This window comes from Procambarus clarkii, chromosome 47 (genome assembly GCF_040958095.1).
Source record: "Procambarus clarkii isolate CNS0578487 chromosome 47, FALCON_Pclarkii_2.0, whole genome shotgun sequence".
Lineage (NCBI taxonomy): Eukaryota > Metazoa > Arthropoda > Malacostraca > Decapoda > Cambaridae > Procambarus > Procambarus clarkii.
In genome coordinates, this window is record NC_091196.1 from 16544201 (window position 1) to 16611197 (window position 66997).

General features: G+C 48.8%; 5 protein-coding genes across 5 annotated transcripts; 2 read left to right on the plus strand and 3 right to left on the minus strand.

Annotated features, from left to right (window-relative positions):
- Positions 1-6226: 6226 nt before the first annotated feature.
- LOC138350845 (uncharacterized) lies at positions 6227-7171 on the minus strand. The gene has a single exon (XM_069302284.1). It carries the CDS (start codon positions 7169-7171, stop codon positions 6227-6229), a length of 945 nt encoding a protein of 314 aa, XP_069158385.1.
- A 13065-nt stretch (positions 7172-20236) lies between these two features.
- Positions 20237-20833, minus strand: LOC138350846 (uncharacterized protein in mobD 3'region-like). Its single transcript, XM_069302286.1, has one exon. It carries the CDS (start codon positions 20831-20833, stop codon positions 20237-20239), a length of 597 nt encoding a protein of 198 aa, XP_069158387.1.
- A 314-nt stretch (positions 20834-21147) lies between these two features.
- LOC138350847 (clumping factor A-like) lies at positions 21148-21579 on the plus strand. Its single transcript, XM_069302287.1, has one exon. It carries the CDS (start codon positions 21148-21150, stop codon positions 21577-21579), a length of 432 nt encoding a protein of 143 aa, XP_069158388.1.
- Positions 21580-21855: 276 nt separating this feature from the next.
- LOC138350848 (putative surface protein SACOL0050) lies at positions 21856-22977 on the plus strand. Its single transcript, XM_069302288.1, has one exon. It carries the CDS (start codon positions 21856-21858, stop codon positions 22975-22977), a length of 1122 nt encoding a protein of 373 aa, XP_069158389.1.
- Positions 22978-29072: 6095 nt separating this feature from the next.
- LOC123763041 (uncharacterized protein PF3D7_1120000-like) lies at positions 29073-56518 on the minus strand. Its single transcript, XM_069302289.1, has 3 exons — positions 56477-56518; positions 30639-31052; positions 29073-30464 (listed from the first exon to the last, which is right to left on the minus strand). The coding sequence occupies exons 1-3, from the start codon at positions 56516-56518 to the stop codon at positions 29073-29075; spliced, it is 1848 nt and encodes a 615-aa protein (XP_069158390.1).
- Between the last annotated feature and the right edge of the window lie 10479 nt (positions 56519-66997).

A 66997-nucleotide genomic window follows, 5' to 3' on the forward strand; every position in this document is an offset into this window, starting at 1 on the left:
ACTCCTGCTGACCCCTGACTTCAGAGGGGGTCACTCCTGCTGACCCCTGACCTCAGAAGGGGTCACACCTGCTGACCCACGACCTCAGAGGGGGTCACACCTGCTGACCCCTGACCTCAGAGGGGGTCACTCCTGCTGACCCCTGACCTCAGAGGGGGTCTCACCTGCTGACCCCTGACCTCAGAGGGGGTCACGCCTGCTGACCCCTGACCTCAGAGGGGGTCACTCCTGCTGACCCCTGACCTCAGAGGGGGTCACTCCTGCTGACCCCTGACCTCAGAGGGGGTCACTCCTGCTGACCCCTGACCTCAGAGGGGGTCACACCTGCTGACCCCTGACCTCAGAGGGGGTCACTCCTGCTGACCCCTGACCTCAGAGGGGGTCACTCCTGCTGACCCCTGACCTAAGAGGGGGTCACTCCTGCTGACCCCTGACCTCAGAGGGGGTCACACCTGCTGACCCCTGACCTCAGAGGGGGTCACTCCTGCTGACCCCTGACCTCAGAGGGGGTCACACCTGCTGACCTCAGAGGGGGTCACTCCTGCTGACCTCCATTATATAATTAATATTAATCTGCTTCATTTGTGATATAATTCTCAAATGTTTCTAATTTGTATACAAATTCCTCACGTGTATCCTCATGTTATCATACTGACGTGTTATCATACTAACATGTTATCATACTGACATGTTATCATACTGACATGTTATCATACTGACATGTTATCATACTGACATGTTATCATACTGACATGTTATCATACTGACGTGTTATCATACGTGTGCCAAATTTCCCAGCAGGTAATTCATTAAATTTAATTTATGTTATTGAGTGGAGTGTATTAGAAAAACGTGAACTGTATATAAATTGTTCTCCTCGGGGTCACATATGTGAGGTGACATGTGAGGTGACATGATGTGAGGTGACATGTGAGGTGACATGTGAGGTGACATGATGTGAGGTGACATGTGAGGTGACATGATGTGAGGTGGCATGATGTGAGGTGACATGAGGTGAGGTGACATGAGGTGAGGTGACATGATGTGACGTGACATGATGGGAGGTGACATGATGTGAGGTGACGTGTGAGGTGACATGATGTGAGGTGACATGTGAGGTGACATGTGAAGTGACATGTGAGGTGACATGATGTGAGGTGACTTGATGGGAGGTGACATGATGTGAGGTGACATGACGTGAGGTGACATGACGTGAGGTGACATGATGTGAGGTGACATGTGAGGTGACATGAGGTGAGGTGACATGACGTGAGGTGACATGACGTGAGGTGACATGATGTGAGGTGACATGTGAGGTGACATGAGGTGAGGTGACATGACGTGAGGTGACATGATGTGAGGTGACATGTGAGGTGACATGATGTGAGGTGACATGATGGGAGGTGACATGATGTGAGGTGACATGACGTGAGGTGACATGACGTGAGGTGACATGATGTGAGGTGACATGATGTGAGGTGACATGATGTGAGGTGACATGAGGTGAGGTATATGAGGTATCATTAAGACGTGACCATTAGTCTCCCTCCACCCGTCATCACCTCTCTCAGGACTATTACCTATTATTCACATGGTTAATAGATGTTTAAGTCCATTAGTTATAATATCCCCTCACCATACGACCAGTCTTCTTGCAAAGAACGTCGCTTTTGCGACGTATGTGACGCATACGTCACATACGATTGTTTTGTGATTGTCGGCCGTATGTGACGCATACGGCCGACAATCGTCGTACTAGACAATGGAAGCGGCTGGCGAAAGTGACGGACTGTCCCGTTTTCTGTTGGGGGTCCTCTGGTAGGTTAGGAGAGACCACTTTAAATTGTCCGTTTTCTGGAAGTTGGGGGGAACCTTAGGAGGACGGACTGATATATGTAGTCATCATATGTATCCTGTATCCTGTATCCTGTATCCTGTATCCTGTATCGGCAGGTCTTTTTGTTTGTAATAGAAGGTTAAGACGCTAGCGGCTAGCCTCACTAAACCTTTAAGTGTGGGACGACAGAGAGACGTGAGAATGACTCCAGTGATGAGAAGCAGTGTCAGGTGAAGATGGAGTCCCCCGTCGATTGAGCTCCAACGAAATCATTCCGAAACCTTTACGGAGAGGTTCGGTTACCCTCCCTACACACACACACACACACACACACACACACACACACACACACACACACACACACACACACACACACACACACACACACACACACACACACACACACACACACACACACACACACACACACACACACACACGCCTCACCAACACGCTCCCAGAGCAGGGTGATGCTCCCAGGAAAAACTACGACTGTGTACATGATTGCATCACTTTGAAGATCACATCTCATATGTCGGGATGCTGGCGTGAGCTGCGATATTCCCGCTCCATATATTCCTGTAATATTTCCACTGAAATCAATCCTGGAATATGCCCCTCTGGCGACATTCCCAGGCGGGATGTCCTTGATGGGCCCTGGTGGTAATACTGGTTATATTGGTTATGGGTTAGTGCGTGGGACGTCTTATAGCCATATTGAGTATGTGTTAGTCTACAGCCATATTGGTTATGTGTCAGTCTACAGCCATATTGGTTATGTGTCAGTCTACAGCCATATTGGTTATGTGTCAGTCTACAGCCATATTGGTTATGTGTCAGTCTACAGCCATATTGGTTATGTGTCAGGCTGCAGCCATATTGGTTAATGTGTCAGTCTACAGCCATATTGGTTATGTGTCAGGCTACAGCCATATTCGTTATGTGTTAGTCTACAGCCATATTGGTTATGTGTCAGTCTACAGCCATATTGGTTATGTGTCAGTCTACAGCCATATTGGTTATGTTTCAGTCTACAGCCATATTGGTTATGTGTTAGTCTACAGCCATATTGGTTATGTGTTAGTCTACAGCCATATTGGTTATGTGTCAGTCTACAGCCATATTGGTTATGTGTCAGGCTGCAGCCATATTGGTTAATGTGTCAGTCTACAGCCATATTGGTTATGTGTCAGGCTACAGCCATATTGGTTATGTGTCAGTCTACAGCCATATTGGTTATGTGTTAGTCTACAGCCATATTGGTTATGCATCAGCCTACAGCCATATTGGTTATGCATCAGCCTACAGCCATATTGGTTATGTGTCAGTCTACAGCCATATTGGTTATGTGTTAGTCTACAGCCATATTGGTTATGTGTTAGTCTACAGCCATATTGGTTATGCATCAGCCTACAGCCATATTGATTATGTGTCAGCCTACAGCCATATTGGTTATGCATCAGCCTACAGCCATATTGGTTATGCATCAGCCTACAGCCATATTGGTTATGTGTCAGTCTACAGCCATATTGGTTATGTGTTAGTCTACAGCCATATTGGTTATGTGTTAGTCTACAGCCATATTGGTTATGTGTCAGTCTACAGCCATATTGGTTAATGTGTCAGTCTACAGCCATATTGGTTATGTGTCAGTCTACAGCCATATTGGTTATTTGTCAGGCTACAACCATATTGGTTATGCATCAGCCTACAGCCATATTGGTTATGTGTCAGTCTACAGCCATATTGGTTATGTGTCAGGCTACAGCCATATTGGTTATGCATCAGCCTACAGCCATATTGGTTATGTGTCAGTCTACAGCCATATTGGTTATGTGTCAGGCTACAGCCATATTGGTTATGCATCAGCCTACAGCCATATTGGTTATGCATCAGCCTACAGCCATATTGGTTATGCATCAGCCTACAGCCATATTGGTTATGCATCAGCCTACAGCCATATTGGTTATGTGTCAGTCTACAGCCATATTGGTTATGTGTTAGTCTACAGCCATATTGGTTATGTGTTAGACTACAGCCATATTGGTTATGTGTCAGGCTACAGCCATATTGGTTATATGTCAGGCTACAGCCATATTGGTTATGCATCAGCCTACAGCCATATTGGTTATGCATCAGCCTACAGCCATATTGGTTATGTGTCAGTCTACAGCCATATTGGTTATGTGTCAGTCTACAGCCATATTGGTTATGTGTTAGTCTACAGCCATATTGGTTATGTGTCAGGCTGCAGCCATATTGGTTATGTGTCAGTCTACAGCCATATTGGTTATGTGTCAGACTACAGCCATATTGGTTATGTGTCAGTCTACAGCCATATTGGTTATGTGTCAGGCTACAGCCATATTGGTTATGCATCAGCCTACAGCCATATTGGTTATGCATCAGCCTACAGCCATATTGGTTATGCATCAGCCTACAGCCATATTGGTTATGTGTCAGCCTACAGCCATATTGGTTATGTGTTAGTCTACAGCCCTATTGGTTATGCATCAGCCTACAGCCATATTGGTTATGCATCAGCCTACAGCCATATTGGTTATGTGTCAGTCTACAGCCATATTGGTTATGTGTTAGTCTACAGCCATATTGGTTATGTGTTAGTCTACAACCATATTGGTTATGTGTCAGGCTGCAGCCATATTGGTTATGTGTCAGGCTACAGCCATATTGGTTATGCACCAGCCTACAGCCATATTAGTTATGCATCAGCCTACAGCCATATTGGTTATGTGTCAGTCTACAGCCATATTGGTTATGCACCAGCCTACAGTCATATTAGTTATGCATCAGCCTACAGCCATATTGGTTATGTGTTAGTCTACAGCCATATTGGTTATGCATCAGCCTACAGCCATATTGGTTAATGTGTCAGTCTACAGCCATATTGGTTATGTGTCAGTCTACAGCCATATTGGTTATGTGTCAGGCTGCAGCCATATTGGTTATGTGTCAGTCTACAGCCATATTGGTTATGTGTCAGGCTGCAGCCATATTGGTTATGTGTCAGTCTACAGCCATATTGGTTATGTGTCAGGCTACAGCCATATTGGTTATGCATCAGCCTACAGCTAAATTTCTACAATAATCCACCTAAACATTGTTCAAACTCTTGGCGAATATTTCTAAATAATGACAGATCTCGACAAGAGTGTGACTAATATATTAAGAAGAATACGAACATGTAGAACAGGTTGGGCACTCACTCCACGAAAGTATATATAATGTCGCCTTTAACTTCACCCTCTGGGGAATATTGGATGCTGGAAAGCTCTTCAACTCGCTATGAAAAGGTTGTTTTATTCTGGCTCTTAACGCTGGTAGTGTGGTCGACAGCTGGTCGTGGTCTGGTCGGTTGGTTGTTGCGCTCTGGTAGAAATATGGTGGTCTTGGTTGACTGGTAGAGTGGGGGGGGGGACTGGTGTGACACGCTGATGGAATAACACCAAGCTGGTCGACGACATCAACCTGGTCGACGACATCAACTTGGTCGACGACACTCAACCTGGTCGACGTCACCAAGCTGGTCGACGACACACAACCTGGTCGACGACACCAACCTGGTCGACGCCATCAACCTGGTCGACGACACCAACCTGGTCGACGCCACCAACCTGGTAGACGACACTCAACCTGGTCGATGACACTCAACCTGGTCGACGACACCAACCTGGTCGACGACACCCAACCTTGGTCGACGACACCCAACCTGGTCGACGCCACCAAGCTGGTCGACGACACCCAACTTGGTCGACGCCACCAAGCTGGTCGACGCCACCAAGCTGATCGACGCCACCAAGCTGATCGACGCCACCAAGCTGGTCGACGCCACCAAGCTGGTCGACGCCACCAAGCTGGTCGACGCCGCCAAGCTGGTAGATGCCACCAACCTGGTCGACGTCGACCACACTTGAGCCAACCATACACAAGACACTAACTCTGTCATTCTGGTAAATTCAGATCATAAAATGTTACAACTTGTCACTGTTTTATTTTTCATAGAGACACTGCACAGTTGGTACACCGCACAGTTAGTACACTGCACAGTTGGTACACCGCACAGTTAGTACACTGCACAGTTGGTACACTTCACAGTTGGTACACTACACAGTTGGTACACTGCACAGTTGGTACACTTCACAGTTGGTACACGGCACAGTTGGTACACTGCACAGTTAGTACAATGCACAGTTGGCACACTGCACAGTTTGCCAGACTGCACAGTTGGCAGACTGCACAGCTGGCAGACTGCACAGTTGGTAGACTGCACAGTTGGCACACTGCACAGCTGGTACACTGCACAGTTGGTACACCGCACAGTTGGTACAATGCACTGTTGGCAGACTACACAGTTGGTACACCGCACAGTTAGTACACTGCACAGCTGGTACACTGCACAGTTGGTACACTGCACAGTTGGCACACTACACAGTTGGTACACCGCACAGTTGGCACACTGCACAGCTGGTACACTGCACAGTTGGTACACTGCACAGTCGGCACACTACACAGTTGGTACACCGCACAGTTGGTACACCGCACAGTTGGTACAATGCACAGTTGGCACACTACACAGTTGGTACACCGCACAGTTAGTACACTGCACAGCTGGTACACTGCACAGTTGGTACACCGCACAGTTGGTACAATGCACAGTTGGCACACTACACAGTTGGTACACCGCACAGTTGGTACACTGCACAGCTGGTACACTGCACAGTTGGTACACCGCACAGTTGGTACAATGCACAGTTGGCAGACTACACAGTTGGTACACCGCACAGTTGGTACACTGCACAGCTGGTACACTGCACAGTTGGCAGACTGCACAGTTGGCAGACTGCACAGTTGGCAGACTGCACAGTTGGCAGACTGCAAAGTTGGCAGACTGCACAGTTGGCGCACAGCACAGTTGGCACACTGCACAGTTGGCACACTGCACAGTTGGTACACTGCACAGTTGGCAGACTGCACAGTTGGCAGACTGCACAGTTGGCACACTGCACAGTTGGCACACTGTACAGTTGGCACACTGCACAGTTGGTACACTGCACAGTTGGCAGACTGCACAGTTGGCAGACTGCACAGTTGGCAGACTGCACAGTTGGCAGACTGCACAGTTGGCGCACAGCACAGTTGGCACACTGCACAGTTGGCACACTGCACAGTTGGCACACTGCACAGTTGGCACACTGTACAGTTGGCACACTGCACAGTTGGTACACTGCACAGTTGGCAGACTGCACAGTTGGCAGACTGCACAATTGGTACACTACACAGTTGGAACAGGTTGTGGAAGCAAATTCTATACATAATTTTAAAACCAGGTATGATAGGGAAATGGGACAGGAGTCATTGCTGTAAACAACCGATGGCTGGAAAGGCGGGATCCAAGAGCCAATGCTCGATCCTGCAGACACAAATAGGTGAGTATACACACACACACACACACACACACACACACACACACACACACACACACACACACACACACACACACACACACACACACACACACACACACACACACACACACACAAACACACACACACAAACACACACACACACACACATACACACACACACACACACACACATACACACGCACTGCAAAGACCTAGACAAACTAAAGGAATGGTCGAACAAATGGTTGTTAGAGTTTAACCCAAGCATATGTAATGTAATGAAGATAGGTGTAGGGAGCAGGAGGCCAGATACAAGGTATCATTTGGGCGATGAAATACTTCAGGAGTCAGAGAGTGAGAAAGACCTGGGGGTTGACATCACGCCAGACCTGTCCCCTGAAGCTCATATCAAGAGGATAACATCAGCAGCATTTGCCAGGTTGGCTAACATAAGAATGGCATTTAGACACTTGTGCAAGGAATCATTCAGAACTTTGTATACCACCTATGTCAGACCAATCCTGGAGTATGCAGCCCCAGCATGGAGTCCATATCTAGTCAAGCATAAGACCAAACTGGAAAAAGTTAAAAGGTTTGCCACCAGACTAATACACGGACTGAGAGGTATGAGCTACGAGGAGAGACTACAGGAATTATACCTCACGTCGCTAGAAGACAGAAGAGTTAGGGGAGATATGATCACCACGTACAAGATTCTCAGAGGAATTGACAGGGGTAGATAAAGACAGGCTATTTAACACAAGGGACACACGCACAAGGAGACACAGGTGGAAACTGAGTGCCCAAATGAGCCACAGAGATATTAGAAAGAACTTTTTAGTGTCAGAGTGGTTGACAGATGGAATGCATTAGGCAGTGATGTGGTGGAGGCTGACTCCATACACAGTTTCAAATGTAGATATGATAGAGCCCAATAGGCTCAGGAATCTGTACACCTGTTGATTGACGGTTGAGAGGCGGGACCAAAGAGCCAGAGCTCAACCCCCGCAAACACAACTAGCTGAATACCCACACACCCAAGATGGGGAGGCAGACTGGGATAACTGGGATAAGACAGGACTGGATAAGGCAGGACTGGATAAGATAGGACTGGATAACACAGGACTGGATAAGACAGGACTGGATAAGGCAGCATCTGGCGTACAACAAGCGAGAGCCACAGTCAGGGATGAAGCTGGAGGACTGTAACAAGTGGGGTCCCACAAGGCTCTCTCCTGGGACCACTGCTGATCCTAGTTCATGTCAACGACCCGCCCGAGGGAGTGACCTCACACATGTCAAGGTTTGCCGATGAGGCACAGTTGACGAGAAACATGAAAACAGAGGAGGTCTGCAGGAAGTTACAGGAAGAAAGACCTTGACAAACTCCAGGAGTGGTCAGACAGCTGGTTGCTGGAGTTCAACCCCGACAAGTGTAAGGTAATAACGACGAGAAAGGGAGAGAGGAGACCACAAGGCAGCTGCACCATAAGGGGAAGGCAGCTGCACCATAAGGGAAGGCAGCTACACCATAAGGGGAAGGCAGCTACACCATAAGGGGAAGGCAGCTGCACCATAAGGGGAAGGCAGCTACACCATAAGGGGAAGGCAGCTACACCATAAGGGGAAGGCAGCTGCACCATAAGGGGAAGGAAGCTACACCATAAGGGGAAGGCAGCTACACCATAAGGGGGAGGCAGCTACACCATTAGGGGAAGGCAGCTACACCATAAGGGGAAGGCAGCTACACCATAAGGGGAAGGCAGCTGCACCATAAGGGGAAGGCAGCTACACCATAAGGGGAAGGCAGCTACACCATAAGGGGAAGGCAGCTACACCATAAGGGGAAGGCAGCTACACTATAAGGGGAAGGCAGCTACACCATAAGGGGAAGGCAGCTACACCATAAGGGGAAGGCAGCTACACCATAAGGGGAAGGCAGCTACACCATAAGGGGAAGGCAGCTACACTATAAGGGGAAGGCAGCTACACCATAAGGGGAAGACAGCTGCACCATAAGGGGAAGCAAGCTATACCATAAGGGGAAGGCAGCTGCACCATAAGGGGAAGGCAGCTACACCATAAGGGGAAGGCAGCTACACCATAAGGGGAAGACAGCTGCACCATAAGGGGAAGCAAGCTATACCATAAGGGGAAGGCAGCTGCACCATAAGGGGAAGGCAGCTACACCATAAGGGGAAGGCAGCTACACCATAAGGGGAAGGCAGCTACACCATAAGGGGAAGGCAGCTACACCATAAGGGGAAGACAGCTGCACCATAAGGGGAAGGCAGCTGCACCATAAGGGGAAGGCAGCTACACCATAAGGGGAAGCAAGCTATACCATAAGGGGAAGGCAGCTGCACCATAAGGGGAAGGCAGCTACACCATAAGGGGAAGGCAGCTGCACCATAAGGGGAAGGCAGCTACACCATAAGGGGAAGGCAGCTACACCATAAGGGGAAGGCAGCTACACCATAAGGGGAAGGCAGCTGCACCATAAGGGGAAGGCAGCTGCACCATAAGGGGAAGGCAGCTACACCATAAGGGGAAGGCAGCTACACCATAAGGGGAAGGCAGCTGCACCATAAGGGGAAGGCAGCTGCACCATAAGGGGAAGGCAGCTGCACCATAAGGGGAAGGCAGCTGCACCATAAGGGGAAGGCAGCTGCACCATAAGGGGAAGGCAGCTGCACCATAAGGGGAAGGCAGCTACACCATAAGGGGAAGGCAGCTATACCATAAGGGGAAGGCAGCTGCACCATAAGGGGAAGGCAGCTGCACCATAAGGGGAAGGCAGATGCACCATAAAGGGAAGGCAGCTACACCATAAGGGGAAGGCAGCTGCACCATAAGGGGAAGGCAGCTGCACCATAAGGGGAAGGCTGCTACACCATAAGGGGAAGGCAGCTACACCATAAGGGGAAGGCAGCTGCACCATAAGAGGAAGGCTGCTACACCATAAGGGGAAGGCAGCTACACCATAAGGGGAAGGCAGCTGCACCATAAGGGGAAGGCAGCTACACCATAAGGGGAAGGCAGCTACACCATAAGGGGAAGGCAGCTACACCATAAGGGGAAGGCAGCTACACCATAAGGGGAAGGCAGCTACACCATAAGGGGAAGGCAGCTACACCATAAGGGGAAGGCAGCTACGGGAGTCAGAAAAAGAGAAGGGTCTGGGAGAGGAAGTGACCCCAAGCAACACACCGGAGACACACATAAACAGGATCACATCAGCAGCATATGCGACGCTGCGTAATATAAGAACATAATTTAATATTCGTTAGACCAATACTGGAATATGCAGCGCTAGCATCGAATCAGAAATTCCATGAAGCATAAAACTTCTAAAGTATAAAACACAATTGAAAAAGTACAAAGGTTGATCAAGAAGACTGGTGCCAGAACTAAGAGGGTTGAGATACAAGGAAATGCTAATGGCACTAAATATATAACTAAAGGACAGAAGAAACAGAGGTAACATGATCACAACATCCAAGATACTAAAGGGATTAACAGCCCGGGTTCACAAGGACAGCCTCTTCAAAACGAGGGAAAGAAGAATTTGTTGAAGCCACCTCCAGCCGGGGAGACCTGGGAGCCGGTCGGCCGAGCGGACAGCACGCTGGACTTGTGATCCTGTGGTCCTGGGTTCGATCCCAGGCGCCGGCGAGAAACAATGAGCAGTTTCTTTCACCCTATGCCCCTGTTACCTAGCAGTAAAATAGGTACCTGGGTGTTAGTCAGCTGTCACGGGCTGCTTCCTGGGGGTGGAGGCCTGGTCGAGGACCGGGCCGCGGGGACACTAAAGCCCCGAAATCATCTCAAGATAACCTCCATCCCCAACATTAAGACCAGATGCGACAAAAAACGTCAAAACGGTTAGGCTATAACGCAACAAGTGTACAAGAGAGGTAGTGGGCGGGGGACAGGGAGCTAGGGCTCACCTAGACAGTGTTAGGTAAGAGGAGTTAGGTAAGTGGAGGGGGAAACAATGACAGAACCGGGATTAATGTGTCATAAAGGCGGCAGCTGGCAGCTGGGGGCAGGTATCGTGCCACTCAAATCTTCCCTTTATTGCCCAAGCGTGTCTGCTGGGACAACCGTCTGGTCAACGTCGTTCACGCTATCTGTACCAGCTATCCCGCCACCACACGCCGGGCGCGCTATCCCGCCACCACACGCCGGGCGCGCTATCCCGCCACCACACGCCGGGCGCGCTATCCCGCCTCCACACGCCGGGCGCGCTATCCCGCCACCACACGCCGGGCGCGCTATCCCGCCACCACACGCCGGGCGCGCTATCCCGCCACCACACGCCGGGCGCGCTATCCCGCCACCACACGCCGGGCGCGCTATCCCGCTCGCTATCCCGCCACCACCAGCATATAACACAGGGTACGGCGATGTTATCACACCCCAATCTGTTATCTGGAGATGAGCGTTGGGTCGGCCGCTGATGTCACTCATCATGTCACGATATCAGGAAGATGTCGCTCCCTCCTGTGACAGTGTCAGGAAGATGTCACTCCTCCTGTCACAGTGTCAGGATGATGTCACTCATCTCCTGTGAGTGTGATGAGTTGCCACTCAACTCCTGTGAGTGTGATGAGTTGCCACTCAACTCCTGTGAGTGTGATAGAATTGCCACTCAACTCCTGTGAGTGTGATGAGTTGCCACTCAACTCCTGTGAGTGTGATGAGTTGCCACTCAACTCCTGTGAGTGTGATAGAATTGCCACTCAACTCCTGTGATTGTGATGAGTTGTCACTCAACTCCTGTGATTGTGATAGAGTTGCCACTCAACTCCTGTGAGTGTGAGGAGTTACCACTCAACTCCTGTGAGTGTGATGGAGTTGCCACTCATCTCCTGTGAGTGTGATGGAGTTGTCACTCAGCTCCTGTGAGTGTGATGGAGTTGTCACTCAGCTCCTGTGAGTGTGATGGAGTTGTCACTCAGCTCCTGTGAGTGTGATGGAGTTGTCACTCAACTCCTGTGAGTGTGATGAGTTGCCACTCAGCTCCTGTGAGTGTGATGGAGTTGCCACTCAGCTCCTGTGAGTGTGATGAGTTGCCACTCAACTCCTGTGAGTGTGATGAGTTGCTACTCAGCTCCTGTGAGTGTGATGGAGTTGCCACTCAGCTCCTGTGAGTGTGATGAGTTGCCACTCAACTCCTGTGAGTGTGAGGAGTTACCACTCAACTCCTGTGAGTGTGATGAGTTCCCACTCAACTCCTGTGAGTGTGAGGAGTTACCACTCAACTCCTGTGAGTGTGAGGAGTTACCACTCAACTCCTGTGAGTGTGATGAGTTCCCACTCAACTCCTGTGAGTGTGATGAGTTGCCGCTCAACTTCTGTTAGTATGATGGAGTTGCCGCTCAACTTCTGTTAGTGTGATGGAGTTGCCACTCATCTCCTGTGAGTGTGATGGAGTTGTCACTCATCTTCTGTGAGTGTGATGGAGTTGTCACTCATCTTCTGTGAGTGTGATGAGTTGCTACTCAGCTCCTTCACATCTTAACTAGTTCTGGGTTCAGTCTTTTGCGTGGTCTTGACTAGCTGTGTGTACTCAACTATTTGTACTCACCTATTTGTGCCTGCAGGATCGAGCATTGTCTCTTGGATCCCGCCTTTCTAGCCATCGGTTCGTCAAAGCAATGACTCCTGTCTTACCTAGTTTTAAAGCTAGGAATAGTGTTTGCTTCCACAACCTGTTCCTTAAGTGCATTCCATTTTCCCACTACTCTCACGCTAAAAGAAAACTTCCTAACATCTCTGTGACTCATCTGAGTTTCCAGCTTCCACCCATGTCCCCTCGTTCTGTTACTATTCCGTGTGAACATTTCGTCTATTTCCACTCTGTCAATCCCCCTAAGTATTTTGTATGCTGAAATTATATCTCCCCGCTCCCTCCTTTTTTCAAAGGTCGTCAGGTTCAGTTCCTTCAGTCGCTCTTCATATCCATTCCCATTCAACTCCGGGACTAGCCTCGTCGCAAATTGTTGAACCTTTTCTTGTTTCCTAATCTGTTTCTTCAGATGGGGACTCCATGATGAGGCGGCATACTCTAAGACTGGCCCTCACGTAGGCAGTGTAAAGCGCCCTAAATGACTCCTTACTTAGGTTTCTAAATGATGTTCAAACATTTTGCCAGTGTAGAGTACGCTGCTGTCGTTATCCTATTTATATGTGCCTCAGGAGATAGATTAGGTGTTACGTCCACCCCCAGGTCTCTTTCACGCGTCGTTACAGGTAGGCTGTTCCCCTTCATTGTGTACTGTCCCTTTGGTCTCCTATCTCCTAGTCCCATTTCCATAACTTTTCATTTGCTCGTGTTGAACTCCAGTAGCCATTTCTCTGACCTGCAACCTGTTCAGGTCCTCTTGGAGGATCCTGCAATCCTCATCTGTCACAACTCTTCTCATTAATTTTGCGTCATCCGCAAACATTGACATGCATGATTCCACTCCTGTAAACATCATTTACGCAAATAAGAAAGAGGATTGGTCCCAGCACCGATCCTTGAGGTACTCCACTCGTTACTGTTCACCAGTCCGACTTCTCGCCCCTTACCATTACTCTCTGGTTCTTGCCTGTTAGGTAATACTTTATCCACGCTATGGCTTTTCTGCATACTCCCGCCTGCCTCTCAAGTTTGAATACCAGTCTCCTGTGCAGTACTGTGTCAAAAGCTTTTTGGCATTCAAGCAATATGCAGTCTGCCCAGCCTTCTCTGTCCTGCCTTATTCTTGTTTCTTTATCATAAAATTCCAGAAGGTTTGTTAGGCATGATTTCCCTTCTCTGAACCCATCTTGGTGTCTGTTTACATACCTAATGTTCTCTAGGTGTGTTAACCAACCTTAACTTGATTATTCTTTCAGTTAATTTACAGGGAATGATTGTCTGCGATTTTTATTGCATCTCTCTTTTCAGAACTTTCTAAAAATTAATTTTAAAAAATTATTGTAACTTTCTATTGAACACTTCCATTAAATTTATTCTGCATTTTATTATTAAAATATATATAAAACTTTCCATTTAGCACTTTCTACTTGTTTATTTTGTAAAATATGTTTTGATTACAACTCTTTATGTACTTTCACTTAAACTTTATGTTCTTCACTTTCTTTACACATTCGCACTCACCATTTACTACTCAAAACTTTCTCTTCTGAACATATGAACAAAATCATTCTTGATTTTTTATGTTCTTTCTTGGGTTTGTTGAACTTTCCATCTATAAACTTTCTACTCTGGACTTTATATGCCGGACTTTGTATTCTATGACTTGCTATGCTGGACTTTCTGTAAGGGACATCCTATGTTAGACTTTTTGAAATGGTACTTTCTATGCTGGACTTTCTGTAATGGGACTTCCTATGCTGGACTTTCTGTAATGGGACTTCCTATGCTGGACTTTCTGTAATGGGACTTCCTATGCTACACTTTCTATAATGGGACTTCCTATGCTGGACTTTCTGTAATGGGACTTCCTATGCTACACTTTCTGTAATGGGACTTCCTATGCTAAACTTTTTGTAATGGGAATTTCTATGCTGGACTTTCTGTAATGGGACTTTCTTTGCTGACTTTCTGTAATGGGACTTTCTATGCTGGACTTTCTATGCTGGACTTTCTGTAATGGGACTCCCTATGCAACACTTTCTGTAATGGGACTTCCTATGCTGGACTTTCTATGTTGGACTTTCTATTCTGGACTTCCTATTACAACTTTCTATTTGACTTTCATCTCCCGTTTTCCTGTTAACAATTTTCCTGTCTGTTTCCTGTCCAAGTTGAGGACAAAGGGAGGGAAAAACAGGGCAACTGCCTCGTGTGTTTGCTTGTCTCTTTCTCTGAATGTTTTTGTTTGAGTGTTTTTGTTAGGAACGCTGCAGCTGGAAATACACACACAAGATATCCAAACATTTTGGGCAATGTTCCCAAGGGACTTGGCTAGTAGCGTTGGACGCAAGAACAAATATAGAACATAAGAACATATGAACATATGAACCACATAACTACTGAAGGACTATTGGTCCATACGAGGCAGCTCCTATTCATCCAAACTCATTCATATGTCTAACCTGCGCTTGAAACAATCAAAGGGCAGCTAAGTCTATTACGTTACGATGTAATTGGTTCCACAAATCGACAACATTGCTATACCGAACCAGTATTTACCCAGGTCTCTCTTATATCTAAACTTATACAATTTTTACCCATTGTTTCGTGTTATGTGTTGATACTTTTAATACCCTTATCATGTCTCCTTGGTTATGGTCATTCATCCAGTTTAACTTGTAAATTTAGTCAGAACTTGTCTCCAGAGAACGTCACATAAGTTGATTATATTTTGTTTTCTCGCTGTGTTACTGGAACAACAACACACGGGGCCATCACTGGAACAACAACAACACACGGGGCCGTCACTGGAACAACAACAACACACGGGGCCGTCGCTGGAACAACAACAACACACGGGGGCCGTCGCTGGAACAACAACAACACACGGGGCCGTCACTGGAACAACAACAACACACGGGGGCCGTCACTGGAACAACAACAACACACGGGGCCGTCACTGGAACAACAACAACACACGGGGGCCGTCACTGGAACAACAACACACGGGGCCGTCACTGGAACAACAACAACACACGGGGGCCGTCACTGGAACAACAACACACGGGGCCGTCACTGGAACAACAACAACACACGGGGCCGTCGCTGGAACAACAACACACGGGGCCGTCGCTGGAACAACAACAACACACGGGGCCGTCGCTGGAACAACAACAACACACGGGGCCGTCACTGGAACAACAACAACACACGGGGGCCGTCGCTGGAACAACAACACACGGGGCCGTCACTGGAACAACAACAACACACGGGGCCGTCGCTGGAACAACAACAACACACGGGGGCCGTCGCTGGAACAACAACAACACACGGGGGCCGTCACTGGAACAACAACAACACACGGGGGCCGTCGCTGGAACAACAACACACGGGGCCGTCGCTGGAACAACAACAACACACGGGGCCGTCACTGGAACAACAACAACACACGGGGCCGTCACTGGAACAACAACAACACACGGGGGCCGTCACTGGAACAACAACACACGGGGCCGTCACTGGAACAACAACAACACACGGGGCCGTCACTGGAACAACAACAACACACGGGGGCCGTCACTGGAACAACAACACACGGGGCCGTCACTGGAACAACAACACACGGGGCCGTCACTGGAACAACAACAACACACGGGGGCCGTCGCTGGAACAACAACAACACACGGGGCCGTCACTGGAACAACAACAACACACGGGGGCCGTCGCTGGAACAACAACAACACACGGGGCCGTCACTGGAACAACAACAACACACGGGGGGCGTCGCTGGAACAACAACAACACACGGGGCCGTCACTGGAACAACAACAACAACACACGGGGCCGTCACTGGAACAACAACACACGGGGCCGTCACTGGAACAACAACACACGGGGCCGTCACTGGAACAACAACACACGGGGCCGTCACTGGAACAACAACACACGGGGGCCGTCACTGGAACAACAACACACGGGGGCCGTCACTGGAACAACAACAACACACGGGGCCGTCACTGGAACAACAACAACACACGGGGGCCGTCACTGGAACAACAACAACACACGGGGCCGTCACTGGAACAACACCAACAACACACGGGGCCGTCACTGGAACAACAACAACACACGGGGCCGTCACTGGAACAACAACAACACACGGGGGCCGTCACTGGAACAACAACACACGGGAGCCGTCACTGGAACAACAACAACACACGGGGGCCGTCACTGGAACAACAACACACGGGGCCGTCACTGGAACAACAACACACGGGGGCCGTCACTGGAACAACAACACACGGGGGCCGTCACTGGAACAACAACAACACACGGGGCCGTCACTGGAACAACAACAACACACGGGGGCCGTCACTGGAACAACAACAACACACGGGGCCGTCACTGGAACAACAACAACAACACACGGGGCCGTCACTGGAACAACAACAACACACGGGGCCGTCACTGGAACAACAACAACAACACACGGGGCCGTCACTGGAACAACAACAACACACGGGGGCCGTCACTGGAACAACAACACACGGGGGCCGTCACTGGAACAACAACACACGGGGCCGTCACTGGAACAACAACACACGGGGCCGTCACTGGAACAACAACACACGGGGCCGTCACTGGAACAACAACACACGGGGCCGTCACTGGAACAACAACACACGGGGCCGTCACTGGAACAACAACACACGGGGCCGTCACTGGAACAACAACAACACACGGGGCCGTCACTGGAACAACAACACACGGGGCCGTTACTGGAACAACAACAACAACACGGGGCCGTCACTGGAACAACAACAACAACACACGGGAGCCGTCACTGGAACAACAACACACGGGGCCGTCACTGGAACAACAACACACGGGGCCGTCACTGGAACAACAACAACACACGGGGCCGTCACTGGAACAACAACACACGGGGCCGTCACTGGAACAACAACACACGGGGCCGTCACTGGAACAACAACAACACACGGGGGCCGTCACTGGAACAACAACAACACACGGGGGCCGTCACTGGAACAACAACAACACACGGGGCCGTCACTGGAAGAACAACAACACACGGGGGCCGTCACTGGAACAACAACAACACACGGGGCCGTCACTGGAAGAACAACAACACACGGGGGCCGTCACTGGAACAACAACAACACACGGGGCCGTCACTGGAACAACAACAACACACGGGGGCCGTCACTGGAACAACAACAACACACGGGGGCCGTCACTGGAACAACAACACACGGGGGCCGTCACTGGAACAACAACAACAACACACGGGGCCGTCACTGGAACAACAACAACACACGGGGCCGTCACTGGAACAACAACAACACACGGGGCCGTCATTGGAACAACAACACACGGGGGCCGTCACTGGAACAACAACAACACACGGGGCCGTCACTGGAACAACAACAACACACGGGGGCCGTCGCTGGAACAACAACACACGGGGCCGTCACTGGAACAACAACACACGGGGCCGTCACTGGAACAACAACACACGGGGGCCGTCACTGGAACAACAACAACACACGGGGCCGTCACTGGAACAACAACACACGGGGCCGTCACTGGAACAACAACACACGGGGCCGTCACTGGAACAACAACACACGGGGGCCGTCACTGGAACAACAACACACGGGGCCGTCACTGGAACAACAACACACGGGGCCGTCACTGGAACAACAACACACGGGGGCCGTCACTGGGACAACAACACACGGGGGCCGTCACTGGAACAACAACACACGGGGCCGTCACTGGAACAACAACACACGGGGCCGTCACTGGAACAACAACACACGGGGGAAGTCACTGGGACAACAACACACGGGGCCGTCACTGGAACAACAAAACACGGGGCCGTCACTGGAACAACAACAACACACGGGGCCGTCACTGGAACAACAACACACGGGGCCGTCACTGGAACAACACACGGGGCCGTCACTGGAACAACAACAACACACGGGGGCCGTCACTGGAACAACAACAACACACGGGGGCCGTCAATGGAACAACAACAACACACGGGGCCGTCACTGGAACAACAACAACAACACACGGGGGCCGTCACTGGAACAACAACAACACACGGGGCCGTCACTGGAACAACAACAACACACGGTTGCCGTCACTGGAACAACAACAACACACGGGGCCGTCACTGGAACAACAACAACACACGGGGGCCGTCACTGGAACAACAACAACACACGGGGGCCGTCACTGGAACAACAACACACGGGGGCCGTCACTGGAACAACAACAACAACACACGGGGCCGTCACTGGAACAACAACAACACACGGGGCCGTCACTGGAACAACAACAACACACGGGGCCGTCACTGGAACAACAGCACACGGGGGCCGTCACTGGAACAACAACAACACACGGGGCCGTCACTGGAACAACAACAACACACGGGGCCGTCGCTGGAACAACAACACACGGGGCCGTCACTGGAACAACAACACACGGGGCCGTCACTGGAACAACAACACACGGGGGCCGTCACTGGAACAACAACAACACACGGGGCCGTCACTGGAACAACAACACACGGGGCCGTCACTGGAACAACAACACACGGGGCCGTCACTGGAACAACAACACACGGGGCCGTCACTGGAACAACAACACACGGGGCCGTCACTGGAACAACAACACACGGGGGCCGTCACTGGGACAACAACACACGGGGGCCGTCACTGGAACAACAACACACGGGGGCCGTCACTGGAACAACAACACACGGGGCCGTCACTGGAACAACAACACACGGGGCCGTCACTGGAACAACAACACACGGGGCCGTCACTGGAACAACAACACACGGGGCCGTCACTGGAACAACAACACACGGGGCCGTCACTGGAGTGTAGTGAAGGGCGCTTGTAACCCGAAGCTGGAGATAGGAGGGGGTGTAGGGGGTGTTGTGGGGGTGTTGTGGGGTGTTGTGGGGGTGTTGTGGGGGTGTTGGAGGGGTGTTGGAGGTGTTGTGGTGTTGATGTGGTGTTGTGGGATGTACAGGGTGTTGTGGGGTGTAGGGGGGTGTGGTTGGGTGTAGGGGGTGTTGTGGGGGTGTAGGGTGTGATGTGGGGGTGTTGGAGGGGTGTTGGAGGTGTTGTGGTGTTGTTGTTCTGTTGTGGGATGTACAGGGTGTTGTGGGGTGTAGGGGGGGTGTGGTTGAGTGTAGGGGGTGTTGTGAGGGTGTATAGACAGAGGGTATGGGTTGGGGGGGGGTGTAAGGGTGGGAGGTAATGTGTGGAGTACACCTGTTGGCACAGGGTGTAGATGTCACTGGTGTTCCTGCACCGGGGGCTCCACACCCGAGTGATCCACACCTGAGAGTTCCACACCTGAGAGTTCCACACCTGAGAGTTCCACACCTGAGAGTTCCACACCAGAGAGTTCCACACCTGAGAGTTCCACACCTGAGAGTTCCACACCAGAGAGTTCCACACCAGAGAGTTCCACACCTGAGAGTTCCACACCTGAGAGTTCAACACCTGGGAGTTCAACACCTGAGAGTTCCACACCTGAGTGTTCCACACCAGAGAGTTCCACACCTGGGAGTTCCACACCTGTGAGTTCCACACCAGAGAGTTCCACACCAGAGAGTTCCACACCTGGGAGTTCCACACCTGAGAGTTCCACACCTGAGAGTTCCACACCTGAGAGTTCCACACCTGAGAGTTCCACACCTGAGAGTTCCACACCTGGGAGTTCCACACCTGAGAGTTCCACACCTGAGAGTTCCACACCTGAGAGTTCCACACCTGGGAGTTCCACACCTGAGAGTTCCACACCTGAGAGTTCCACACCTGAGAGTTCCACACCTGAGAGTTCCACACCTGAGAGTTCCACAGCCCCAGCGGGGTACGGTACCCCCATTGGCAGGTACCCATTAGCACCCCCATTAGCGGTACGGTACTGTAGACTTTGAGGACGTCAGATTAGACTTTTAATCCTCTTTGTCAAATCTTCCTAATCAGATTTAAGACTTGTAAACCAGCGAATCCATAATCTTAATGACAGGAGGATTAAAACTTGTAAATCCCTTTCATAATGCTTCTTTGGTAAGTTCGAGCTTGTGTAAGGGTGTTGTAAGCTTAGGGAGTTGATAACTTATTTAAATATGGCATATTGGTGGTGTTATGGTGGGGGGGGCACTTAATGATAGCATGAAAATGACAGAGTGTGATAGCATGAAGGTGAGTGAGAGTGACAGCATGAAGGTGACCGAGTGTGATAGCATGAAGGTGACCGAGTGTGATAGCATGAAGGTGACCGAGTGTGATAGCATGAAGGTGAGTGAGAGTGATAGCATGAAGGTGAGTGAGAGTGATAGCATGAAGGTGACCGAGTGTGATAGCATGGAGGTGACTGAGTGTGATAGCATGAAGGTGACCGAGTGTGATAGCATGAAGGTGACTGAGTGTGATAGCATGAAAGTGACTGAGTGTGATAGCATGGAGGTGACTGAGTGTGATAGCATAAAAGTGACTGAGTGTGATAGAATGAAGGTGACTGAGTGTGATAGCATGAAGGTGACTGAGTGTGATAGCATGAAGGTGACTGAGTGTGATAGCATGAAGGTGACTGAGTGTGATAGCATGAAGGTGACTGTGATATCATGAAGGTGACTGTGATATCATGAATGTGACTGTGATAGCATGAATGTGACTGAGTGTGATAGCATGAAAGTGACCGAGTGTGATAGCATGAAGATGACCGAGTGTGATAGCATGAAGATGACTGACTGTGATAGCATGAAGGTGACTGAGTGTGATAGCATGAAGGTGACTGAGTGTGATAGCATTAAAGTGACTGAGTGTGATAGCATGAAACTGACTGAGTGTGATAGCATTAAAGTGACTGAGTGTGATAGCATGAAACTGACTTAGTGTGATAGCATGAAAGTGACTGAGTGTGATAGCATGAAAGTGACTGAGTGTGATAGCATGAAGGTGACTGAGTGTGATAGCATGAAGGTGACTGAGTGTGATAGCATTAAAGTGACTGAGTGTGATAGCATTAAAGTGACTGAGTGTGATAGCATTAAAGTGACTGAGTGTGATAGCATTAAAGTGACTGAGTGTGATAGCATTAAAGTGACTGAGTGTGATAGCATGAAACTGACTGAGTGTGATAGCATGAAGGTGACCGAGTGTGATAGCATGAAAGTGACTGAGTGTGATAGCATGAAAGTGACTGAGTGTGATAGCATGAAGGTGACCGAGTGTGATAGCATGAAAGTGACTGAGTGTGATAGCATGAAAGTGACTGAGTGTGATAGCATGAAAGTGACTGAGTGTGATAGCATGAAGGTGACTGAGTGTGATAGCATGAAAGTGACTGAGTGTGATAGCATGAAAGTGACCGAGTGTGATAGCATGAAAGTGACTGAGTGTGATAGCATGAAGGTGACTGAGTGTGATAGCATGAAAGTGACCGAGTGTGATAGCATGAAAGTGACCGAGTGTGATAGCATGAAAGTGACCGAGTGTGATAGCATGAAGGTGACTGAGTGTGATAGCATGAAAGTGACCGAGTGTGATAGCATGAAAGTGACCGAGTGTGATAGCATGAAAGTGACCGAGTGTGATAGCATGAAAGTGACCGAGTGTGATAGCATGAAAGTGACCGAGTGTGATAGCATGAAAGTGACCGAGTGTGATAGCATGAAAGTGACCGAGTGTGATAGCATGAAAGTGACCGAGTGTGATAGCATGAAAGTGACCGAGTGTGATAGCATGAAAGTGACCGAGTGTGATAGCATGAAGGTGACCGAGTGTGATAGCATGAAAGTGACCGAGTGTGATAGCATGAAAGTGACCGAGTGTGATAGCATGAAAGTGACCGAGTGTGATAGCATGAAAGTGACCGAGTGTGATAGCATGAAGGTGACCGAGTGTGATAGCATGAAAGTGACCGAGTGTGATAGCATGAAAGTGACCGAGTGTGATCGCATGAAAGTGACTGAGTGTAAAGGTAAAAATTTTAAATTCGGAAATATTTTGAGCGATAAATCTTAGCCCATCTGAGTATAAGAGAAATTGTTCTTTTTCCCTAGTCGCTCGAACGATTTCCCCCACCATTCTCGTCTTTCTCCCCCACCACCTTCCTCTCTCTCCCCCACCACCTTCCCCTCTCTCCCCCACCACCTTCCTCTCTCTCCCCCACCACCTTCCTCTCTCTCCCCCACCACCTTCCCCTCTCTCTCTCCTCCACCTTCCTCTCTCTCCCCCACCACCTTCCCCTCTCTCTCTCCTCCACCTTCCTCTCTCTCCCCCACCACCTTCCCCTCTCTCTCCCCCACCACCTTCCCCTCTCTCTCCCCCACCACCTTCCCCTCTCTCCCCCACCACCTTCCCCTCTCTCTCCCCCACCACCTTCCCCTCTCTCCCCCACCACCTTCCCCTCTCTCTCTCCTCCACCTTCCTCTCTCTCCCCCACCACCTTCCCCTCTCTCCCCCACCACCTTCCCCTCTCTCTCCCCCACCACCTTCCCCTCTCTCCCCCACCACCTTCCCCTCTCTCTTCCCCACCACCTTCCCCTCTCTCCCCCACCACCTTCCCCTCTCTCCCCCACCACCTTCCCCTCTCTCTCCCCCACCACCTTCCTCTCTCTCCCCCACCACCTTCCCCTCTCTCTCTCCTCCACCTTCCTCTCTCTCCCCCACCACCTTCCCCTCTCTCCCCCACCACCTTCCCCTCTCTCTCCCCCACCACCTTCCCCTCTCTCTCCCCCACCACCTTCCCCTCTTTCCCCCACCACCTTCCCCTCTCTCTCCCCCACCACCTTCCCCTCTCTCCCCCACCACCTTCCCCCTCTTTCCCCACCATCTTCCCCTCTCTCTCTCCCACCTCCTTCCCCTCTCTCTCCCCCACCACCTTCCCCTCTCTCTCCCCCACCACCTTCCTCTCTCTCCCCCACCACCTTCCTCTCTCTCCCCCACCACCTTCCCCTCTCTCCCCAACCACCTTCCCCTCTCTCCCCAACCACCTTCCCCTCTCTCCCCCACCACCTTCCCCTCTCCCTCCCACCACCTCCCCCTCTCTCCCCCACCACCTCCCCCTCTCTCCCCCACCACCTCCCCCTCTCTCCCCCACCACCTCCCCCTCTCTCCCCCACCACCTCCCCCTCTCTCCCCCACAACCTCCCCCTCTCTCCCCCACCACCTCCCCCTCTCTCCCCCACCACCTTCCCCTCTCTCCCCCACCACCTTCCCCTCTCTCCCCCACCACCTTCCCCTCTCTCCCCAACCACATTCCCCTCTCTCCCCCACCACCTTCCCCTCTCCCCCACCACCTCCCTCTCTCTCCCCCACCACCTCCCCCTCTCTCCCCCACCACCTCCCCCTCTCTCCCCCACCACCTACCCCTCTCTCCCCCACCACCTTCCCCTCTCTCCCCCACCACCTTCCCCTCTCTCCCCCACCACCTTCCCCTCTCTCCCCAACCACCTTCCCCTCTCTCCCCCACCACCTTCCCCTCTCCCTCCCACCACCTCCCCCTCTCTCCCCCACCACCTCCCCCTCTCTCCCCAACCACCTCCCCCTCTCTCCCCCACCACCTTCCTCTCTCTCCCCCACCACCTTCCCCTCTCTCCCCCACCACCTTCCTTTCTCTCCCCCACCACCTTCCCCTCTCTCTCTCCCCCACCACCTTCCCCTCTCTCCCCCACCACCTTCCCCTCTCTCCCCCACCACCTTCCCCTCTCTCCCCCACCACCTCCCCCTCTCTCCCCCACCACCTCCCCCTCTCTCCCCCACCATACACTACAAGCAGAACAATGCACCTTGCCAGGTGTTCTCCACCTGTAGTTACCATTCATAACCACCTGTTCTAACTGCCAGTAATTAGTGTCAGGTAAGGTGCGATTCTTAGGCGTCCGCTCTCCAGTCAAAGTGAAATTCCCACCAGTTACTCCATCTATCATCATTCTATTATGCAGGAAGAGCCGCACGTCTATGGGTCATCCAATAATGTTAGCAGACTTCTAGATGTTACCACTGCTAGGCTTAGGCTCGGCTACAAGTACCTCTGGCAGTTTGTAACATCTGCTGATGTAGACTTGACTAAATGTAAACTCTGTCAGCAGAACTATTCGCATACTTTGCGGCATTATATAATGGAATGTGAAAAAATCGCGGAATTTAGAGATAACACCATCAATAGTGTCCAAGAAATGTGTAAGTTCTTCATTCATAATGATGTGCTGCACATGACTGTAAAGCTGCCGCCCAGTTGGGTGGGTGTGGAGCACATGACTGTAAAGCTGCCGCCCAGTTGGGTGGGTGTGGAGCACATGACTGTAAAGCTGCCGCCCAGTTGGGTGGGTGTGGAGCACATGACTGTAAAGCTGCCGCCCAGTTGGGTGGGTGTGGAGCACATGACTGTAAAGCTGCCGCCCAGTTGGGTGGGTGTGGAGCACATGACTGTAAAGCTGCCGCCCAGTTGGGTGGGTGTGGAGCACATGACTGTAAAGCTGCCGCCCAGTTGGGTGGGTGTGGAGCACATGATTGTAAAGCTGCCGCCCAGTTGGGTGGGTGTGGAGCACATGACTGTAAAGCTGCCGCCCAGTTGGGTGGGTGTGGAGCACATGACTGTAAAGCTGCCGCCCAGTTGGGTGGGTGTGGAGCACATGACTGTAAAGCTGCCGCCCAGTTGGGTGGGTGTGGAGCACATGACTGTAAAGCTGCCGCCCAGTTGGGTGGGTGTGGAGCACATGACTGTAAAGCTGCCGCCCAGTTGGGTGGGTGTGGAGCACATGACTGTAAAGCTGCCGCCCAGTTGGGTGGGTGTGGAGCACATAACTGTAAAGCTGCCGCCCAGTTGGGTGGGTGTGTAGCACATGACTGTAAAGCTGCCGCCCAGTTGGGTGGGTGTGGAGCACATGACTGTAAAGCTGCCGCCCAGTTGGGTGGGTGTGGAGCACATGACTGTAAAGCTGCCGCCCAGTTGGGTGGGTGTGGAGCACATGACTGTAAAGCTGCCGCCCAGTTGGGTGGGTGTGGAGCACATGACTGTAAAGCTGCCGCCCAGTTGGGTGGGTGTGGAGCAAGACTAGTAACTGTGTGACTCACCATACATGTAAAGTACCTTGTATAGTGACTGTTGTGAACGTCTTGTTCATCACTTGCGACACAAAATATTATTGATGTGTGTATTTGTGTGGGTGATTAAATATGTATGTGAATGTATATATGTATACGTATGTATATGTACATGTATGCATGAGAATGTGTACATGTATATATAACATTAATAATTTTGTAACTAGCGTCAAAAGATTGTTATTGGCTTAGCTAAACGAACTAGAGGGTTTAGTTCCTGAACCCATTATGTGCCTCTGTAATCCTTTACACCACCGCCCACGGGATGGGTATGGGGTGCATAATAAAGAAAGAAATTAAATTCTCTCCACGAACGAAGGTGTTATCAGGTCAACATCTTTGTTATCATCCAGGATAACAATAATGTTATCTCTGATGGTTAACTTCTTAGTGCCCATCAGAACGTATTAATGTTCTTGAGAACTGATTAGTGTTCTTTTGAAGTTATCAGTGTTCTTGATAACATACTAACGTCCTTAATATTTTATGAATGTTCTTAATATCCCATAAGTGTTCTTCGTAAAGAAGATTTTAATGTCTTCAAATGCCCGACAGTTTAGTTAATTTCTAATTTCTGAACAGTAAACCCCTGACATATTGATGCATTCGGTCACTTAGGAGCAGTGGTGTAGTGAAATGTGGGTGGGTGTATCCGTAGAGTTGTGCCGCGTGGCGAATTTGTTGAAATTAATTTTCAAGTTTTCCGGCGATGGTGAGTGATTCCTTAATATGATGATGGTGTAGTGTAGTTGTATTGAACTCTATAAACAGCTTCGTCAGAAATTGTGAGGACTATTACTCATGTTTGTTCACTGTTTTGTTAAAGTGATAGAGAAGGAAGGAAGAGATATATATATATATATATATGCGAACAAGCCTGAATGGTCCCCAGGACAATATGCAACTGAAAACTCACACCCCAGAAGTGACTCGAACCCATACTCCCAGAAGCAACGCAACTGGTATGTACAAGACGCCTTAATCCACTTGACCATCACGACCGGACATAATGAGGTGATAGCCGAGGCTATTTGAACCACCCCACCGCCGGCACTCGGATAGTAATCTTGGGCAAAGCATTTTACCAAATCACCTCATTCTTTGGGGCACACGTGAGGAACACAAATGCGAACAAGCCTGAATGGTCCCCAGGACAATATGCAACTGAAAACTCACACCCCAGAAGTGACTCGAACCCATACTCCCAGAAGCAACGCAACTGGTATGTACAAGACGCCTTAATCCACTTGACCATCACGACCGGACATAATGAGGTGATAGCCGAGGCTATTTGAACCACCCCACCGCCGGCACTCGGATAGTAATCTTGGGCATAGCATTTTACCAAATCACCTCATTCTTTGGGGCACACGTGAGGAACACAAATGCGAACAAGCCTGAATGGTCCCCAGGACAATATGCAACTGAAAACTCACACCCCAGAAGTGACTCGAACCCATACTCCCAGAAGCAACGCAACTGGTATGAACAAGTATGGTTGTAACTGGGAGTATGGGTTCGAGTCACTTCTGGGGTGTGAGTTTTCAGTTGCATATTGTCCTGGGGACCATTCAGGCTTGTTCGCATTTGTGTTCCTCACGTGTGCCCCAAAGAATGAGGTGATTTGGTAAAATGCTATGCCCAAGATTACTATCCGAGTGCCGGCGGTGGGGTGGTTCAAATAGCCTCGGCTATCACCTCATTATGTCCGGTCGTGATGGTCAAGTGGATTAAGGCGTCTTGTACATACCAGTTGCGTTGCTTCTGGGAGTATGGGTTCGAGTCACTTCTGGGGTGTGAGTTTTCAGTTATATATATATATATAAATATAAAATCATTGTAATCTCTTCAAAATAAACCAAGTCCCCATTTTCTGCTGCTATTGGGCCGATACGCTGAGAGACAAACAATTCTATTTTTTTATAGAATAAAACCGAAAATTCTCTTAAGTCTTCCATGTTGTTTTTCATTACAATATATGATTAGAAATTATGTTTGCCAAATCCGATTGCATTTCTTTGTTCTCTGTAATTACATATAGATTCTGTAACTCCTGAATTATTGTATAATGTAATATTTACGTCATTAGGCAACATTTTATGTTAGTTGTCAATATTTTGGTTTGCTGGATAATTTTGCTCGCTTGTACTCACGTGTTGATAGTTCCTGATAATTCCCGTATGAAATTTCTTGACACATTTTCACAAAATTTTTTCTTTAAAATTCTTGAAAGTTCTCGCTAATACCATTTGTGATATTTACTTTGAAACTAACTGTGACTTGACGATAATCAGTTGAACTGAATTGTTCTCCTATGTTGTAGTTAATTACTGCTCATTAGCAGCTGTAATTATTTTCAGAACATTTGCTTCCCATGTAGGATCATCTATCACTTGGTATATTGTTCTCTACAACATATTACTCTATAAACATTGTCCAGGGCTTGTTGAGAGAGTAACTTGTCCCATTCTAGTGTTGGTAGTGTAGCATGTGTTGTTCCAGTCATACCCAGTGTAGCATGTGTTGTTCCCAGCCATACCCAATGTAGCATGTGTTGTTCCCAGCCATACCCAGTGTAGCATGTGTTGTTCCCAGCCATACCCAGTGTAGCATGTGTTGTTCCAGACATACCCAGTGTAGCATGTGTTGTTCCCAGCCATACCCAGTGTAGCATGTGTTGTTCCAGACATACCCAGTGTAGCATGTGTTGTTCCCAGCCATACCCAGTGTAGCATGTGTTGTTCCAGACATACCCAGTGTAGCATATGTTGTTCCAGCCATACCCAGTTCACCCAGATCATTGGTGTTCCAGACTAATATCGAAAATGCACTTTTCTATATTATTAAAGAGACTACAAATACTGTTTCCATGTTCGCTGTGACTTTTCATTACAAGTTAACTCCAGTTTACCTGGAATTACTGACAGGTAATCATCGAGGACGCTGAAGCTGTTCAATATATGATTAGCTAAAGTTTAAATGCAATATGGTCTCTCCAGTTGATGAATTTGTTAACTTTTGCTTGGGATAAATATTGGCATCTTTTGGAACATATCTTGTTTTACTTGGTATATATCTTGCTTTACTTGGAACATATCTTGTTTTACTTGGTATATATCTTGCTTTACTTGGAATATATCTTGCTTTACTTGGAATATATCTTGCTTTACTTGGAATATATCTTGCTTTACTTGGTATATATCTTGCTTTACTTGGGATATATCTTGCTTTACTTGGAATATATCTTGCTTTACTTGGGATATATCTTGCTTTACTTGGGATATATCTTGCTTTACTTGGAATATATCTTGCTTTACTTGGAATATATCTTGCTTTACTTGGGATATATCTTGCTTTATTTGGAATATATCTTGCTTTACTTGGTAAATATCTTGCTTTATTTGGAATATATCTTGCTTTACTTGGTATATATCTTCCTTTATTTGGAATATATCTTGCTTTACTTGGGATATATCTTGCTTTATTTGGAATATATCTTGCTTTACTTGGTAAATATCTTGCTTTATTTGGAATATATCTTGCTTTACTTGGTATATATCTTGCTTTATTTGGAATATATCTTGCTTTACTTGGGATATATCTTGCTTTATTTGGAATACATCTTGCTTTACTTGGTATATATCTTGCTTTATTTGGAATATATCTTGCTTTACTTGGTATATATCTTGCTTTACTTGGTATATATCTTCCTTTATTTGGAATATATCTTGCTTTACTTGGGATATATCTTGCTTTACTTGGGATATATCTTGCTTTACTTGGAATATATCTTGCTTTACTTGGAATATATCTTGTTTTACTTGGGATATATCTTGCTTTACTTGGAATATATCTTGCTTTACTTGGGATATACCTTGCTTTATTTGGAATATATCTTGCTTTACTTGGTAAATATCTTGCTTTATTTGGAATATATCTTGCTTTACTTGGGATATACCTTGCTTTATTTGGAATATATCTTGCTTTACTTGGTATATATCTTGCTTTATTTGGAATATATCTTGCTTTACTTGGGATATATCTTGCTTTATTTGGAATACATCTTGCTTTACTTGGTATATATCTTGCTTTATTTGGAATATATCTTGCTTTACTTGGTATATATCTTGCTTTACTTGGTATATATCTTGCTTTATTTGGAATATATCTTGCTTTACTTGGGATATATCTTGCTTTACTTGGAATATATCTTGCTTTACTTGGTATATATCTTGCTTTACTTGGTATATATCTTGCTTTACTTGGTATATATCTTGCTTTACTTGGAATATATCTTGCTTTACTTGGTATATATCTTGCTTTATTTGGTATATATCTTGCTTTACTTGGTATATATCTTGCTTTACTTGGAATATATCTTGCTTTACTTGGTATGTATCTTGCTTTATTTGGAATATATCTTGCTTTACTTGGTATATATCTTGCTTTACTTGGTATATATCTTGCTTTATTTCGAATATATCTTGCTTTACTTGGTATATATCTTGCTTTATTTGGAATATATTTTGCTTTACTTGGGATATATCTTGCTATACTTGGAATATATCTTGCTTTACTTGGTATATTTCTTGCTTTATTTGGAATATATCTTGCTTTATTTGGAATATATCTTGCTTTATTTGGAATATATCTTGCTTTACTTGGTATATATCTTGCTTTACTTGGAATATATCTTGCTTTACTTGGGATATATCTTGCTTTATTTGGAATATATCTTGCTTTACTTGGGATATATCTTGCTTTACTTGGAATATATCTTGCTTTACTTGGAATATATCTTGCTTTATTTGGAATATATCTTGCTTTACTTGGAATATATCTTGCTTTACTTGGAATATATCTTGCTTTACTTGGAATATATCTTGCTTTACTTGGTATATATCTTGCTTTATTTGGAATATATCTTGCTTTACTTGGAATATATCTTGCTTTACTTGGAATATATCTTGCTTTACTTGGTATATATCTTGCTTTGTTTGGCAAGTAAGAGTCTCAACTATATGCTCTTTTATTAACTTATTTGGGAAAGGCTTCTGATTCTCGCTCTGTTTGGCTCCTGTTGTTGCTGTTTCCTCTTCCTCTGTTTGGCTCCTGTTGTTGCTGTTACTTCTTCCTCTGTTTGGCTCCTGTTGTTGATGTTACCTCTTCCTCTGTTTGGCTCCTGTTGTTGCTGTTACCTCTTCCTCTGTTTGGCTCATGTTGTTGCTGTTACCTCTTCCTCTGTTTGACTCCTGTTGTTGCTGTTATCTCTTCCTCTGTTTGGCTCATGTTGTTGCTGTTACCTCTTCCTCTGTTTGGCTCCTGTTGTTGCTGTTACCTCTTCCTCTGTTTGGCTCATGTTGTTGCTGTTACCTCTTCCTCTGTTTGGCTCCTGTTGTTGCTGTTACCTCTTCCTCTGTTTGGCTCCTGTTGTTGCTGTTACCTCTTCCTCTGTTTGGCTCCTGTTGTTGCTGTTACCTCTTCCTCTGTTTGGCTCCTGTTGTTGCTGTTACCTCTTCCTCTGTTTGGTTCCTGTTGTTGCTGTTATCTCTTCCTCTGTTTCGCTCCTGTTGTCTCAGTGTTTGTTCTCTTTGTCCCAATGTTTTTTTTATGTTTTAATGTTCTGAGGTACGCCACTAGACGAGTCCCAGAACTAACAGGTAGGAGCTACGAGGAAAGGTTACGGAGCTGAACCTCACGTCCCTGCAAGAAAGAAGAGTAAAAGGAGACATGATAACCACCTACAAAATTCTCAGAGGAATTGACAGGGTGGACAAAGATAAACTATTTAGTACGGGTGGGACACGAACAAGGGGACACAGGTGGAGACTGAGTACCCAAATGAGCCACAAAGACATTAGAAAGAACTCTTTCTGTGTCAGAGTTGTTAACGGATGGAATGCATTAGGCAGTGATGTGGTGGAGGCTGACTCCATACACAGTTTCAAATGTAGATATGATAGAGCCCAGTAGGCTCAGGAACCTGTACACCAGTTGATTGACGGTTGAGAGGCGGGACCAAAGAGCCAAATTTGAACCCTCGCAATCACAACTAGGTGAGATCACCGAAGATACAAAGTATATATGTGGAATGTTGCTTGCAACACTTGCAGACGTGTAGCATGATGCTTGCAACCTCTGAAGGAGTCACACATGCGAGTACACAAACCACAATTCTTGTTTGTGTTGTGAAGTGGCCAAGCCCCCGGGGTCATCAGCACCACACTACAGTGCAACACTGCACGGTGGGGAACACAGTGACCACCACACTACAGTGCAACACTGCACGGTGGGGAACACAGTGACCACCACACTACAGTGCAACACTGCACGGTGGGGAACACAGTGACCACCACACTACAGTGCAACACTGCACGGTGGGGAACACAGTGACCACCACACTACAGTGCAACACTGCACGGTGGGGAACACAGTGACCACCACACTACAGTGCAACACTGCACGGTGGGGAACACAGTGACCACCACACTACAGTGCAACACTGCACGGTGGGGAACACAGTGACCACCACACTACAGTGCAACACTGCACGGTGGGGAACACAGTGACCACCACAATACAGTGCAACACTGCACGGTGGGGAACACAGTGACCACCACACTACAGTGCAACACTGCACGGTGGGGAACACAGTGACCACCACACTACAGTGCAACACTGCACGGTGGGGAACACAGTGACCACCACACTACAGTGCAACACTGCACGGTGGGGAACACAGTGACCACCACACTACAGTGCAACACTGCACGGTGGGGAACACAGTGACCACCACACTACAGTGCAACACTGCACGGTGGGGAACACAGTGACCACCACACTACAGTGCAACACTGCACGGTGGGGAACACAGTGACCACCACACTACAGTGCAACACTGCACGGTGGGGAACACAGTGACCACCACACTACAGTGCAACACTGCACGGTGGGGAACACAGTGACCACCACACTACAGTGCAACACTGCACGGTGGGGAACACAGTGACCACCTGTTATGATCTCAGCCTGCAGGAGAAACGAGTCTCCCTTCTTGAGAGTTATTCAGCAAGCCTGACCTAACTAGAAGGTCTAGCAAATATTGAGGTGATAACCCATATGAAAAATGGCTGGTTGGATATGTAAAACAATTTAAGATTATGGGCAGTAAGTAAGGAAATAGATAAATGACTGGCTAGGAGATGTGGACATTTTGCTGGAGGCGTGAGGCTCGCTTCCGGAGGACCTTGACCTCACTTGAGTGCCAGACATCGCAGGGGGAAGCCGCGCTCCGTTTGAGCTCCCGCCAGAAGGGAACCCCTAGTGATATATCTCTAAGAGAAGAGAAGTGTGCAGACGTACCAGCTGTGGAATCGAGCTGGGAACGTTGTGGTCTCAAGTCCGGGTCGACGAGCAGATATTAAATCGCCCAGAAGCATTATTGTGGGCCGTGGGAGCGCCCTGACCAAGCCTCGTCAGAGGAAGAAGCGCCCTCGACCAGACGTTCTGTGGTAAGCACGATATACGCCAGTTCATAGTGATTGCATTGTAGTTGGTCGTGTGCCCAGCGACAGTAGCGATGTTTATTTATAGGTTAGACATGTTTTAATAAGGCAGAAAGCCTGAAATAAGAGAGTGGAGAGGGAGGAACACGGAGCGACGTCCGTCCTCTCTGAGCGCTGGCGGACGACTGAGGGAGCCTGGCTCCGGATGGAGGAAGACCCTCCCAGCGAGTGAGGACGCCGCCAGGCGAGGTGGAGTATGGACCCGCCCAAAACGGGGGAGTCCACTCTCACTGTATGTAGAGGACAGATAGAGGTTTGAGGCAAGCATATTGTGTGGTTATTTTTGTTTATGTGTTAAAGGGGAACATTTTATTGGAACGTCGATGGGTTGCAGGTTTGTCTTTGGGGAAGAAGTTGCTGAGAACTTCGAAGCCAGCAGATGATGTAGCTGATGAGACTCCAAGGTAGTGGAGCAGAGGACCTCGAGCTGTGAGGAGAAGCAGCAGTGAAGAGGAGTGTCACGCGCTTCTGTAGAGGTGGTGTAGCAGCCAAGAGAGCTGTGGAAGAACCTAACAGAAGGGTGAAGCACCGTAGTTGCACAAGGAAACTTCATGATAGCAGCCTGGAGGAGCTGCAGAGGATCCTGGTAGTGAAGCCTGGAAGAACCTAAGGATATTAGGGTTGTGAACTTCCAGAGGTGGAAGGGGAAGTTCTGGTGGATTACTAGTAGGGAGTTGATAGTGTTTGGTTGTCATTAGCGTGCAAGACGCAGTGAGAGGTGAGTGACTGTTGGCATTCTTATGTCAAGGAGTTTTTATACTGAAGTATCAATGAACATTTATACTGGTATATGTTATTGCATTCAAATGCTGATTTTCTATATATACATTATCTTGCTGATAGTGCAACAGTGTATGTAGGCTTGACCAACTTGAGGAGGTTAATGGTATCAGGTGGCGAACCAGGAGATAGGATACCCCTTTGATAAGCTGAAAATAGAGTTCTGATGGTGTTGGAGTGCAACCTGATTGTGATATTATAGAGTATAGGATTCATTATTATTATATGTGTGTATGTATCGTGTATGTGCTTTGTTCAGTAAATGTGTCACAATTTGCTGGTGTTTGCCCTTGTCCTAGTGAGGCTTCCCAGGAGGTAGTAAAGAAGGAGAGAGAGAGAGGAAGAACCATGAACCACTGCTGTGGACAGGGTAAGAGGTAATACTAGTAAGTCATAGGGGGATTGAGGAGATCATATCTCATAAGGAGAGAGTGGGGAGTCACAGCGGCTCGAGTGGGTGTGTGCACGTGACAACGAGGCTAAGTGTTGGAGCCGCATCCCCTAAACGTGTGACGTTGAGCCCCTCTCCAAGAGCCAGAAGCGCCAAGGGTGATCTCCTAGTATAAGCACTCTGCCGAGTTGTGGGTTGGGTTGTCCATAGAGAAGGATCAATGACGACAACACCAACCAACCCACAGTATATAATAAATTGGGGGCCTGTCCGGGAGAGTGAACTGACACACCCACACCCTGTCCAAGAGTGGATTTGTACACCCCTGCTGAGATAAACTGTGTGAACGCAGGTGTATATTCTCTCTTGGGAAGACTCACAGGACAAAGATGGATAAGGTGCAAGCGTTTGTGGAGTCAGGCAAGCCTGAGGACTTGGAAGGTTGCACGGGGGATCAATTGAAACAAATAGCAGAAAAATGTGGCATCAGGTTGAAAGCATCTAAAGTAGCTGGGATGAAGGATGAGATCCTGAGGCAGTTGAGAGCCAGAAGTGAAGCGGCAGAACAAGGAGCCCAGGAAGGAGCTGAAAGTAGAAAGGAGGATGATGGGCAGGATGACGTGAGATCCCAGGGATCGAGTAGGAGCAGCAAGAGTAGCCGCAGTAGTAGGAGTAGCCGGAATAGGAGCTTGGAGAGATTCCAGTTAGAGCTCCAGATGCAGCGTGAGGACAAGGAGAGACAGTTCCAGCTGGAAAAGATGAGATTGGAACTCCAGATGAAAAATGAAGCCGAGAAGGAGAAAGAGAAAACCAGACTGGAAATAGAAAAAGAGAAAGCAAGGCTAGAGGTGGAAAAAGAAAAAGAGAGAACAAAACAAATGCAGATAGAAGCGAATAGAACCTTGGCTGAACAAAGGATTGAACATGGGTTGCCAGAGAGCACCACCCAGGTATCACACCCACCAGATGTTAGGGTTAGGGAGAAGGACATTCCCTTGTTTGTTCCCGAAGAGGCAGAGAGCTTTTTCGAGCACTTTGAAAAAGTAGCCAGCATCAAGGAGTGGCCACAGGAGGAATGGGCCCAGCTGGTCCAGTTAAGATTGACCGGTGCAGCCAGGGAGGCATACACCCAATTGTCACTGGAAGAGTGCCAGGATTATGCCACGGTAAAGAGCAGCATATTGCGCTCGTTTCAGTTAACCCCAGAAGCTTATAGAAAGCGTTTCAGAGAGATGGTGAAAGTTGGAGCATGTACGTTTGCTGAGACAGCAAGGGATCTGGAAAGACGATTCCAGAAGTGGATTGAGGCTGCTGGAGTTGGATCTTACGCTGACCTGAAGCAACTGATGGTCATGGAAAAGTTCTTGGAGATGATGCATCCCGAAACAAAGTTCAAGATCCAAGAAGCAGGGATAAAGGAGGTGAAAGATGCCGCAGATAGGGCGGATATGATTACTGAAGCGTACAAGAGCTTAAGGGAGAACAGAGTGAGAAATGAGGTGAGACGCAGCAATGGCAGACCCAATGGAGTCTGGGGAGAAAGAAATTATGAGAGACCCAGAGGAGTCTGGGGTGAGAAGAATTTTGATAAATGGGCAGATAAAAGTAAGTACCCTAAAACTCAGAAGAGTAGGTCGCGCACTTCGTCTGAAAGTGACGATGGAGGAGCTAAACGAGAAACTAATCGTTATCCTGGAAATCGAGAGTCCAGTAAAACCCCACAGAGTGCAAGTAGTGTACCTGGCCCGAGGAATTCTCATGCGAGTGGACAGAGTCAGAGCTACTCTGGTACATATAGAAGAGACTTTTCCCAGATGAGATGTTACAATTGTAACGGATTGGGTCACGTAATGCGAGATTGTAGACAGGGCAAGAGAGTTGTGACCCTGGCCATGTGTGACCCCGGAAGTAAATATACTAATGTGTTCCGAGACAAACCACAGAGAGCGAATTTAGTGAACGAGAGGTATAGGCCGTTCATGAGTAAAGGTTGGATCAGTAGAAGAGGCCAACCTGAGGTAGAAGTTGGTATCTTAAGAGATACCGGAGCTAATCAGAGCTTGATTGCGAGAAGCCTGATTGGGGATGGTCGACGGTTAGCTGGCAGTGGGAAGATGAAAGTATATGGGTTATTGTCGGAGAGTGACATGCCCGTATGTGCTGTCCAGCTAAGGTCGGAATATGTGTCGGCGGAGGTGATGTTGGGAGTGTGCCCCGACATACCTGTTCCAGGAGTCCAAGTGATCCTAGGGAATGACTTGTGTGGGACAAAGGTGTTGACAAGAGTCATGGCGGAGACTGTGCCAGAGGAGTGCCCAGAAGGCCTCGGCACGGGTGGGACACCTGAGAGTGTGAACTTGACTGACATCCGAGGGGATGAGTCAGGAGACCGCCAAGCCATTGAGTACCCTGTCTCGGTAGTGACGAAGGCAGAAGTGGCCGACGAGGAAGACGCTGGAGAAGGTGAGACAGTGTCGATTCAACCGGTGGAAGATATCGACGTAGATATAGCATGGCTGTTTGATGAAGGTCCAGCCCAGGAAAATGAAGTCTCGGTGAGGTCAAAAGTGAAGATGGCCCAGCCGAAGAAGAATCATGTGAAGAGAGCGGACCTGAGTAGAGCCCAGACTGCTGAAACTAAGAGTCGGAAGGTGAATGCAACTGTGCTGAGTATGAATGAGGAAAGATGTGGACATACTGAGGACGGGAGTAGAGCGTCACGTTGTCCACGAGCACAGAGGCATAGGGATAGTGGAGTTAAGTTGTTTGAGATGTCAGGAGTCGACATGTTCCACAGAAAACGTGAAGAAGAAATAATGAAGAAGAGTAATAGCCGAGAAAATGAAAGGAGAAGAGACAGTATGTGTGGAGAGATGCTTACGAGCACTCTAGGAGAGGTAAAGCGACATGTATGGTCGAGTGCTGTTGGATGTAGTACAGTGCCTGAAGAAACTTTTAGGGAACGAAGAAGAGTCGAAGGAGAAGAAATGGAGTGGTATAGAAGTGAAAAGTGTAGGAAGAGGATGATGATGCAAGCATGGAGGGATAGAAGAAAGCCGAGGACTCGATGGAAGTCAGACAGGATGAGATCTTGGATAAATGAGGAGACGAAAAGGAGGAGCGTCGGTGAAGACGATGGAGTGAAGTATGATGACAGGAGACGAAAGTATAATGGCAGTAGATGGAAGAGTGAAGACGACAGAGGAGGTACAGACAGTAGATGTCTGACTCTGGACGTGAAGAGAAGACGAGGAAACGGAGGGTGGAGACAGTAAGTAGAGTGGGCCAATGGATTGCAGGCGTCCAAGGAGGACAGCCTAGCCAAGAGGTGCCAGAGAGGTCAAATCGTTTGTGAGAAGACCATGTTTCTGGAGAGTTGTGAGCCGGATGTTGCAAGGTGCAACGAATTATTTGTAGACTCCTAAGAGAGTATATGGGGTGAAGAACGAGACAGCGTGGTGGCGGATGTATTATCCCGAGCTTTGCCACTGGAATAACTCTCAAAAATAAGGGGAGGGGAGTGTTATGATCTCAGCCTGCAGGAGAAACGAGTCTCCCTTCTTGAGAGTTATTCAGCAAGCCTGACCTAACTAGAAGGTCTAGCAAATATTGAGGTGATAACCCATATGAAAAATGGCTGGTTGGATATGTAAAACAATTTAAGATTATGGGCAGTAAGTAAGGAAATAGATAAATGACTGGCTAGGAGATGTGGACATTTTGCTGGAGGCGTGAGGCTCGCTTCCGGAGGACCTTGACCTCACTTGAGTGCCAGACATCGCAGGGGGAAGCCGCGCTCCGTTTGAGCTCCCGCCAGAAGGGAACCCCTAGTGATATATCTCTAAGAGAAGAGAAGTGTGCAGACGTACCAGCTGTGGAATCGAGCTGGGAACGTTGTGGTCTCAAGTCCGGGTCGACGAGCAGATATTAAATCGCCCAGAAGCATTATTGTGGGCCGTGGGAGCGCCCTGACCAAGCCTCGTCAGAGGAAGAAGCGCCCTCGACCAGACGTTCTGTGGTAAGCACGATATACGCCAGTTCATAGTGATTGCATTGTAGTTGGTCGTGTGCCCAGCGACAGTAGCGATGTTTATTTATAGGTTAGACATGTTTTAATAAGGCAGAAAGCCTGAAATAAGAGAGTGGAGAGGGAGGAACACGGAGCGACGTCCGTCCTCTCTGAGCGCTGGCGGACGACTGAGGGAGCCTGGCTCCGGATGGAGGAAGACCCTCCCAGCGAGTGAGGACGCCGCCAGGCGAGGTGGAGTATGGACCCGCCCAAAACGGGGGAGTCCACTCTCACTGTATGTAGAGGACAGATAGAGGTTTGAGGCAAGCATATTGTGTGGTTATTTTTGTTTATGTGTTAAAGGGGAACATTTTATTGGAACGTCGATGGGTTGCAGGTTTGTCTTTGGGGAAGAAGTTGCTGAGAACTTCGAAGCCAGCAGATGATGTAGCTGATGAGACTCCAAGGTAGTGGAGCAGAGGACCTCGAGCTGTGAGGAGAAGCAGCAGTGAAGAGGAGTGTCACGCGCTTCTGTAGAGGTGGTGTAGCAGCCAAGAGAGCTGTGGAAGAACCTAACAGAAGGGTGAAGCACCGTAGTTGCACAAGGAAACTTCATGATAGCAGCCTGGAGGAGCTGCAGAGGATCCTGGTAGTGAAGCCTGGAAGAACCTAAGGATATTAGGGTTGTGAACTTCCAGAGGTGGAAGGGGAAGTTCTGGTGGATTACTAGTAGGGAGTTGATAGTGTTTGGTTGTCATTAGCGTGCAAGACGCAGTGAGAGGTGAGTGACTGTTGGCATTCTTATGTCAAGGAGTTTTTATACTGAAGTATCAATGAACATTTATACTGGTATATGTTATTGCATTCAAATGCTGATTTTCTATATATACATTATCTTGCTGATAGTGCAACAGTGTATGTAGGCTTGACCAACTTGAGGAGGTTAATGGTATCAGGTGGCGAACCAGGAGATAGGATACCCCTTTGATAAGCTGAAAATAGAGTTCTGATGGTGTTGGAGTGCAACCTGATTGTGATATTATAGAGTATAGGATTCATTATTATTATATGTGTGTATGTATCGTGTATGTGCTTTGTTCAGTAAATGTGTCACAATTTGCTGGTGTTTGCCCTTGTCCTAGTGAGGCTTCCCAGGAGGTAGTAAAGAAGGAGAGAGAGAGAGGAAGAACCATGAACCACTGCTGTGGACAGGGTAAGAGGTAATACTAGTAAGTCATAGGGGGATTGAGGAGATCATATCTCATAAGGAGAGAGTGGGGAGTCACAGCGGCTCGAGTGGGTGTGTGCACGTGACAACGAGGCTAAGTGTTGGAGCCGCATCCCCTAAACGTGTGACGTTGAGCCCCTCTCCAAGAGCCAGAAGCGCCAAGGGTGATCTCCTAGTATAAGCACTCTGCCGAGTTGTGGGTTGGGTTGTCCATAGAGAAGGATCAATGACGACAACACCAACCAACCCACAGTATATAATACACCACACTACAGTGCAACACTGCACGGTGGGGAACACAGTGACCACCACACTACAGTGCAACACTGCACGGTAGGGAACACAGTGACCACCACACTACAGTGCAACACTGCACGGTGGGGAACACAGTGACCACCACACTACAGTGCAACACTGCACGGTGGGGAACACAGTGACTGCCTCGTTGCTAAGCCAACACAGCAGCAGCGCTGGCCACCGCGTTACCCTCCTCCAGTAATAACAAAATCACGGTCAGCACCACAGGTCTGCTGCTTGTTCTTGTGCCTTTACACACAGGAGGGTACAGGAGCAGACGACTGCTGACTCCTGTTAGCTGGCTGAGAGCTTTCCCTTCCCATAGCTCATGGTAAGCCTTACCCTACTAGTTTTACACAGGAGGGTACAGGAGCAGACGACTGCTGACTCCTGTTAGCAGGCTGAGAGCTTTCCCTTCCCATAGCTCATGGTAAGCCTTACCCTACTAGTTTTACACAGGAGGGTACAGGAGCAGACGACTGCTGACTCCTGTTAGCTGGCTGAGAGCTTTCCCTTCCCATAGCTCATGGTAAGCCTTACCCTACTAGTTTTACACAGGAGGGTACAGGAGCAGACGACTGCTGACTCCTGTTAGCTGGCTGAGAGCTTTCCCTTCCCATAGCTCATGGTAAGCCTTACCCTACTAGTTTTACACAGGAGGGTACAGGAGCAGACGACTGCTGGCTCCTGTTAGCAGGCTGAGAGCTTTCCCTTCCCATAGCTCATGGTAAGCCTTACCCTACTAGTTTTACACAGGAGGGTACAGGAGCAGACGACTGCTGACTCCTGTTAGCAGGCTGAGAGCTTTCCCTTCCCATAGCTCATGGTAAGCCTTACCCTACTAGTTTTACACAGGAGGGTACAGGAGCAGACGACTGCTGGCTCCTGTTAGCAGGCTGAGAGCTTTCCCTTCCCATAGCTCATGGTAAGCCTTACCCTACTAGTTTTACACAGGAGGGTACAGGAGCAGACGACTGCTGACTCCTGTTAGCTGGCTGAGAGCTTTCCCTTCCCATAGCTCATGGTAAGCCTTACCCTACTAGTTTTACACAGGAGGGTACAGGAGCAGACGACTGCTGACTCCTGTTAGCAGGCTGAGAGCTTTCCCTTCCCATAGCTCATGGTAAGCCTTACCCTACTAGTTTTACACAGGAGGGTACAGGAGCAGACGACTGCTGGCTCCTGTTAGCAGGCTGAGAGCTTTCCCTTCCCATAGCTCATGGTAAGCCTTACCCTACTAGTTTTACACAGGAGGGTACAGGAGCAGACGACTGCTGACTCCTGTTAGCAGGCTGAGAGCTTTCCCTTCCCATAGCTCATGGTAAGCCTTACCCTACTAGTTTTACACAGGTGGGTACAGGAGCAGACGACTGCTGACTCCTGTTAGCTGGCTGAGAGCTTTCCCTTCCCATAGCTCATGGTAAGCCTTACCCTACTAGTTTTACACAGGAGGGTACAGGAGCAGACGACTGCTGACTCCTGTTAGCAGGCTGAGAGCTTTCCCTTCCCATAGCTCATGGTAAGCCTTACCCTACTAGTTTTACACAGGAGGGTACAGGAGCAGACGACTGCTGACTCCTGTTAGCAGGCTGAGAGCTTTCCCTTCCCATAGCTCATGGTAAGCCTTACCCTACTAGTTTTACACAGGAGGGTACAGGAGCAGACGACTGCTGACTCCTGTTAGCAGGCTGAGAGCTTTCCCTTCCCATAGCTCATGGTAAGCCTTACCCTACTAGTTTTACACAGGAGGGTACAGGAGCAGACGACTGCTGACTCCTGTTAGCTGGCTGAGAGCTTTCCCTTCCCATAGCTCATGGTAAGCCTTACCCTACTAGTTTTACACAGGAGGGTACAGGAGCAGACGACTGCTGACTCCTGTTAGCAGGCTGAGAGCTTTCCCTTCCCATAGCTCATGGTAAGCCTTACCCTACTAGTTTTACACAGGAGGGTACAGGAGCAGACGACTGCTGACTCCTGTTAGCTGGCTGAGAGCTTTCCCTTCCCATAGCTCATGGTAAGCCTTACCCTACTAGTTTTACACAGGAGGGTACAGGAGCAGACGACTGCTGACTCCTGTTAGCTGGCTGAGAGCTTTCCCTTCCCATAGCTCATGGTAAGCCTTACCCTACTAGTTTTACACAGGAGGGTACAGGAGCAGACGACTGCTGACTCCTATTAGCTGGCTGAGAGCTTTCCCTTCCCATAGCTCATGGTAAGCCTTACCCTACTAGTTTTACACAGGTGGGTACAGGAGCAGACGACTGCTGACTCCTGTTAGCTGGCTGAGAGCTTTCCCTTCCCATAGCTCATGGTAAGCCTTACCCTACTAGTTTTACACAGGAGGGTACAGGAGCAGACGACTGCTGACTCCTGTTAGCAGGCTGAGAGCTTTCCCTTCCCATAGCTCATGGTAAGCCTTACCCTACTAGTTTTACACAGGAGGGTACAGGAGCAGACGACTGCTGACTCCTGTTAGCAGGCTGAGAGCTTTCCCTTCCCATAGCTCATGGTAAGCCTTACCCTACTAGTTTTACACAGGAGGGTACAGGAGCAGACGACTGCTGACTCCTGTTAGCAGGCTGAGAGCTTTCCCTTCCCATAGCTCATGGTAAGCCTTACCCTACTAGTTTTACACAGGAGGGTACAGGAGCAGACGACTGCTGACTCCTGTTAGCAGGCTGAGAGCTTTCCCTTCCCATAGCTCATGGTAAGCCTTACCCTACTAGTTTTACACAGGCGGGTACAGGAGCAGACGACTGCTGACTCCTGTTAGCTGGCTGAGAGCTTTCCCTTCCCATAGCTCATGGTAAGCCTTACCCTACTAGTTTTACACAGGAGGGTACAGGAGCAGACGACTGCTGACTCCTGTTAGCAGGCTGAGAGCTTTCCCTTCCCATAGCTCATGGTAAGCCTTACCCTACTAGTTTTACACAGGAGGGTACAGGAGCAGACGACTGCTGACTCCTGTTAGCAGGCTGAGAGCTTTCCCTTCCCATAGCTCATGGTAAGCCTTACCCTACTAGTTTTACACAGGAGGGTACAGGAGCAGACGACTGCTGACTCCTGTTAGCAGGCTGAGAGCTTTCCCTTCCCATAGCTCATGGTAAGCCTTACCCTACTAGTTTTACACAGGAGGGTACAGGAGCAGACGACTGCTGACTCCTGTTAGCAGGCTGAGAGCTTTCCCTTCCCATAGCTCATGGTAAGCCTTACCCTATTAGTTTTACACAGGAGGGTACAGGAGCAGACGACTGCTGACTCCTGTTAGCAGGCTGAGAGCTTTCCCTTCCCATAGCTCATGGTAAGCCTTACCCTACTAGTTTTACACAGGAGGGTACAGGAGCAGGCGACTGCTGACTCCTGTTAGCTGGCTGAGAGCTTTCCCTTCCCATAGCTCATGGTAAGCCTTACCCTACTAGTTTTACACAGGAGGGTACAGGAGCAGACGACTGCTGACTCCTGTTAGCAGGCTGAGAGCTTTCCCTTCCCATAGCTCATGGTAAGCCTTACCCTACTAGTTTTACACAGGAGGGTACAGGAGCAGGCGACTGCTGACTCCTGTTAGCTGGCTGAGAGCTTTCCCTTCCCATAGCTCATGGTAAGCCTTACCCTACTAGTTTTACACAGGAGGGTACAGGAGCAGACGACTGCTGACTCCTGTTAGCAGGCTGAGAGCTTTCCCTTCCCATAGCTCATGGTAAGCCTTACCCTACTAGTTTTACACAGGAGGGTACAGGAGCAGGCGACTGCTGACTCCTGTTAGCAGGCTGAGAGCTTTCCCTTCCCATAGCTCATGGTAAGCCTTACCCTACTAGTTTTACACAGGAGGGTACAGGAGCAGACGACTGCTGACTCCTGTTAGCAGGCTGAGAGCTTTCCCTTCCCATAGTTCATGGTAAGCCTTACCCTACTAGTTTTACACAGGAGGGTACAGGAGCAGACGACTGCTGACTCCTGTTAGCAGGCTGAGAGCTTTCCCTTCCCATAGCTCATGGTAAGCCTTACCCTACTAGTTTTACACAGGAGGGTACAGGAGCAGACGACTGCTGACTCCTGTTAGCAGGCTGAGAGCTTTCCCTTCCCATAGCTCATGGTAAGCCTTACTCTACTAGTTTTACACAGGAGGGTACAGGAGCAGGCGACTGCTGACTCCTGTTAGCAGGCTGAGAGCTTTCCCTTCCCATAGCTCATGGTAAGCCTTACCCTACTAGTTTTACACAGGAGGGTACAGGAGCAGACGACTGCTGACTCCTGTTAGCAGGCTGAGAGCTTTCCCTTCCCATAGCTCATGGTAAGCCTTACCCTACTAGTTTTACACAGGAGGGTACAGGAGCAGGCGACTGCTGACTCCTGTTAGCAGGCTGAGAGCTTTCCCTTCCCATAGCTCATGGTAAGCCTTACCCTACTAGTTTTACACAGGAGGGTACAGGAGCAGACGACTGCTGACTCCTGTTAGCAGGCTGAGAGCTTTCCCTTCCCATAGCTCATGGTAAGCCTTACCCTACTAGTTTTACACAGGAGGGTACAGGAGCAGGCGACTGCTGACTCCTGTTAGCAGGCTGAGAGCTTTCCCTTCCCATAGCTCATGGTAAGCCTTACCCTACTAGTTTTACACAGGTGGGTACAGGAGCAGACGACTGCTGACTCCTGTTAGCTGGCTGAGAGCTTTCCCTTCCCATAGCTCATGGTAAGCCTTACCCTACTAGTTTTACACAGGAGGGTACAGGAGCAGACGACTGCTGACTCCTGTTAGCAGGCTGAGAGCTTTCCCTTCCCATAGCTCATGGTAAGCCTTACCCTACTAGTTTTACACAGGTGGGTACAGGAGCAGACGACTGCTGACTCCTGTTAGCTGGCTGAGAGCTTTCCCTTCCCATAGCTCATGGTAAGCCTTACCCTACTAGTTTTACACAGGTGGGTACAGGAGCAGACGACTGCTGACTCCTGTTAGCTGGCTGAGAGCTTTCCCTTCCCATAGCTCATGGTAAGCCTTATTCTACTAGTTTACCCTGGAACACAACCCGATAATCGATTAACAACCAAGTACCCAAAAACTTTTGGGTGAAATGAGATGAACAGATAAGGATTGTAGCCTGGTCAATTCTCCCTATCCAAGATGCGATCCTAGATAAAAAAAAATCGTGAAGCGCGAGGCGAGTGTTTTACCACTGCGCCACCAACCACAAAACATTTATCACCAAACAAGTTTTGTTTTCTACCACCGACGTGGCCAGACATTAACAATGCTAACCAGCACGTGTACATTTTCTTCTGTCCTCCATGGACAGTGTTAGAGCTGTGTTAGGCATATGGTTCAGTGGTGGCACCAGTTTCACCTTAAACCTGTGATCCGGGTCCCTGTGAACATATCTCGAGTCTCGAATAAGTCACGAGGCAGATTCACGAAGCAATTACGCAAACACTTACGAACCTGTACATCTTTTCTCAATCTTTGGCGGCTTTGTTTACAATTATTAAACAGTTAATGAGCTCCGAAGCACCAGGAGGCTGTTTATAACAATAACAACAGTTGATTGGCAAGTTTTCATGTTTGTAAACTGTTTAATAAATGTAACCCAAGCCGTTAAAGATTGAGGAAAGATGTACACGTTCGTAAGTGCTTGCGTAACTGCTTCGTGAATCTGGCCCCGGGACCCCAACTTGATACTTAGTTATAAATGTAAATGTAGTAAGAAATGAACGGAAACCTCAATTGAACTGTGATGGTCGACAAGCGGGGTTTAAGAGCCAGCGCTCGACCCAGCAAGCACTCCTAGGTAGGAACATTGAGGTAGAAGTCTGCCTCATACCCCCCCTCCCAAGGGGAGAGAGAGAAGGTCCAGCTCCTCCATCCGTTCCAATCTCTCAACAAATACTAAAAGCCAATACCGCGCTGGTTTACCGCCCCTGGGTGCATGGTGTCTTCTTCCCTGAGGCGGAGTGAAGGGTCGGGCTTCAGCTCCTGTCTCACATCTTTTATACCGTCGGTCGCTTTATGGGATGACTTCCAATCCGTTTGGCGCGCGTTAATGGCTGTCGTTATAACTATTGAACGAGGGGTCGCTAACTATTGCCCCTTGCGGGTCGTTCCGGGTCGTTCCGGGTCGTTCCGCGTGTTCACAGGGTCTACTTGCCTTGCGTGTCCCCCTCGTTACTGTGTCCCCTCGTTACTGTGTCCCCTCGTTACTGTGTCCCCTCGTTACTGTGTCCCCTCATTACTGTGTCCCCCTCGTTACTGTGTCCCCTCGTTACTGTGTCCCCTCATTACTGTGTCCCCTCATTACTGTGTCCCCTCATTACTGTGTCCCCTCATTACTGTGTCCCCTCGTTACTGTGTCTCCCCTCGTTACTGTGTCCCCTCGTTACTGTGTCTCCCCTCGTTACTCTGTCCCCTCGTTACTCTGTCCCCTCGTTACTGTGTCCCCTCGTTACTGTTTCCCCTCGTTACTGTGTCCTCGTTACTGTGTGTCCCCTCGTTACTATGTGTCCCCTCGTTACTGTGTGTCCCCTCGTTACTGTGTCCCCTCGTTACTGTACCCCCTCGTTAATGTGTCCCCTCGTTACTGTGTCCCCTCGTTACTGTGTCCCCCTCGTTACTATACAGGTGAGATTGGTGACCGTGAAGTCAGGTGACCAGCGTGGCGGGCAAGCCGGCCAAGGAAGCCTTGGCGGTGTGTACAGCCACTGTGGAGGGTGACAGGTCACAGGTCGACCACCTTACTTGTCCCGGGGTCAAGGCCGGACTCAGGGGAACTCTGACCCCCGTGCGCGACTAAGGTGCTCCACCAGGGTGGACACAGGCCCCGAGGGAGGTAGAGTAAGAGGAGTGAGAGAGTGAGAGAGAGTGAGAGAGTGAGAGAGTGAGAGAGAGTGAGAGAGTGAGAGAGTGAGAGAGTGGGAGAGTGAGAGAGTGGGAGAGTGAGAGAGTGAGAGAGTGAGAGAGTGAGAGAGTGGGAGAGTGAGAGAGTGAGAGAGTGAGAGAGTGAGAGAGTGGGAGAGTGAGAGAGTGAGAGAGTGAGAGAGTGAGAGAGTGGGAGAGTGAGAGAGTGAGAGAGTGAGAGAGTGAGAGAGTGAGAGAGTGCCGTGGCACTAGACACCACTGCCATACATTACATACTCCAGGCTTCACTACAGTGTTAATGTTTGCATCCTCTTGTAGTGACTTTTTAAGGCCGTTCCTGGACTTGGGCTCGAACCAGTTCTAGTGGCTCACAGCTGTCATGTTACCTGGTTGATACCTGGTTGATGGGGTTCTGGGAGTTCTTCCACTCCCCAAGCCCGGCCCGAGGCCAGGCTTGACTTGTGAGAGTTTGGTCCACCAGGCTGTTGCTTGGAGCGGCCCGCAGGCCCACATATACCTGGTTGATGGGGTTCTGGGAGTTGTTCTACTGCCCAAACCCGGCCCGAGGCCAGGCTTGACTTGTGAGAGTTTGGTCCACCAGACTGTTGCTCGGAGCGGCCCGCAGGCCCACATATACCTGGTTGATGGGGTTCTGGGAGTTGTTCTACTGCCCAAACCCGGCCCGAGGCCAGGCTTGACTTGTGAGAGTTTGGTCCACCAGGCTGTTGCTTGGAGCGGCCCGCAGGCCCACATATACCTGCTTGATGGGGTTCTGGGAGTTGTTCTACTGCCCAAACCCGGCCCGAGGCCAGGCTTGACTTGTGAGAGTTTGGTCCACCAGGCTGTTGCTTGGAGCGGCCCGCAGGCCCACATATACCTGCTTGATGGGGTTCTGGGAGTTGTTCTACTGCCCAAACCCGGCCCGAGGCCAGGCTTGACTTGTGAGAGTTTGGTCCACCAGGCTGTTGCTTGGAGCGGCCCGCAGGCCCACATATACCTGCTTGATGGGGTTCTGGGAGTTGTTCTACTGCCCAAGCCCGGCCCGAGGCCAGGCTTGACTTGTGAGAGTTTGGTCCACCAGACTGTTGCTTGGAGCGGCTCGCAGGCCCACATACCCACCACAGCCGGCTGATCCGGAACTTCTCTTAGAAAACAGTCAAGTTTTCTCTTGAAGATGTCCACGGTTGTTCCCGCAATATTTCTTATGCTCGCTGGGAGGGTGTTGAACAACCGCGGACCTCTGATGTTTATACAGTGTTCTCTGATTGTGCCTATGGCACCTCTGCTCTTCACTGGTTCTATTCTGCATTTTCTTCCATATCGTTCACTCCAGTACGTTGTTATTTTACTGTGTAGATTTGGGACCTGGCCCTCCAGTATCTTCCATGTGTATATTAATTGATATACCTGACTCTCCTGCTCTGAAGGGGGAAGTGAGTACTGAGCAGTACTCGTGACGGGACAACACAAGTGACTTGAAGAGTACAACCATTGTGATGGGATCCCTGGATTTGAAAGTTCTCATAATCCATCCGATCAATTTTCTGGCTGACGCAATATTTGCTTGGTTATGCTCCCTAAACGTTAGGTCGTCAGACGTCATTATTCCCAAATCCTTGACATGCTGTTGTTCTACTATGGGCAGACTCGATTGTGTTTTGTACCCTGTATTATATTTCAGATCCTCATTTTTGCCGTACCTGAGTAACTGGAATTTATCACTGTTAAACATCATGTTATTTTCTGGTGCCCAGTCGAAAACTTTGTTGACATCTGCTCTTTATTGACATCTGCTCGATGTTGAATCTGTTCCTTTATTATCTCTGCAGGGTGTGGGTCTCCTTGTATTACAATACCTCTAAGCGTCCCCCCCACCCCCCGCCCACACTCTGCCCTACCCCCCCCTCCCTCACGCCCACACTCAGCGCCTCCCCCCTCTCCCCCACGCCCACACTCTGAGCCCCTCACGCCCACACTCTGAGCCCCTCACGCCCACACTCTGAGTCCCCCCCCCACGCCCACACTCTGCCTTACCCCCCTCCCCCACGCCCACACTCTGCCTTACCCCCCTCCCCCACGCCCACACTCTGCCTTACCCCCCTCCCCCACGCCCACACTCTGAGCCCCCCCCCCCCCCCAGGCCCCCACTCAGCCCTCGACCATTGACGATAAGTCCGTTCCATTGGGTCCATCTGCTGCTTGTCTGGCCCTCGCCGTCAACTGGAATGGCTCTGGGGGTCCAAACACCGCAGCCACGACCCTAGACTTGATTACTGTGGGAGCCGGGGGGGGGGGAGGAGAGGCAGAGAGGGAGGGGGATAAAGCCACACAGAGAAGGAAGAAGACAAAGCAGAGGTTCCCTTATCCTGCTCCCTCATCCCTACCTCCCAGGCTCACAGGGAAGGTAGGGATAAAGATTGATAGGTTCAGACAAGACAGAAGGGAGAGGGATTGATGGAGAGATGGAGGGAGGAGGGGGGGGGAGAAGGGTGACAGAGGCCCTAGGGGATGAGGGAAGGGAGGGAGAGAGAGAGAGAGGGAGGGAACTACGAGAGTGAAAACCAGGCACTGGGACGAGCCAGGGACGAGGATCACCCACAGGCTGACTGGTTCCGTAGTTTGTGTTCCTGGCTACTGTGATGGGGCACGTACGTGTGTGTGTGTGTGTGTGAGTGTGTGTGTGTGTGTGTGTGTGTGTGTGTGTGTGTGTGTGTGTGTGTGTGTGTGTGTGTGTGTGTGTGTGTGTGAGTGTGTGTGTGTGTGTGTGTGTGTGTGTGTGTGTGTGTGTGTGTGTGTGTGTGAGTGTGTGTGTGTGTGTGTGTGTGTGTGTGTGTGTGTGTGTGTGTGTGTGTGTGTGTGTGTGAGTGTGTGTGTGTGTGTGTGTGTGTGTGTGTGTGTGAGTGTGTGTGTGTGTGTGTGTGTGTGTGTGTGTGTGTGTGTGTGTGTGTGTGTGTGTGTGTGTGTGTGTGTGTGTGTGTGTGTGTGTGTGTGTGTGTGTGTGTGTGTGTGTGTGTGTGTGTGTGTGTGTGTGTGTGGGTGTGTGGGTGTGTGGGTGTGTGTGGGTGTGTGTGTGTGTGTGTGTGTGTGTGTGTGTGTGTGTGTGTGTGTGTGTGTGTGTGTGTGTGTGTGGGTGTGTGTGTGTGTGTGTGTGTGTGTGTGGGTGTGTGTGTGTGTGTGTGTGTGTGTGTGTGTGGTGTGTGTGTGTATGTGTGTGTGTGTGTGTGTGTGTGTGTGTGTGTGTGTGTGTGTGTGTGTGTGTGTGTGTGTGTGTGTGTGTGTGTGTGTGTGTGTGTGTGTGTGTACTCACCTAGTTGTACTCACCTAGTTGTGTTTGCGGGGGTTGAGCTCTGGCTCTTTGGTCCCGCCTCTCAACCGTCAATCAACAGGTGTACAGATTCCTGAGCCTATCGGGCTCTGTCATATCTACATTTGAAACTGTGTATGGAGTCAGCCTCCACCACATCACTGCCTAATGCATTCCATTTGTCAACCACTCTGATACTAAAAAAGTTCTTTCTAATATCTCTGTGGCTCATTTGGGCACTCAGTTTCCACCTGTGTCCCCTTGTGTGTGTTCCCCTTGTGTTAAATAGACTGTCTTTATCTACCCTATCAATTCCCTTCAGAATCTTGAATGTGGTGATCATGTCCCCCCTAACTCTTCTGTCTCCCAGCGAAGTGAGGTTTAATTCCCGTAGTCTCTCCTCGTAGCTCATACCTCTCAGCTCGGGAACTAGTCTGGTGGCAAACCTTTCAACCTTTTCCAGTTTAGTCTTATCCTTGACTAGATATGGACTCCATGCTGGGGCTGCATGCTCCAGGATTGGCCTGACATATGTGGTATACAAAGTTCTGAATGATTCTTTACACAAGTTTCTGAATGCCGTTCGTATGTTGGCCAGCCTGGCATATGCCGCTGATGTTATCCGCTTGATATGTGCTGCAGGAGACAGGTCTGGCGTGATATCAAACCCCAAGTCTTTTTCCTTCTCTGACTCCTGAAGAATTTCCTCTCCCAGATGATACCTTGTATCTGGCCTCCTGCTCCCTACACCTATCTTCATTACATTACATTTGGTTGGGTTAAACTCTAACAACCATTTGTTCGACCATTCCTTCAGCTTGTCTAGGTCTTCCTGAAGCCTCAAACAGTCCTCTTCTGTTTTAATCCTTCTCATAATTTTAGCATCGTCCGCAAACATTGAGAGAAATGAATCGATACCCTCCGGGAGATCATTTACATATATCAGAAACAAGATAGGACCGAGTACAGAGCCCTGTGGGACTCCACTGGTGACTTCACGCCAATCGGAGGTCTCACCCCTCACCGTAACTCTCTGCTTCCTATTGCTTAGATACTCCCTTATCCACTGGAGCACCTTACCAGCTACACCTGCCTGTCTCTCCAGCTTATGTACCAGCCTCTTATGTGGTTCTGTGTCAAAGGCTTTCCGACAATCCAAGAAAATGCAGTCCGCCCAGCCCTCTCTTTCTTGCTTAATCTGTGTCACCTGATCGTAGAATTCTATCAAGCCTGTAAGGCAAGATTTACCCTCCCTGAACCCATGTTGGCGATTTGTCACGAAGTCCCTTCTCTCCAGATGTGTTACCAGGTTTTTTCTCACGATCTTCTCCATCACCTTGCATGGTATACAAGTCAAGGACACTGGCCTGTAGTTCAGTGCCTCTTGTCTGTCGCCCTTTTTGTATATTGGGACCACATTCGCCGTCTTCCATATTTCTGGTAGGTCTCCCGTCTCTAGTGACTTACTATACACTATGGAGAGTGGCAAGCAAAGTGCCTCTGCACACTCTTTCAGTACCCATGGTGAGATCCCATCTGGACCAACAGCCTTTCTAACATCCAGATCCAGCAGGTGTCTCTTGACCTCCTCTCTCGTAATTTCGAACTCCTCCATGGCCGCCTGGTTTACCTCCCTTTCTCCTAGCACAGTGACCTCACCCTGTTCTATTGTGAAGACCTCCTGGAACCTCTTGTTGAGTTCCTCACACACCTCTCTGTCATTCTCTGTATACCTGTCCTCGCCTGTTCTAAGTTTCAATACCTGTTCTTTCACTGTTGTTTTCCTTCTGATGTGACTGTGGAGTAGCTTTGGTTCGGTCTTGGCTTTGTTTGCTATATCATTTTCAAAATTTTTCTCTGCTTCTCTTCTCACCCTGACGTACTCATTCCTGGTTCTCTGGTATCTCTCTCTGCTTTCTGGTGTTCTGTTATTCCGGAAGTTCCTCCACGCCTTTTTGTTCAGTTTCTTCGCTTCCATACATGCCCTATTATACCATGGATTCTTCTGTTGCTTCTCGGATTTTTCCCTTTGGGCCGGGATGAACCTGTTTACTGCCTCCTGACACTTTTGGGTAACATAGTCCATCATACCCTGTACAGACTTGTCTCTGAGGTCTGTGTCCCAAGGTATTTCACTTAGGAAACTTCTCATCTGTTCATAATTCCCCTTTCGGTATGCCAGCCTTTTGATTCCTAGTTCTTTTTGGGGGGAGATAAGTCCTAGCTCTACCAGGTACTCAAAGTTCAATACACTGTGGTCACTCATTCCCAAGATGTGTGTGTGTGTGTGTGTGTGTGGGTGTGTGTGTGTGTGTGTGTGTGTGTGTGTGTGTGGGTGTGTGTGGGTGTGTGTGTGTGTGTGTGTGTGTGTGTGTGTGTGTGTGTGTGTGTGTGTGTGTGTGTGTGTGTGTGTGTGTGTGTGTGTGTGTGTGTGTGTGTGTGTGTACTCACCTAGTTGTAATCACGTAGTTGTGTCTGCAGGATCGAGCATTGACTCTTGGATCCCGCCTTTCGAGCATCGGTTGTTTACGATGACTCCTGTCCCATTTCCCAATCATACCTAGTTTTAAAATTATGAACAGTATTTGCTTCCACAACCTGTTCCTGAAGTGCATTCCATTTTCCCACTACTCTCACGCTAAAAGAAAACTTCCTAACATCTCTGTGACTCATCTGAGTTTCAAGCTTCCATCCATGTCCCCTCATTCTGTTACTATTCCGTGTCAACATTTCGTCTATGTCCACTCTGTCAATCCCTCTGAGTATCTTATACGTTCCTAACATGTCCCCCCCTCTCCCTTCTTTTTTTCGTGTCGTAAGGCACAGTTCCCTCAGGCGCTCCTCATACCCCATCCCTCGTAGCTCTGGGACGAGTCTCGTTACAAACCTCTGAACCTTTTCCAGTTTCCTTATATGCTTCTTCAGATGGGGACTGCATGATGAGGCGGCATACTCTAAGACTGGCCTCACGTTGGCAGTGTAAAGCGCCCTAAATGCCTCTTTACTTAGGTTTCTGAATGATGTTCTAACTTTTGTCAGTGTAGAGTACGCTGCTGTAGTTATCCTATTTATATGTGCCTCAGGAGATAGATTAGGTGTTACGTCCACCCCCAGGTCTCTTTCACGCGTCGTCACAGGTAGGCTGTTCCCCTTCATTGTGTACTGTCCCTTTGGTCTCCTATCTCCTAGTCCCATTTCCATAACATTAAATTTGCTCGTGTTGAATTCCAGTAACCATTTCTCTGACCATCTCTGCAACCTGTTCAGGTCCTCTTGGAGGATCCTGCAATCCTCATCTGTCACAACTCTTCTCATCAACTTTGCGTCATCCGCAAACATCGACATGTAGGACTCTACGCCTGCAAACATGTCGTTAACATATACAAGAAATAGAATTGGTCCCAGCTCCGATCCTTGAGGTACTCCACTTGTTACTGTTCGCCAGTCCGAATTCTCGCCCCTTACCGTAACTCTTTGGCTCCTTCCTGTTAGATAGTTCCTTATCCATGCTAGGACCTTTCCCCCCACCCCCGCCTGCCTCTCGAGCTTGAACAGCAGTCTCATGTGCGGTACTGTGTCAAAGGCTTTTTGGCAGTCCAGAAATATGGAGTCTGCCCAACCATCTCTGTCCTGTCTTATCCTCGTTATTTTATCATAGAATTCCAGAAGGTTTGTTAGGCACGATTTCTCTGTCCAGAACCCATGTTGATGTTTGTTCACAAACCTAATGTTCTCCAGGTGTGCAACCAGTCGTAGCCTAATTATTCTTTCCAGTATTTTACAGGGGATGCTTGTCAGTGATACAGGTCTATAGTTAAGTGCCTCCTCCCTATCACCTTTCTTGAAAATCGGCACTGTGTGTGTGTGTGTGTGTGTGTGTGTGTGTGTGTGTGTGTGTGTGTGTACTCACCTAGTACTCACCTAGTTGTGTTTGCGGGGGTTGAGCTCTGGCTCTTTGGTCCCGCCTCTCAACCGTCAATCAACAGATGTACAGATTCCTGAGCCTATTGGGCTCTATCATATCTACACTTGAAACTGTGTATGGAGTCAGTCTCCACCACATCACCCCCTAATGCATTCCATTTGTCAACCACTCTGACACTAAAAAAGTTCTTTCTAATATCTCTGTGGCTCATTTGGGCACTCAGTTTCCACCTGTGTCCCCTTGTGCGTGTTCCCCTTGTGTTAAATAGACTGTCTTTATCTACCCTATCAATTCCCTTCAGAATCTTGAATGTGGTGATCATGTCCCCCCTAACTCTTCTGTCTTCCAGCGAAGTGAGGTTTAATTCCCGTAGTCTCTCCTCGTTGCTCATACCTCTCAGCTCGGGTACTAGTCTGGTGGCAAACCTTTCAACCTTTTCCAGTTTAGTCTTATCCTTGACTAGATATGGATTCCATGCTGGGGCTGCATACTCCAGGATTGGCCTGACATATGTGGTATACAAAGTTCTGAATGATTCTTTACACAAGTTTCTGAATGCCGTTCGTATGTTGGCCAGCCTGGCATATGCCGCTGATGTTATCCGCTTGATATGTGCTGCAGGAGACAGGTCTGGCGTGATATCAACCCCCAAGTCTTTTTCCTTCTCTGACTCCTGAAGAATTTCCTCTCCCAGATGATACCTTGTATCTGGCCTCCTGCTCCCTACACCTATCTTCATTACATTACATTTGGTTGGGTTAAACTCTAACAACCATTTGTTCGACCATTCCTCCAGCTTGTCTAGGTCTTCTTGAAACCTCAAACAGTCCTCTTCTGTTTTAATCCTTCTCATAATTTTAGCATCGTCCGCAAACATTGAGAGAAATGAATCGATACCCTCCGGGAGATCATTTACATATATCAGAAACAAGATAGGACCGAGTACAGAGCCCTGTGGGACTCCACTGGTGACTTCACGCCAATCGGAGGTCTCACCCCTCACCGTAACTCTCTGCTTCCTATTGCTTAGATACTCCCTTATCCACTGGAGCACCTTACCAGCTACACCTGCCTGTCTCTCCAGCTTATGTACCAGCCTCTTATGCGGTACTGTGTCAAAGGCTTTCCGACAATCCAAGAAAATGCAGTCCGCCCAGCCCTCTCTTTCTTGCTTAATCTTTGTCACCTGATCGTAGAATTCTATCAAGCCTGTAAGGCAAGATTTACCCTCCCTGAACCCATGTTGGCGATTTGTCACGAAGTCCCTTCTCTCCAGATGTGTTACCAGGTTTTTTCTCACAATCTTCTCCATCACCTTGCATGGTATACAAGTCAAGGATACTGGCATGATATCATGTGTGTGTGTGTGTGTGTGTGTGTGTGTGTGTGTGTGTGTGTGTGTGTGTGTGTGTGTGTGTGTGGGTGTGGGTGTGTGTGTGTGTGTGTGTGTGTGTGTGTGTGTGTGTGTGTGGGTGTGTGTGTGTGTGTGTGTGTGTGTCCTTGTATGAGTGTGTGTATTCACCTAGGTGTGCTTGCGGGGGCTCCCAGATACCTATTTACTGCTAGGTAACAGGGACATTAGGGTGAAAGAAACTACCTATCTGTTTCCGCCGGCGGATGGTGTCGAACCCGGACCTTGGGATTACGAGTCCCAAGTGCTGTCCATTGAGCCACGGCCCCTGTGTGAACATGCGTGTGTGCACACCCACCTCACGTGCGGTCATAAGTGTTACCCATCTCAACTCCACAGAACACACACACACACACACACACACACACACACACACACACACACACACACACACACACACACACACACACACACACACACACACACACACACATACACACACACACACAAGAATCTGTACACCGGTTGACTGACAGTTGAGAGGCGAGACCAAAGAGCCGAAGCTCAACCCTGTAAGCACAACTAGATGAGTACACAAACAAACACACACACAGACAAACACAAACATAAACATAATATCCTCGGAGGCCTACGCAGAACAACTAAATAGTCAGTCTTCAGGGACCTTGACAACGAATACTTCCAAACGCCCCATAAAACCTACGTGAGACCCGCAGTTAAGCATGCAACTCTGGCCGCGAACCATCGCCAGCGGCACCAGTCGTCGTCACTGATAAGGCGAGGCCCAGGAGCTAAATCTAGCAAATAACAAGAAAAACTAGATAAGTAAAATTAATTGTCACCGGACACCAAGGTATTGTCCGAGCGTCGGACAATACCCTGGCACCTGACTGTCAGAACCAGTCCCCACATGAGACACATGAGACACATGAGACACATGAGAACCATGAGACGCATGAGACACATGAGACACACGAGACACATGAGACGCATGAGACACATGAGACACATGAGACACATGAGAACCATGAGACGCATGAGACACATGAGACACATGAGACGCATGAGACGCATGAGACACATGAGACACATGAGACACATGAGACACATGAGACACATGAGACGCGTGAGACGCGTGAGACGCATGAGACACATGAGACACATGAGACACATGCGACACATGAGACACATGAGACACATGAGACGCATGAGACGCATGAGACACATGAGACACATGAGACACATGAGACACATGAGACGCATGAGACACATGAGACACATGAGACACATGAGACGCATGAGACGCATGAGACGCATGAGACACATGAGACACATGAGACACATGAGACGCATGAGACGCATGAGACACATGAGACACATGAGACGCATGAGACACATGAGACACATGAGACACATGAGACGCATGAGACGCATGAGACACATGAGACACATGAGACACATGAGACGCATGAGACGCATGAGACGCATGAGACACATGAGACACATGAAACACATGAGACACATGAGACACATGAGACACATGAGACACATGAGACATTCAACCACATAATGTCATCTTGGCTTCGCTCAGAATTCAATATTAACCCCCCCCCTCAACCTGTTGACGGCGCTCGCCTGGACCTCTCTCTAAAACTATTCACTCGTCGATGTTTCACATTTCCAGTCAATCCTTGACCGAGTCCGCCTTGACAGGGAGTGGCTACCGTCAAGGCCCCTGGCTGACGTAAAGGTTTTGTAGCGACTAAATGTGGACACTGACCTTCGTCTTGATAACTTAAGTGTGAGTTTAATTTAGTTTCTGTTTGGTGGACTGTTCATGGTTCCCATGGGAGGGTTTGGAGGTCACAGTCGCGTGTTTGGAGGTCACAGTCGTGTGTTTGGAGGTCAAAGTCGCGTGTTTGGAGGTCACAGTCATGTGTTTGGAGGTCACAGTCGTGTTTGGAGGTCACAGTCGGGTGTTTGGAGGTCACAGTCGCGTGTTTGGAGGTCACAGTCGTGTGTTTGAAGGTCACAGTTGTGACGATAATCTCCTTCAAGAGATTGAGCCTGCTCTTCCCTCCATAATTACGTCTTCACAATTATATAAAAAGACTATGGAAGAAATGTCCAACAACGACAACAACACCAGCAAGGCTTGCCAGGGTGAGCAGAAACGTATGCAGCCAGCCACCTGTTCGAACTCCAACCACCAAACTACCCGTTGATCGCTACGGCTCCGCTGATTGGTCGCCGGTCTGGCTGCACCTGCCTCGCCCCCCCCAATACTACCTGATGTCTGGGGTCGCCCCAACATCAGTCCTCAGAATGTTCAGTGCTTTCGTAGCCAGCACTCCTCCCAGCTAGACGTTAGCGTGTACTGAGAGAGGTGGTGGCTTTAAGCCAATATTCCAGCACCTCCCACTTACCTTTTGTATTGCACTTCTTGTTATTTTGCCTTAACGTAACTTTTCATTGTGTCATTTAAGTATTCTTATTATTTTGATTGATTGATTTTATTATAAGAATTTGTTTGTGCATTATTTTCATGTTTTGATTTATTTAACGTAATTAAAATTTCATTGTTAAAGTTTTACTTGTGTTTTGTGTGTCTTCTCCTTACCTTACCACAGACGAAGTTCCAGTTTTCTATTTTTTTTTATAACTATGTGACGAGGCCATACCCCTAGCCTTAAACAGCCGAACACCAACGCGTTACCGTCACAAGTTATATGGGGCCCTGTCCTAGGAGCTTCACTCAGGTACTGGTGCCAAGTGGTAATTTATGGTAAGCGTATTTAACTTTGTTAACGTAGCTTTACTATTTTTCATTCAATTTCATTTTTTATAAGGTGCGGTGTATTGTGCATTACGAGAGTAACATATAGTGAAGGTGAGACAACTTTGGATTACGTGGTGACTGTAGGCCGCAGTCATACTCTTAATTGGTCATCTCTCCCTCCTTGTTATTACTCGTATTTACCATCTATGTCCCTTGAATATTTCTCATTCTGACAGATCATCATATTGGTACCCTGGTACTGTGGTCTGCCCCGGGTCAAGAGTACCCAATCTTCTGCAATCTGACTGTAGGAGGACAAAGAGGGCCATAGTTCCTCTAGCTCGAACTTTAGTTGCTGAATTGGGACCTCAGCAGCAGTTCTCGTCACCAGTTGACACCTCGCACCCCTACACGTCAGTCAGAGATGATGATACATACAACGGTAGGGAATTAGCTTATTTTTTCAGAGCACAAAAGTTCGCTAATTCTGTAAGTATCATATTAAATTCAGTAGGAAAAACTTGCTTTATGTCCTATAGAGACTTGGCAAGGTATGCCTACATCCTTGGACTACCAATTTTACTTTTGAAGCATTTAACTGTTTCATTTGTTTTCGAAACTTTGTTTCATTTGTTAGTAGGATTTTCTTGCCCTTATTCTCTTACATGAGTACCGGGTACAAGATTTCCTGCGCCCTTGATTTAATTTAATCATTTAATATCTTTCACTTAACGTTAATTGTTAAAGATCACACAGGATAGGTGCCAGTTGCCACGTTGTCCTGTTTCTGACATTTCATTATTGAACATTCGTGTACCTTTATTTGCTAATTTCACCATGTTTCGTCTCCAAACTTTCCGTGCAAATCCAGCAGGTGAAATAGGGACTTTGAGTCGTGCCAAGAGGACTGAACTACAAACTCTTGCACATGAGTATCAACTAGAAGTTCCCTACCAAGCCAACAAAAATGACCTACACAACCTGTTGCTGGATTACTATTTAGAGCAAGGTAAGATAGACTCTGAAACTCATGAAACTTACTATATTACAGAGAAAACTGACTTGGCAACGATGAAACTTAAACTAGAGCTGGCCAAGATTGAACGTGAGCAGCAAAGAGAAGCAGCTGCCATACGAAGGGAAGAACACGAACGCGAAGCCGCTTTGAGGAGAGACGAACAAGAACGCGAAGCTGCTTTGAGGAGAGAAGAACACGAACGTGAGGTCGCATTACTACGTGAACGAGTACAGCTTGAAACACTCCAGGAGCGGGAACGCTTACAGCTTGAAACCAAACAACGCGAGTTGGAAATACAACGCGAACATGACAAGCAACAAGCAACTCTGGCTCTAGAGTGTCGTCAACGTGAAATCGCCTTGGAAACTTCACACTTCACTCAACGCCAACAAGCTACTGCCAATCTTCCCGTCAGTTTTAATATATCACATGCAAGTAAGTTAATGCCATCCTTTGTAGAAGCAGAAGTTGATGTGTTCTTTACCACCTTTGAAACCCTTGCTAATCAACTCAGTTGGCCTGTCGACCAATGGGCAACACTTCTCAGAGTCCATCTTACAGGTAGAGCTGCAGTCACACTCAGTACTTTGGCGTCTGAGAATGACTACTACACTCTGAAACAAGCAGTGTTAGACGCCTACCTACTTTCCACCGAAAGTTATAGAAGGAAATTCCGTGACCACCTGAAGGCAAGTACCACTACCTTCCTCGAGTTTGCTAACACGAAACGGAGGTATTTCATGAAATGGCTGGAAGCAGCACATGTCTCTACTTTTACAGAACTCGTGAACCTGATGCTTGTTGAAGAATTCTTGAGACGTGTGCCGCCTCCTGTCCGCCTCTACTTAGCAGATAAAGAAGAAACCGACTACCTGAAGTGTGCTAAGTCGGCTGACACTTACAGCCTCATCCACCGGCTGACACCTGAACCATCCTCCAGTAAGAAGTCGTGGTACAGTTACGAGAAGGTGAGCCCCGATCAAGCTGGTTCACAACTGTACTGCAAGTATTGTAGACTCTATGGACATACCATAGACAAGTGTGGTAAGTCTCAATACAAGGGAACCACTGACCAACAACGACCCAAACCAACTCCTCCTAAGTCCGGTAAGCCTGTGATGAATGTTGGTGTTGATGTTAATGATCTTTCTCTTTTCAGTAACCACCTGTATACTGGAACTGTCTCTGCCAACGGTTCAAATCCGGAGGGACGTTTCAAATTGAAGATCTTGAGGGACACAGCGGCTCTACAATCGATCATCTTGAAGTCGGCTGTGCCCAACATAGTCTACACCGGGGAAACAGTCTTCATCACTGACCTCACTGCTACCACTCCATACCCTCTCGCCAGAGTCCACCTGGATTGTCCCTACGTGAACGGGGAAGTCCAAGTCGCCGTCAGGGAAAAGCCTTTTCCCATGCCTGGAGTGCAACTTCTCCTAGGCAACGACTTGGCAGAAGACCTGCAACCGACCAACCTGATCGTCATGGACAAACCCCAGGTGTGTAACTCTGTGCCCAGAAACCCTATTCTTGAGTATGTTCCAGCAGAGGTTCAAGAGAGTGATGAAGTTTCTCCTCCGGTTCTCGTGACCACCCGTGCACAAGCCGCACGTCCACAGCCAGCTGACTCTACTGCTACCGCTGTCCCTCAAGACCCTCAGAAACTACCCCCGCATCTGACCAAGTTGGAGTTCCGTAAGTTGCAGAGGGAAGATCTTACTTTAACACCATTGTTTTTCCAGGCTGAGACTCAACCCGACAGTATTCCTGGGTTCTTCCTAGAGAACGACTTGCTCTACCGCAGATATAGACCCAGTAAACTGAAGGAGGAGGACGATTGGGCCAACATCGAACAACTTGTGATTCCCACCAGCCTGCGGCCCACTATTCTACACCTGGCCCACGGAGCATTCTCCCACTACGGCTTCAACAAGACTTACCATGGGATTCGCCAAGACTACTACTGGCCAGGTATGGTAAATAACGTCAAACAGTACGTAAAACAGTGTCATACATGTCAGATGGCAGGCAAACCGAACGTCTCCATTCCCAGAGCACCACTGATTCCCATACAGGTGCCTGCGGAACCTTTCCACAGACTCATAATAGACTGTGTTGGTCCTTTACCTCGGACCAGTTCAGGTAACGCCTACATCCTAACCATCCTGTGTCCTACCACCAGATTTCCCATAGCAGTTCCAGTGAAGAACATCACGGCTGCTACGGTTATCAAACATCTACTGAAGATCTTCACTCAATACGGATTTCCCAGGGAGATTCAAAGTGACTGTGGCACCAACTTCACCAGTGATCTCTTCAAAAGGACACTGGAGGAGTTCAACATCAAACAGGTATTGTCCAGCCCCTATCATCCTGCTTCACAGGGTTCTCTTGAACGTAGTCATCAGACCATCAAAGCACTCTTGAAAAAGTTTTGTAGTGAAACCTCGAAGGATTGGGATAAGCAGATTGACCTAATAATGTGTATTTTCAGAAGTCTCCCCAATGAGTCCCTAGGAGTATCTCCTTATGAGATGCTCTACGGCCGTAAGTGCCGTACTCCCCTTAAGGCTTTCAAAGACTCTCTCAGAGATGCCACCTTCAGTGAGCATCAGAATGTGCCCCAGTTTCTTCAAAACCTTCAACACATTCTAGAGAGAGTCCACCGCTTTGCCCATGATAATCTATTGAAAGCCCAGGTGAGAATGAAGACTCATTACGACCAGACCAGCAAAGTAAGAAAATTCAAGCCGGGAGACTTCGTCCTTGCCTATTTTCCTATCCCAGGTTCACCTTTACAAAACAGATTTTCAGGACCCTACTGCGTCAAAGAGTGCAGAAGCAACAACACATACGTCATAGAGACTCCAGATAGGCGGCGGAAGACCCAGCTGTGCCACGTCAACCTCCTGAAGCAATATAATGGTACTCCTCCCACTGTCTTGATTAATTGTTCTACCTTCACAGAACCCTACATCCACAGTGAGACCATCCCGGCTTCTTCTCCCGAAAGCACTAACAAGGAGTCGGCGCTTTCTAATTCCAAAATCCTTAATGATCTTCCCAAATGCTTTCAGGATAATACTCGTGCTCCTATGCCCTCTTCTAATTCCACTCTCACCTCGTCAGATAAGCCCTACATCCTCCATGTCGACGCCAATGGTACCGACGATGGTGGTGTCGTGATGCAGCAACGAGGCAAGAAGAATACACCTGTCAGCGACTACTGCTACAAGGAACGATGGAACAATTGGCAAGGAGCTACTCTTCCTCATCCTGAAGCTTCAGCACTTCACTCCACACCTGAAAAGTGCTCGGTCCACCATCAATACGGACCACACCACCCTACACCTCCTGCAGCACGCCCACTTCTCATCTCAACGTCTTCTACTATGGGCTTGCTAACTGCAGAAATTCAACCTGGAGACACGCTATACCAAGAGTCTGACAACATCTTAGCCCATGATCTCTCCAGAGTTTATGAAGTAGAAGCAACTCCATCTAATACTCCACCACATAACGACGTACTTCTTCCAGAACCGCAGGCTTCGGGGGAGAGTTGTGACGATAATCTCCTTCAAGAGATTGAGCCTGCTCTTCCCTCCATAATTACGTCTTCACAATTATATAAAAAGACTATGGAAGAAATGTCCAACAACGACAACAACACCAGCAAGGCTTGCCAGGGTGAGCAGAAACGTATGCAGCCAGCCACCTGTTCGAACTCCAACCACCAAACTACCCGTTGATCGCTACGGCTCCGCTGATTGGTCGCCGGTCTGGCTGCACCTGCCTCGCCCCCCCCAATACTACCTGATGTCTGGGGTCGCCCCAACATCAGTCCTCAGAATGTTCAGTGCTTTCGTAGCCAGCACTCCTCCCAGCTAGACGTTAGCGTGTACTGAGAGAGGTGGTGGCTTTAAGCCAATATTCCAGCACCTCCCACTTACCTTTGTGTTGCACTTCTTGTTATTTTGCCTTAACGTAACTTTTCATTGTGTCATTTAAGTATTCTTATTATTTTGATTGATTGATTTTATTATACATATTTGTTTGTGCATTATTTTCATGTTTTGATTTATTTAACGTAATTAAAATTTCATTGTTAAAGTTTACTTGTGTTTTGTGTGTCTTCTCCTTACCTTACCACAGACGAAGTTCCAGTTTTTCTATTTTTTTTTATAACTATGTGACGAGGCCATACCCCTAGCCTTAAACAGCCGAACACCAACGCGTTACCGTCACACAGTCGTGTGTTTGTAGGTCACAGTCGTGTGTTTGAAGGTCACAGTCGTGTGTTTGGAGGTCACAGTCGTGTGTTTGAAGGTCACAGTCGTGTGTTTGGAGGTCACAGTCGTGTGTTTGAAGGTCACAGTCGGGTGTTTGGAGGTCACAGTCGTGTGTTTGAAGGTCACAGTCGTGTGTTTGAAGGTCACAGTCGTGTGTTTGGAGGTCACAGTCGTGTGTTTGAAGGTCACAGTCGGGTGTTTGGAGGTCACAGTCGTGTGTTTGAAGGTCACAGTCGTGTGTTTGGAGGTCACAGTCGTGTGTTTGAAGGCCACAGTCGTGTGTTTGAAGGTCACAGTCGTGTGTTTGAAGGTCACAGTCGTGTGTTTGAAGGTCACAGTCGTGTGTTTGAAGGTCACAGTCGTGTGTTTGAAGGTCACAGTCGTGTGTTTGAAGGTCACAGTCGTGTGTTTGGAGGTCACAGTCGTGTGTTTGAAGGTCACAGTCGTGTGTTTGGAGGTCACAGTCGTGTGTTTGAAGGTCACAGTCGTGTGTTTGAAGGTCACAGTCGTGTGTTTGAAGGCCACAGTCGTGTGTTTGGAGGTCACAGTCGTGTGTTTGGAGGTCACAGTCGTGTGTTTGGAGGTCACAGTCGTGTGTTTGGAGGTCACAGTCGTGTGTTTGGAGGTCACAGTCCGGTGTGGAGGTCACAGTCGTGTGTTTGGAGGTCACAGTCGTGTGTTTGGAGGTCACAGTCGTGTGTTTGGAGGTCACAGTCGTGTGTTTGAAGGTCACCGTCGTGTGTTTGGAGGTCACAGTCGTGTGTTTGGAGGTCACAGTCGTGTAGGGAGCTTGGAGGTATAACTCATGGTCCCGGCCTATGATACCCCCTACTCTAAGGTCCACCTTCAAAAGTACAGCCCATCCACTTGGGCTGGATGGTAGAGCGACGGGCTCGCTTCATGCAGGTCGGCGTTCAATCCCCCGACCGTCCACAAGTGGTTGGGCACCATTCCTTCCCCCCGTCCCATCCCCAATCCTGACCCCTTCCCAGTGCTACATAGTCGTAATGGCTTGGCGCTTTCTCCTGATAATTTCCCGTACCTTCAATAGCATACATTTTTTTAATTCAAAATTTTCAGGTCTAATCACTCCAAGAAACAAAAAAGTCATACTCTAAGACTTTTTTCACTAAAAAGGCTTTAGCGATCATTTAAAAAAAACTAAATTTAATTTTGGAGCCGAAGGTTCAGAGGGTAAGGATTGCCCAACCGGTTTGGAAAGTTATCACGTTCTGACCTTCAGATTAGATTCCGGCTTTCAGCTGAAGAATTCTGGGTGGAGGAGTGAGTGGAGGGCCTCTAGTGGCCCTCTGGTGGTCCTCTGTTGGTCCCTCTGGTGGTCCCTCTGGTGACCCTCTGGTGGTCCTTTGGTGGTCCTCTGGTGGTCCTCTGGTGGTCGTCTGGTGGTCCCTCTGGTGGTCCTCTGGTGGTCCTCTGGTGGTCCTCTGGTGGTCCCTCTGGTGGTCCCTCTGGTGACCCTCTGGTGGTCCTCTGGTGGTCCTCTGGTGGTCCCTCTGGTGGTCCTCTGGTGGTCCCTCTGGTGGTCCTCTGGTGGTCCTCTGGTGGTCCTCTGGTGGTCCCTCTGGTGGTCCCTCTGGTGGTCCTCTGGTGGTCCTCTGGTGGTCCTCAGGTAGTCCTCAGGTGGCCCTCTGGTGGTCCTCTGGTGGCCCTCTGGTGGTCCCCTGGTGGTCCCTCTGGTGGTCCTCTGGTGGTCCCTCTGGTGGTCCCTCTGGTGGTCCTCTGGTGGCCCTCTGGTGGTCCTCTGGTGGCCCTCTGGTAGTCCTATGGTGGCCCTCTGCTGGTCCTCTGCTGGTCCCCTGGTGGTCCCCTGGTGGTCCTCTGGTGGTCCTCTGGTGGTCCTCCACCTCCTATAGGTGGAGATCACTGGCCTGGGCCGGACCTAAGGTATTATACTCACCCAAATGATTGGATTCTTGACTCTCAGGAGTTGTATTCCACACAACTCTACGGTTAACTCCCGGCTTCCTCCGCGTCACGCTGGTGTATTTGTTGTTGTTGTTGTTGCGTGTCTTTGTTGATTTTTTTGTGTGTATTTGCGTATATATGTATATGTTTAATGACCTAGTTGTGCTCACCTAGTTGTGCGCAACATTTAGGGCACAACACTGCATCTTGTCTCTGAAACACTGTCTCTCCTCTCTGCAACACTGTCTCTTCTCTCTGCAGCATTTCGTCCGTGCAATAATTCCTCTGGTCTCCTCAACACTTCCTCTCAACTTTGCAACACTCCCTTACGTCTCTGCAAGTCTTCATCTCGTCTCTGCAACATTATCTCCAGCCTCTGCAACACTCGAGCTCGTCTCTATAAGGAAGAGGTGTGTAGTCATTGTACTGTGTATATACCGGTTATATAATGTGACGCAACGCCTCACACCTTGCAAGATTGCAGGTCACTGCAGAAGGCTGACCAAGATAAGGAGTGAGAGTTTGGGCGAGTCTTGACCCCGCGGGACAACTGCCACAACCTGTTTCACAAGTGATAGGACGAAGGAAGGAACTATCAAGGGGAAAGCACTAAGACATTACACGACTATATAGCACTGGGAAGGGGTCAGGATTTGGGATGGGACGGAGGGGTGGGGGAAATAAATGGTGCCCAACTACTTGGACGGTCGGGGATCGAACGCCGACCTGCATGAAGCGAGAGACCGTCATAGGACGAAGAGAAACGCCAGGTTTGGAGGTCTTAGCGAGTTTGCAGAAGTAAGGAGTTGACGGGCAAATGTCCCGAACACGTTTGACGAGCTCAAAGTCTGGTGGACAGAGACGAGACAGCTGTCTTAATTTATGGACAGAAGTAGATACAACAAGATATAACGACGGGTTAGAAACGTCAGAACCAGACGTCCAAAACGTCAGAAAATAAATTCTCGATCTTTTGGAAGTAGTTCAAACGATGACGGACAACTACAGTATTGTCATGAACAAATCCACAAGGGCCGTGACGAGGATTCGAACCTGCGTCAGAGAGCTTCCCAGACGCTGCCTTAATCGACTGAGCTACGAAATGGGAAAGAATTTGTTCACTTGATGCATCACGCAATTGTGATTTCTGTGTGTAAACATTATTGTCATTGTCAGGAGGACGGATGTCGGTGGTCTTGAGGGAGGGAA

Excerpts from the sequence above, each read along its gene's own strand:
- LOC138350845 (XM_069302284.1), bottom strand. The coding sequence starts at position 7,171 with ATGTATAGAATTTGCTTCCACAACCTGTTCCAACTGTGTAGTGTACCA.
- LOC138350846 (XM_069302286.1), bottom strand. The coding sequence starts at position 20,833 with ATGGGGGTACCGTACCCCGCTGGGGCTGTGGAACTCTCAGGTGTGGAA.
- LOC138350847 (XM_069302287.1), top strand. The coding sequence starts at position 21,148 with ATGAAGGTGAGTGAGAGTGACAGCATGAAGGTGACCGAGTGTGATAGC.
- LOC138350848 (XM_069302288.1), top strand. The coding sequence starts at position 21,856 with ATGAAAGTGACTGAGTGTGATAGCATGAAAGTGACTGAGTGTGATAGC.
- LOC123763041 (XM_069302289.1), bottom strand. The coding sequence starts at position 56,518 with ATGGTTCGCGGCCAGAGTTGCATGCTTAACTGCGGGTCTCAC. Across the intron at positions 31,053-56,476 it reads TGCTTAACTGCGGGTCTCAC|CAAGATATATACCAAGTAAA; the intron begins GTAGGTTTTATG and ends TGCCAAACAAAG. Across the intron at positions 30,465-30,638 it reads TAAAGCAAGAAATATACCAA|CAAGATACATACCAAGTAAA; the intron begins GTAAAGCAAGAT and ends TTCCAAATAAAG.